The sequence below is a fragment of the Equus quagga genome, chromosome 6, assembly GCF_021613505.1.
Source record: "Equus quagga isolate Etosha38 chromosome 6, UCLA_HA_Equagga_1.0, whole genome shotgun sequence".
NCBI lineage: Eukaryota > Metazoa > Chordata > Mammalia > Perissodactyla > Equidae > Equus > Equus quagga.
This window is the reverse complement of record NC_060272.1, coordinates 7,876,555-7,948,643: the sequence shown is the minus strand read 5'-3', so window position 1 is coordinate 7,948,643 and position 72,089 is coordinate 7,876,555. Positions and strand designations below refer to the sequence as shown.

At 41.8% G+C, this 72,089-nt stretch overlaps 2 protein-coding genes across 2 annotated transcripts in view; both read right to left on the bottom strand.

Annotated features, from left to right (window-relative positions):
* Positions 1-17,160: 17,160 nt before the first annotated feature.
* EFNB2 (ephrin B2) lies at positions 17,161-62,365 on the bottom strand. Its single transcript, XM_046663824.1, has 5 exons — positions 61,563-62,365; positions 39,376-39,659; positions 23,166-23,258; positions 22,329-22,442; positions 17,161-20,863 (listed from the first exon to the last, which is right to left on the bottom strand). The coding sequence occupies exons 1-5, from the start codon at positions 61,682-61,684 to the stop codon at positions 20,475-20,477; spliced, it is 1,002 nt and encodes a 333-aa protein (XP_046519780.1). The 5' UTR covers positions 61,685-62,365; the 3' UTR covers positions 17,161-20,474.
* Positions 62,366-69,111: 6,746 nt separating this feature from the next.
* The window catches only part of ARGLU1 (arginine and glutamate rich 1), a 26,287-nt gene continuing 23,309 nt past the window's right edge, over positions 69,112-72,089 (bottom strand). Inside the window, exon 4 of the mRNA XM_046664319.1 lies at positions 69,112-69,943. Coding sequence (XP_046520275.1) covers positions 69,779-69,943 — 165 coding nt within the window. The 3' untranslated portion in view covers positions 69,112-69,778. The remainder of the gene's footprint in view (positions 69,944-72,089) is intronic.

Sequence of the window (72,089 nt, the reverse complement as noted above, 5' to 3'; positions counted from 1 at the left end):
TACATGCAGATCTTGCTACTTAATGAGTTAATAAAGAGGCACTTGTATTACTCTATCACAATTATGCTAATATTTTGATAACCATTTCAAGATATTTGGTTTCCTTTGATAACTCTATTTCAATATAGTTGGTTTCTTTGGTGTCCTATGTATTTTATGTTATGGGCTTTAAAATACTGTTCTCACTAGGGGTCCTTGGGCTTCACTAGATAACTAAAGGCTTGGCTCAAAATTGGCTCAAAAATTGGTTAACTCCTCTTTTCGTGCATTTCTTGTGTACAGAAATCATCCCTTCTCAGCTGTGAGGCAATCTTCTTGAAAATAGGCAGCTAGCCCCTCCTTCACTAAGGCGAGAGCCTGTCTCACAGATGAGGCAGGCCTCTGTGGCCGAGGGGCGGGGCCAGGCCGAGTCTGGAATCAGTCGGCTTTCACCTGGGCGGGCAGCCTGGCCGGGGGCTGAGTCGGCTGTGCCCAAGGCCCTGGGAATTGACGGTGAGGAGCACCACCTCCCCTTTACAACCCAGCTCCGCCTGCATTTTTTCTTATCTAAGTCTGACTTCTGGTTTCCCAGTCTGTTCCCCTCCCTGTCTTTACCCTCATTTCTTACGTCTGGAGTTCCCATCTCTGCTTTGACTCATCTCCCGGGGCCTGACTCCTGATTGCCAGAGCTCCTGTTACCTGCCTGCCGCCTGACTAAGCCGATCTCTCTAGCAATGACCTGTCCGCCCAAGCCGACCTGTCTCTCTCTCTTCTTTTTATTTAGACTTGTTTCAGGTGTACAACATAACAATTCGGCATTTGTATATATCGTGAAGTGTTTATCACAATAAGTGTAGTTAACATCCATCGCCATACATTGTTAGAAAATGTTTTTTCTTGTAATGAAAACTTTTAAGATTTTTCTCTTAGCAACTTTCAAATATACAATACAGTCTTATTAACTATAGTCGCCATGCTGTACGTTACCTCTCCAGGACTTAGTTATATTCTAGCTGGAAGTTTGTATTTTTTAACCCCCTTCACCCATTTCTCTCACACCCTGACTGTCTCCTGGCTTCCCAGTGTCCTGCCATGATGGAGAGGGCTTGGAAATAAAGTAGATCCTGCAGAGGAAAATGTGCAGCTGATGACGAAAATGCTTCTACCCAAAATGGAGGGAAATGCTAAGTTTCGATTAGAGGTCAGTGAAAATAAAGATGCAGGTTTTGTTTGGTTTTGTTTTCTGTTTGGGTTCACAGATCCGGGGTCTTGAACCCGAGCCGGCTGTGGATGATCAGAAAGGCGACTCAAGTTTCTGAGATCGTGTTAGTCTCGGCGTGATGAGCTCCCAACCACTCATGACGCAGTATTTCTCTGGCACGCCTCCTTCCCTCCCCAGCTTCTCTCAGTTCCCCCGAGTGAGTGTAGGAGTCCCCGGAGGGGCCAATGTGCATTTACAAATCCTTCTGGACTACCAAGAGATCTTTACCCTTTTCCTCTTTCAGTTCCAGCTGACTGTGAAACAGCTTCCCGACGTCACTGAGTTACCCAGGGTCCACCGAAGTCCCCCTCCCATGACATTCTTGCCCAGGGCAGTGCCACTGTGGCTGCTGCACGAGATGGGCCCAATGGTGCTGTCGGCCCCCAGCATGGAGGGCTCTGTTGCTGTGCCAGGTGTCCATCCCGGCAGTGCCAAGCTGTGCCTTCAGAGGCAAGCCTGCCACGGTGCCCGGCTGGTGGTCTGTGAGCCCAGATGTTTTCTGAATTGAAGCCAGGCCTTGTGCTCTCACCAAGCAACAGAGATTTTGGTAAAATTTTTCTTCTAATTTGTCCATTGCTTTAATTTCAGTCTGTTGCCCAGGACTCTGGTGGGAACAGGTGAGGGCTAGGTCTGGGGGCTAGGGACGGGGCAGAATGTCGTGTTCTGAATCAGGCCTCCCTGGAGTCTCTGCACATGGCTTTGAATCAAATTGACGAGCCCCGTCTCTTTTTGGTTTTCCAGTGACGCTTTCCGAGGACACTCCTCGGCTCCTCAGAGACAGAAGCCTCTGGCAGGCCTATGCCCCTGATCCTCCCACAACCCCAGACGGGCACGCGTCCTGCAAGGATGGAGTTCAGGCCCAGGAGGCCTGGAGCCCACCCCTGGAGTTGAGCCTCTAGTTGTCCTGACGTCACCTTAGAGAGAAAAGTCGACTGAGCCTTTGGAGGAGGTCTTTGTAACAGAGATGGAACTGGTGGAGTCTATAAAACGAAGGTTTGCTGGTACGCTTCTCATTGGCATATTGCGCTACTAATAGATGATTCGGAAACGGTGTCAGCTGTAACTTGGTAAAGATTATTAAGACAAACTCTGTGGGGGCTCCCGATTTGATCTTCTGCATTGTAATTGCAGTTTTTAATGGCTGCTCTAAAATGAAAAGTGCAGGAAAGAAAAGCTTTCATCTTCAGTTACGATTTTTAAAAAATTAAATAATCATTTACAAAACCATTTGTATCTTTACCCATTCACCAAATCTGTTGTATGTAAATAAAATAACAAAAATAATAATAGCAATAAAAGCTAACAACCTTACTACAGACAGTATAGTTTTAGCACTTTCCTTTTATTAACCCATCTAACCATCGTGACAAACCTATGAGACTGGGAGTGACAGTGTCCCCACTTTACAGATGAGGAAACTGAGGCACAGACTTGGCTAGAAACCTGCACTCACTATGTGGCAAGATTTTATTTGGATAAATAAATCCATTTGGATGCGAGAATATTTCCTCACTTGTTGACAGCGTCAGTGGCCTTAACTTAATGCCCATGTGACATGGAACTCCTTTAGAGAATGGTAAAACTCCTCTACCAGTGTTTTTCACATTGTGGGTTTGAACCATAGGAAGTTGGAAAAAGTTGTGAAATAAATGTAATGAGTTAGATTGGATTTTTTTTTCAAACTGAAAAAGAGAAAATAAGTACACAAAATGTTAGATTACATACATAGGATAATAGTAAATGTTGCATAAAACTTTTGTTTCAGTTGTATGGTGCGTGTGTGCATGTGTGTGCACGCACGCACTAGGTAACCATGTAACATGTAACTGGGTTACAGTCAAAAGATGTTTATAAGCACTGTCTCCAGGTTGTGCATGTGGCCCAGGGGCAGGACTGTGAGGGCTGAGCACTTGCTGAGTTAACTGGACCCTCCTGAATACACTTAGCTGGTTCCCTATCCTGATCGGAGCTAAGGTATCATGTCCCTTTGCCTTTGGAGCACAATGACAGCTATCTGTCTGTTTTTTTCATGGTGAGAGCAAAAGTAGCATATTATCTTCATGGCATGAGCTAAACATAGAACCCCAAGAAATGAAGCTGCACACACAGCATGATTCACTTATGATGATAATCACGCGGGAGCTATGGCAACAGGCCTTCCTTGCCCTTCTCCCTCTGGGCCCCGCTCCTGAGCAGATCCACCTAGGCATTTCTCCTGGTAACTTTCACTAACCTGGCAACTAGATAGGGGCGTGTAGGAGCCTCTGTAAGAGTAATTTCCTGTGGATGTTGTCCCTGGAGCAGCAGCCCTAATGGAGGCCCTGCCCCACCCTCCCTTGGGTTATAACTAAGAGCATCCTTGCCTACCCAGAGGATTGAAAGCCTCGTGGTGATCAGCTAAGCCATCTTCATCCTGTATCCCCCATGCCCCTGGCTTGGAAGTCGGCATAGTTGCAGATCATTGCACATTTGTTGAATTTGAGGAGCTTTCCTTCTGGTGTGTGCAGACATTTGAAACATAAGTTGAACAGAACCATTTAAAAATAAAATTAACAACTTCTTCAAAGAAATGCATAAAAGTAACTGATACATAACATGTTTTGAGACTTGATGCATTCGTAATCAGCATAGATCTAAACTAAGAAATAGAAAGCAACCCTGAAGAAGACAAATCTCCTGGTCTCTGAAGTCAAATTATTTCAGCCTGATGTTGCAGTCTGACCCTCGTACTTTTTCTGGACTCAGAAGCTGCTCTGGCCGTGCCGGATCCAGCAGCCGCACAGCCTGTCCCCATCCACAACCCTTTGGGGGAATAGCTTTGTGACTGTGTGTTTTTGTTACCTATTTATCATAAAATTTGCAAGTATGAATCATTGGCAGAAAATTGCCAAGGAAATTCCTGGCTATTGTCGGGTTGGGAGATATGAAAGAGTTACCCTCTTGGCCGCGGCACCTTTCTGCTCGCACACCGCTCTAACAACATAATGCTGTCACCCAGACAAAGTTAACGGTAGGGCAACATTTTTCCCTTGCTCTGTTGCATACCCCCTCAAAAACAACTAAGTAGTCCTCTGGAATGCAGGCCAAGATCTGCTGAATTCCAGGCCTCTGCTCCAAGCTCTGCACCTCCCTGTTTGGCTGCCCAGGATCCAGGCTGGCACCCATCAACCCAGGACAAATGAACAGCCTGCTATATTAAAACTTTATTATTCACTGCCGCACACGCTTGGGCTTCTCAGAGTTTCCATAGGACATCATAGCCAATGTTTTAATCTGCCCAGATAACACAATCACTTTAGCCAGTGTTAAAAGCATAATTTTCTAAAAATAGGTCAAACTATGACTCTCAAACAAAAATAAAAATGGACACATGTTAAAGATTTTACTTAACTCATTAATGAGGGAACTGGTAAGATGCAACAATCAGTTTAAAAGAGAATGTAAAGGACAGGCACAATTTTGGATGAGGAATATGGAAATGAAAGTGCAGAAGAGGGCAAAAGCAGCTCCTTCCACATCAGAGGAGGAAGGTCCGTTAACTCCTACCTCACCTCCACAGAATTTATTCCCATGTCTTGAGACAGCAGTGCTTTGCTATCAGTTATCTACAACTTACAGAGTTATAAACTAGTTCAAAGGCACAGAAAGGCACGGGTGGGATAACCCAGATGATGCTCTGCTCCAGGAACCTGCAGATCCAGCCCACCGCTTGTTTCCATAACATTTTATTGGAACACGGCCTCTGCCACTTGTTTACCTACAGTCTATAGCTGCCTTCACACTACGACAGCAAGATCGAGTAGTCACAACAGACACCTTGTAGTCCGCAAAGACTAAAATGTTTCCTGTCTGGCCCTTTACAGAAAATGTTTGCCAACTCATGCTCTAGAGAATGCCCGGTTTTTGACCGGAGCATCTTTTTTTCTAATACCAGCTCCATAAGTTATGGAAAGCAGGTGACAAGGAGTCTAGGGATTTCTTTCAGATCAATCACTAGTTGAGGGAGATATTTGGTATAATAGTTGGCTAGAGCTGATGTAACAAAGTACCAGAGATCAGCTGGCTTAAACAATACATATTTTCTCACAATTCTGGAGGCCGGAAGTCTGAGATCAAGGTGTCAACAGGGTTGGTTGCTTCTGAGGGCTGTGAAGGAAGGATCTGTCCCAGGCCTCTCTCCTCGACTTACAGATGGTCATCTTCTCCCTGTGTCATCACATCATCTTCCCTCTGTGTGTGTCTGTGTCCAGATTTTCTTTTCTTATAAGGACACAAGTGACATGGGATGAGGGCCCACTTGAAATCGATTGCCACTGTGAAGACCTTGTCTTCAAATATGGTAACATTTTGAGTTATTGGGGTTAGGACTTCAACATATAAATTTGAGAGAGGACACAATTCAGCCCCTAACATTTGGTTAGAGGGGAATTTGTGCACTCATTAAATATGCTGTGAAGTTGGTCAGATTCTCTACCAACTTAGGAGAATGACACTACTGTGGCCATGTCCAGAGGCAGACCCATCACCATCCCACTAGCTCTGGAAATCAACGGCTTCTTAGGAACACCTCCACTCCTGCCCTGACCTGTTTGGGAAAGTTCTGTTCTCTGGCTGCAGCCAGCAAATGTAGAATGCAGACACGAGCAGGAAACTTTGCAGTGACACATTCGATGGACACTTTTATATTATTACAGCTACCGTGTATTTTGCTCAATTGTATAAACCAGGAAAAACAAGATCTTACTTTAGGTCTGAACCGGTAGCACCTTCATATAAAGTACATGTTGGCATGGGCTTAAACAATAAAGGCAGAACTGTCACGTGAAAACAAAGTTTATTCTTTCCTTACTCTGGAAAAAAATTGCTAACGGTTTTCCCTTCATTTAGAGACATCTAAAGATGCTGTATATAGAATGTGATATTGTTAATATTCATGCATTGCATGTCCATTAAAAGAAATATAGCTTTAGAAAAATCAGCAACACAGATTACTTGGGGTCAAGAGTAAAATCTTTACAAAGCCAAGTCTAGAGATCAGCTCTTTGAAATAAGCACCATTTAAAGATCATTATTGAGAGCCTGTTATCTTCTAGGCCCAATTATGTATGTTATCTCCACTAATCTTCACAACAGCTCTTCAAGGTGGGGGTTAATAGGCCTCTTCATTGATGAAGAAACTGAGGTTCCCGGAGGTTAAGTAGCTTTCTCAAGAACTTATAGTGAAAAAGCAGCAGGAGCAGACTCCCACTGCCACCCATTGCCACCAGACACGAACTTTCAGCCATCTTTCATGACAGCTGTGACCATGATAGCACTGCATTTTTTTTTTTTTAAAGATTGGCACCTGAGCTAACATCTGTTGCCAATCTTTTTTTTTTTTCTTCTCTCCAAAGCCCCCCAGCACATAGTTGTATATTCTAGTTGTAGGTCCTTCTAGCTCTGCTATGTGGGACGCCACCTCAACATGACTTGATGAGCAGTGCTGGGTCCGTGCCCAGGATCCGAACCAGCGAAACCCTGGGCTGCTGAAGCAGACCACGTGAACTTAACCACTTGACCACAGGGCCGGCCCCAGTACTGCATTTTTGAAAGAGCCCCTTTACATGTCAAAGACCATGTAACAGGAAGGCCACCACTTGCAGATTTGGCACAGTGCAGGAAGTAGGAAAGTTGTGGTGATGAGCAACATTGCACCCAGTTACATACCAATGAATTCCAAACTCAGGAGGAGATAGCACTGGCTGGTCAAGTCAATATGATATGGTCAATGTGATCTTTTTCTACTGTGTTTTTGTAATGCTTTGTTTAAACCTCCTGTGGCTCAGATCCACAGAGCACAAGCCCTGGGAGCTATTTCCCGGCATGTGGAAATTGGCAAAAAAAAAAAGGGAAAGAATCTAAAAGAAAACAAATGCACTCCATATTCTCTTTTCTTGGATATCACTATTAGCTATTGTGTGTGTTTCTAAAATAATTAAACGCCTCACCCAGTTTCTCAATGCCTGAAAGAAAAAATTGAGAGTTTTCATGGTGTGAAAAAGAGGAAAGAGGAAAAGAAAAACAAATTATGCTTGTCTTTACTGTTCTGGGGAACTGGAGCCAAAGCCAATCCTACGTCTGGATGGGGAAGGCATAGTTTGAATGTTACAGAGAAGCTTTTGTTGCCAAAAAATTATTTCTATATTGACTTGCTAAGAGTTGACGTTTTATTTGGAAAAATAAGAAAAACAGAGGTATTGTCTTCAGAAGGCCCAAGTTAAATAAACCATATGTTTCCTGAGCAAGGCCTTCTAACCTTTAGAAACTGTTCATCAGATTAGACAGTTGAAATTTGGGGGTGGAGGAACTCAGATACTGAGCAGGGAGACGTCAGTGGGTGTGGTTCATGCCAAAGCAAACTTTGCAGCCTGGTGATGGGATGAAGGGGGCCAGCCGGGAGGAATGCTTGCCTGTTACTCAGGAGGCCCCAGGACATGAGACGTGGGAGGAAGCACGAAGCAGAGGTGCGTTAAACTCACTCAAAAACAGCTTCACCATTTTTCTAAGGGCTGATCCTTTTGCCAGCCCCTCTGTAAATTCTCTGATCTGTTGGTTTCATCTCTATTTCTGAACCATCTATAACCCATGGAGATAAGCAAGGTCCAGATGGGCATTGAGGAGGCCTAGAGAGTAGGTGTCTGTCCACGACAGAGACTTGAGAGGATTAGGACGAGCCTTATCCAGGAGGAAATGGACAACCGCACATTTAGCATGACTTAGGGGGTTCCAGATCTAAGTTCTATTCTAGCTCTAAGGAGTTCTAAGTTATTATCTAAGAAAAAAATATACACACACGCATCTCCTCATCTCCGTTCCTTCTTCTTATCTGATAACTAGAATTATGTTAGAGAGTTTATGTCCTTTAACTGAAGAGATTGAGCCCTGTTTCAAAAGGTAATACCCCCAAGAGAGAGAAAACGTCAAGCTGTGATCAGCCTCTTATCTGTCAACAATCTTCTGCACTTGTTGGGAAAAAAGGATCTGTGGGTCACACTCTAGTCCTTATGTTCTAGGAAGCTCTATTTTAAGACGGGGCACCAAAGTTTACAGAACTGCTTTAGTAGAGAGTTATAATTTTTAGAACAATTGTTCATTTTCCTAAAATTTTATTTTTCTTAATAAACAAAGTCTATTTTCCTAACAAGAACATGTTCCTCTTGAAAACTAAGATTAAAATACTGGGCTGTGACTGCTACTTTAACAGCAGCTTTATCTTAGGTGCTTTCTATTTCGCCTTCAAAGCTTGTAGCACAATTTTAGGCAAATGAGGAGTCGTTTAGAGGAGACACCCAGTAAATCTGGGGTGAACTAAATAAAGCCCATGGCTTACGATTTTTCCGTAGAACTATTAACATATCCCCTTGTTGGTTCTGGATGCCAGTCCACGTGCATTTAGTAAAAACAGAGACAGAAGAAACAAAGTATATCAAATTCATGAGACAATTACAGTCACGTGTTGCTTAATGACAGGGATACAGTCTGAGAAATGCGTCGTAGGTATTTTACTGTGTGAACATCACAGAGTGCACGTACACAAACCTGGATGTTATAGCCTACCACACACCTAGGCTGTATGGTACCAATCTTATGGGATCACCTTCATATGTACAGTCCATCACTGACTGAAATATCATTATAAGGGTCATAACTAGACTGCCGAAATCAATTAGCAGACATTTGTCCGGTGTGAAACGTCCATAAGACATTTGGTCCATAAGACATTTTGTCCACACCAAAAATGCCTTGACATTTGGTCCTATTGAAAATGGCTATGAGCGTATTTGGTCAATGCCAAATGGTTTTGGACAGGACCAAAATCAAGAACCTTTTGGCATGGACTAGCTGTCTTTGTGGACATTTTGGACAGGACTAAAGATGACCAGATATCAAGGACCTTTTGGCATGGACCAAATGTCTTATGGAGGTTTTGGATAGAACCAAATGTCCTACAAGGCCTAAATCTCACTGGGTGTAATTTCTATTAGATCTTGGATACTTAGTACAACTTGCATGAGTAGGATAACTGACTGTGGGTAAGTGGCTCATAGGCACTTCTCTACTAGAAGCAAAATCTAAGTCTCTCTGCATCACGATCTCAGCGCAAGCCCACAGGTTCTGGGTATACAGGCAGATATTGGTCCTGTATTAGTCTTGAATACGCTAATGAACATTTATGTTTATACAGTTATATATAATTGTGTGTGTGACATTTCTAACTCTCAGAGCTTAGCACCAAAGTAATACATAGTGTCCCAGCAATTGCTGCTTCAGAGAAGGTACTTTACATACAGCAACACACACAAACAAAAAGCTCCTGTTAATCTTAATCTCATCCGTCCTATTTGCCTCTTGTAGGTTTTAAAGGACATCACAGAGGAAAAACACAAACAAACTGGAGAAGGGAGGCAATGGAGTGGAGCAGAAGCTATATATTTAAACCAGAAAAAAAGAAAAAAAAAGAGGAAGGCTATTAGAAGGCATTCTGACAGCATCTCTCAAAATCTCCAACGTGTATTCTCTTTCATACAGCAATTCCACCACTAGGAGCACAGGATATACTTGGAAAAATACCTCAAGGTGTTAAGCACATACAAATTAGGATAGGTAGGCTCTTGCTGTGGTAACAAACAATCCTTCAAATCTTCGGGCTTAACATGTAAATTTGAGTTCTCACGCAAGGAGCACAGTAAGTAATACAGGTCAGGAGGAGGCTCTGCTCCACACAGCCACTCGGGACCCAGGCTGGTCCAGCCTCCACCGTTTTTGAGCTGTATCCTCTGGAACTTGTGACATCCTCATCACCACAGCAGAGGAAGAGAGGAGCATGGGGACCCCAAACCTGCTTTTTTATCCTTCATACATCATTCTCCTTGTGGCCCATTGCCCTCAACCTAATGGGAAGTGAGGCTGGAAAAATAGGGCAGTAATAAATTACCTGATGAGTCTCCCCGTCTCTGTCACTAATCAGGAGATCCTCATGAGGCCTTGTGGAGTAGGAGCTTAAAAACCAAATTTTGCTAGTGGGTGATGTTTTAAATGAACTGTGGTATATTATATGGTCGTTAAAAAAGGTTAATCTGAACGTACCAAGGAGGAAGGGTCTCCAAGATGTATTATTTACCAAAAAGCACGACATACAACAATGTGTATAGTGTGATCCCTATAGAGACAATTTTTTAAAAAACATGTATTTATGTGCAAGTATATGCCTACAATATTTTTCTGAACAGATAGACAGGATTCTGTTTATGATGGTTACTTTGAGGGATGGAGGAGGGGATGAGAAAGAAATCTAATTTTTACAGATGCAAGTACAGCACTAATTTTATCCAAAATAAAAATGTAAAAAGATAAATTTAACAGACTAGTTGATTATATTATGAAATTCTTGTTAATTTTCTCAAGATGGATAATGGTATTGTGGTTAGATGAGGGGGATTCCTTCTTCTCAGATGCTGAGAGGTGGAGAGGAAGTAGCATGAGATCTGCAATTACTTTCAAATGCTTCAACCAGAGTTTGTGTGTGTGTGTGTGTGTGTATAGACACACTGGGTACACACATATGTGCAAACCATTAATTGTTGAATATACATGGTAGATAAACAGAGTTCATTGTTCTAGTCTTTCAACTTTTCTGTATATCTAAAAATTTTCAAAGTAAAAAGCTAAGAAAAATAAAATGAAACAAAATGATAAAAAACATACCACCTAAGAACACAGAGCTTCATAGATCTTCCATCTTTCCACCTTAGGGTTGAGATAGATGGGGTTTGTAGTTAGACATATTAAAATGTCATAAATCAGACATCAAAATCTGAAATTGGGGCCAGCCGCATGGCATGGTGTTTAAGTTCCACGTGCTCCACTATGGCAGCGCAGGTTTGCGGGTTCAGATCCTGGGTGTGGACCTACACCATTCGTCAGCCATGTTGTGGCGGTGACCCACTTATGAAGTGGAGCAAGACTGGCACAGATGTTAGCTCAGGGTTAATCTTCCTCAGCACACACACACAAAAATCCGAAATCAAGACACAGCACAGAAAACAGTGGTGACAATGGCATGCAGCAGAACGAGTTCTCTGAAAAGATTTCTGTTCAGGACTATAAAGAGCTGGGCAGCCTTATTAAGCATAACCAGACTCTTTAAACTCCTTAATCACTGTCGTAATCACCAGACCTGCTTGGCTGGCGATGCTGTTTAAAAAATTCTGTTGCCATATTTCAAACACTTTTCTGGAATCTGTTCTTAAAGTTAGCACAAATGAGACTCTTAAAAACAATGCACAGGGGGATGCACAGCCATATGACTTTAATCCATTCTCTCTCATGTCCTCCAGGTGGTGGTGACTCAGGGAAAAAGTATGTCCCTACAGGTCATTCTTTAGGAGGCGAGGTAGGCTGCCATTCCAGTTGACAGCTGCCTCTCCCTGGGTGGTTAATGATCACCGCGCACAAAGGTTGATGAATTCTGCTCATCGTGTTATACATAAACTCTGATGTTTCCCACATTCGGCAGTTCTCTGCAGCCAAAACCCTGTCCCCATGGTGTGGTGAGGGAGCTTGAGAGAAGAGACCATCAAGGTGTACTTTCCTTTGTTTGGCAAAGTAAACCATAGCTTGCTCTTTGGAAATGGTGAACAGTGCTTCTATCACATCCAAGGGATATACTTATAAACCTGTATGTGTCTGCTCGGTACAAATGAACTTCTGACACGTGCTCCTGGAAAATGGTGTGCTCTCGTCTTTTCCTGACACTCAGCCAACAGCATGGAGGAATAAATTTGTGTAAGTTAGAGTGAGATTAACAGTCATTATTTTTATCTAAAATATTTAAGGGAGCTGGTAGGAGCTCCTTATCTTTCCTCTCCCCTTTCCAAGGAGGGAAGTTGAAAGGCAGAGACCTGGGTTTCTGCAGGAGGAGCCCCATGTCTGCTGGCCAGAAAGGCTTCTGCTGCACGTAACTTGTGGGGCACTCTGGCAAACATCCCAGATGCTCAGACTTCATTTTTTTCCCCTACTGTTTTTGAGTTCAGTGCTAACTACTGTTAGCAGACAGAAAGCTCTCTGCAATTCTTTCCTCAGAACTAGCTACAAGAAAACTACCAATTATAGCCAAGAAACAGTCTTTCAAATACACATACACATTGTAATGTGGGCTGGAAACCAATTGGAAACATTTTGATTTGCCCTTTAAGGCCAGAGGCAGGCACTTAAGGCAAACTCCTAAGATGTTTTGAAGAACAGTTATTCTAAATTTAGCACCCTCACTGCCGGTTGGCATATATGTAAAGAAAGGTTTAAAAGGAAAGAAATTCAACCCACTGTAACAGAAGATAGAGGGGTCGAAAAGGAGGCTACTAATAGACAAATACTTTTTAAAAAAGATGCTCCAGGAATAAAACATAGAGCGGTTATAATCGTTTTACCTGCTTTCATACACACATCTGAGATGCTTAATTGTTATCTGTGAAAGTTTTGAATTGCTGACTAAGCTGTGAACTCCCCAGTAGGAGGAATCTTGTCTTTCACGGCATCATCACCAATGCTTAGCACACCACCTGGCATACATTACGTGTATTGGATAAGAGAACAAATTAATTGTATGTGTGTGTGTATGTTCACTAGACAGAAGATTTTGGCATGTAGATAAGCATGTGTCAGCTTCGGTGGGCTCCTTGTCAGTGTCCTGGACCAGTCAACTCAAAAGGCCCGACTGAGCATGTGCTGCATTGGCCTCAACGCCGTTCCTTCTAATTCGTAAGTGTTCCCTGCTGACAAGCTACAGAGAGAATCATTTTCGATTTGTTGTTTTATAAGCCGCACTTCAAAATTAGACGCACCTAGTTGAGTTAAACCTTAGGAGGTCCCCGTGAGTGTCGCGAATCACCAGCATTCTGACGGCTGGCCTGAGGGGGAGCAGCTCTGCGCTTCGCTCTGGTCACACGAGGAGCCAGAAGTTCTGTGGGTTGGACGCTTTCTCTGAGTCAAATGGCACCTCATGAAAAGGATGTAAAAGAATCCAAACTACACTAAATTATACATATAAAACAAAGAAATTTGCAGTTATGTTTATGGAAACCTCTCACACCTTTCTCTGCATCTTGAGTAAGATGTGGATTACCCAGACGATAAAGAACTAAGAGACTGAATACCTTAGATCCTAATGATGGATGTAGCAAGCCCGGAGCTCCTCCTGTAGCATCACTTTTTTTCTTTCCCCACTCAATGGTTCCTAGAGCTAGGCATGAATTTCTACCACGTTTTTTGCCTTCCTCTAATGTTGTTTTAATGAAGCCACTGTACAAATTGATACACCTGAAGAAGAATCTTGCTGCGTTTGGCTTAAGAGGAATCTTTGTCACAACTCATGCAGTTGATCTTAAGTAGTTTTCTTTGATGACATTTATCTCCCCTGCTGTTCTCGGACTTTTTAAGATAAAGAGTCACCATGGCTTTGAAAACAAAACACACACAAGAACTCTAATCTCTTTATTAAGCATGAATGGCACTTAGGAAATAATAGCTCTATTATCAACTAAAGGATGTTTTTTCTATTATACAGTTTTTTGCTACAGAATCAGAAGTATAAATAATAAAGGAGATATAAATAATTAGGATATGTTCCAGATACCAGCTTGAAAAGAATTAAATTCTAAGTAATCGCGAGTCTACCAGGAAGACAGTGAAGTTAGGCTGAGTTAACTGGTGGAAGAACCACCAGCAACACTAGCTATGTTGCCTGACCCGGGGGCCTTCATGAAAAATTTAAATACAAGCTGGGGGCCTGCTCGCAGTGACCTGAAAATGGTTTTTAAATAAAGGAAAAAGGACTACTGAGCAATTATAGATAAAAGGCTGAAAACACAAGAGCACAGCCCCCAGTTTAATCAGTATGTATAAATTGTTAGTTATTGGATCTTTTGAATTTGGTGCTAGGAAGGATGGAGAACAGCAGAACTCTGAGCCCCGGATGTGGGCTCTTGATGGAGGGGCAGTGGGCAGTCAAGCGCAGCCAAAAGTGGGGTGGGGGGTTGACTGTGAACCACTCTAGAGGGCTTCAGAGCTTTGCTTGTGGGATGCCAGGACAAACAGAAGCTCGTGCGGAGATGCTTCTGTATAGCTGAAAATGCTGATGGCTTTGTTTCAATTCCTGTAAAAATTTAAAAGTCACCTTCAGCGCATTAGAGTCCCACGCTTTCACTTTACGGGCGACATTGCTGAGACACAGGATGTGAAGGGGTTTGCTGGAAGGCCACGGAGTGAGCAGCAGCAGAACTAGAGCTGGAGGCCAGGTCTCACCTTTCATTGCGCTGACACATTTACCCACTACCTATGATTGGCCATAAACTGATTTTATTATTAGGACTATTTTCCTCGTGCTGCGTATTAATATATAGGATTTTCTACAAGTGGGTTGGTCGTTTTTTAAAAACTAATTAACTTCATATGAAGAATTGTTTTTAAGAGATTTCGTTAGTCTATTTATCACAGTATAAAAATCTTGAGATGAATGTGCCTTCCGCTTTGGGGGCATACTTTAGTGACTAAAAAAATGACTTGTCTACCTGCTGCACTGTTTTATTACAAATAAATATAGCATTTTAATACACCCCCCAACTATCGATAAATGCTTCTCTACTTATGAGAATGAGTAGGATGGACAATACTCTTTTTCCATTACGACACTGAAAATTTGCCTTCAAGTACATCTATAGCATAAATATAATAAACAAGCCCAAATCCACTGGAAACAAAAACAAAAGCAGAACACCGGGCTTAGTGCCCTTTGTCCTACGGTAGCAATTACGGCTCATTTGAGCCACTTGAAGACCTGTTGGCTGCTCAGCCAAAAAGCAGGTAATCATCCTTGTTTTACCCACAGTAGAAAAGTGAGTTTTACTCCCCTGGCTTTTGTTTATTTATTTTTCTGTCACTAATTCTTCTCTGGGTTAGGTCCAGAGACTAACAGCAAGCTGCACAGCAGTAACCCAGCAACTGATACTTTATTGATTTTTTTTCCTCATTTCCATTGTGAACTTTTATCACAATGTTCGAATGGGCAACTGTTTTACCAAAAAGGGAATTACCGGTGGTGAGGGCTGTTCTGAAGTCACGTGGGCCAGCGGCGGGCCGGAGAACACTGAGCAAGGCAGCACAGTGATGTTGCAACGGCAGGCTTACCCTTCAGACAGCACCAGGAGCATCTGGTTAAACCACCTCCGTGAGAAGTTTCTGTATCTGAGATTCCTTTTCGCCAGTTGAAGAGTAACAACTGAGCACATTCTACTTCTCTCCTAGTTGAGATTGGTTTACTCTATTTGGAAAATGTGGTTTCAAAAACAAGGTGGAAACTATGACATGGTGTATTTGGTAATTCAAATTGTAATAGAGGCCACCGAGTGAAAGCAGAAAAGGCAATACTTCGTTGCTCTTTTCTTTCAGCCAGATCTTGGCAGGTAAGGCCCAGCATTCGGCTTAGTCACTTGGCTGTAAATTGTGCCCCTAAACTTGGGTGTGCAATGGACGGGCAGTTAGGTGCAGTGGAATAAAATGATGGAGTAAATGCAACTACTATTCTAGCGTCAACTGAAACTGTGCACTTCTGGAGAATTTTTCTTTTTTTGAAGGAGAGCATTGATTTGACAAACATTTCTTTAGTACGAGTGCGCTAGGTGGGTGCCACAGTGATGCCTGCTTCCCAAACCAGCCTTTACAGAGAATCTCCTGGGAAGCTTTTGAGACATAGGTGAATTCTCCCTTTACTGGGGCTGTGATCTCGGGTGAGTCAGTCTGGCCTGAAAAATCTTCTGGCTCCTCACCTCGGGGGCCCTTCTCATCCTCCCTGCCTAAAATACTTCACTCCTTAAGGGGAGGATTAACTCGAGATGATGTGGCTAGGATCGGAGCACTATTTTGGTAACTAATAGCTGCTCCTGCTTTGTCTACACCTCTACCCTCAGATCCCGCAGGTGATTATCTCCCCTGAGGGTGGGAAGTCTAAGACCTCAAAGGCCACAAGAGGAAGGGACAACACTCCCACCCTCAAGGCACCCGGGCACCCTCCCCAGGAAGGCCAGCATTGAAACTATGGTTAAATACACCACTGGCTTCTGCTTTGCCTCAGTCTGGTGTCACAAACGTGCTTTCATCAATGTTAAATTTCTTTCTTCTTCTCCTTCTTTTTTTTTTGTTGAGGAAGATTGTCGCTGAGCTAACATCTGTGCCAATCTTCCTCAGCTTTGTATGTGGGATGCCACCACAGCATGGCTTGATGAGCAGTGTGTAGCTCCACACCCAGGATCCGAAACTGTGAACCCCAGGCCATTGAAGCTGAGCACACGAGATTAACCGCTATGCCACCAGGCTGGCCCCTCATCAGTGTCAAATTTTTACAAAGAACATTTGATTTTTTTCCTTCCTCCTGGGATTATTCTGTGAAGAAAAGTGAAGCTGTCGAGAGCAAACTGAACTGCTTGAATGGAAACCAGATCAACCTGGAATGAAGTGTTGAGAGAAAATGCATTTCCCTCCTTTTCCTCTCACAGCTCACTTCAGACTGTGATCCAGGTGAAACTAGAGACTCTGTCTGTTCAGGGTGATTAGGATTTTATACAACTTGATGATAAAATGTTATTAGTGAAATGTGCGTTCAATAGTTTTATGGGGAAACCAATGGGCTCGCGGCTCTTTGCAAGGTTAACACTCACATTACGTGCACGTCCGGATTTGAAAAATGGACACGCAAAATGCCCATGGGCAGAAGGCTCCAGATAACTGTAATTATAGAGAAACAGAGAAGGAGAAGGCAAATTAAAATAACAAACAGAAAAGAAAGAAAAATGAAAAGAAAAAAGAAGGAAAGGAAAATACTTTGAAGGCGCTTTTTCCATAGGAAAAAAATATTTTATTTTTTTAAGAACAAATTCAGTTTGAAACAGACGTGGAATGTGACTTCACGGAGTTCATTTTCTGGGGGCTAACTGCAATGCGGAACTAAAGCAGATTGAAAACCTATGACAGGCTATTAAAATAAAACAAAAAAAGAAAAAATATTTATAACTCAAGCATAATACTGTGTTACTTACAAATTGGACAACGAAATTTTAAATAAATATTCATGGTACATAATTACGGCACAAATATGCAGCAATTTGGCAACCTTTTATACCATTTTTTTTCCTCATTACAGTGCAAAGGGGAATGACACTGCCGTTTAACAAGCTGTAGCTAAATACATTGCAAAATTCAGATTTTATACAAAACATCTTGCTTAGACTTTATAAAAAACCAACATTGCTTTATGTACACAATCTGGGTAAGAAAAGCCATTTCTGTCTTGTTTTCATGTGTATTTTTATTAAAAAGGTGAATAAGGCTACTGTAACACCCCAAATCCATATACAGTAAAATCTGAACCTATTTACAGCATCTTCACTTAAACATTATGGTGCAAATTCCGAAGTCGGGTGACTAGGGATGATAACACAAGCAAGGCATTTACAGTAACTTTCCAAAGCTGAACCAACTTCAAATAAAGGGACAGTTGGTAGATTGTCATACTCTGCACCAGACACAAAACAGACGCACAGAACACTTGTCAATTTGTTGCAGGTAACTCTTCATCAATTCATCTGATTTTTCACAGTTTAGCATGTAACCAAAACGTAGCCAACCGATGACACACACATTTGATTTCATTAAAATCAGACTATTTCCCATTTTTCCCCTTCTTGCCCCTCTCCCCCATCCTAAAGGTAATTTTTGATGGCTTACAAGAAAATCTTGTACAAATGCACGTAAAGGAGAGGTTGGGGTGATGGAAAGAATTACATATGTACTGTGGCTGGTCACCATGGCAACCGTCCACAGAAATATGATATAGATATATATAATATATATTGCAGATATATATTATACATATATGTACACATGTATACCACACACCCACTCATACATACACACACGCACTTTGGACCAACATCATTTTCAGGTTCAGGAAATAGAGAAGAATAATTTCTGTGACAACTCATTTTTGCAGGTATTCACTGGAGGTTTGAGAACCTTAAAATGCTGTTGCTACATTTTTTTCTCCCAATTCAGAAAGCAAAGCGTTACCATAGTAACAGGACTATGTTAAAGATGTCTATTTTGCATAGCACATAAAAAGTAGGTTTCCTGTTTACTCTTTTTGTTTCCCAGGAGGGAGGGGGCGGGGGGGGGGGGGGGGGGGGGATGAGGGAGCTACAGCTAAACTTTCAGCTGAAACCCCCTCGATATGACCCGGTGGATTCTAGCGAACACTTCAGCCATAAGGCAAGGGAAAACACAGCACAGAAAATAAATGCCGGAACATCTTGTCATTGTTAAATATATGGTGCAGTCACATAGATTTCCTGGTATTGGGGCTTGCATTTCCTAGTCTACGGTTACGTGAGATGCCTTCAGAGGGCTTGGTTATTTTTGTATTTGCTTTCATTATTGTTATTTTTGGAGTGATTTGTTTTTCCCAGAAGTAGCTGTCCAATTTTCCTTTTTTTAAAGCACTGAGCATTGGGACCACTTAATTGCCACAAATGAATTTCACATCTTCTGGTGTGTATTGTGTGCAATCTTAAAATATATATTAGTAAAAATCTTTCACTTTATATCCCTTGTGTTCTATATACCTATTATAAATACGCCCTATCTTCCTTCTCCCCCTCGACATCATAATTTATTTCCGTCTTAAGGACTCTAAGAGGTTTGCCATATGTGCTTCACCTTGACCCAGAGCACGCGCGCTGCGGCCTCACTCAGTACCTACCCCGCGGCCTCGCAGCTGGGACAGCACCGCCATAAACCAAAGTGTCGTAAGGCTCAATCAGGGATGAGGGGTGGGGAGGGGCACTGTGGGGACGGGGGATCTGACCTACCTTTTATATATGAGCATTCTTTAATAACGTCAATGATGATGGAATTACAGCCTGTGTGACCTTTGGCTTTTAAACTTCTAGGTCAGATTTGGCTCTCTGCTATTCTTCTAAATGCTTTCCCTGTGTTTAATAAAAATGTGATAAGTATAGCAGCTGAGTCTGCTTTAAACGTCATCCAAAGCAGACCGACTTTCCTACAGCTTCGGAGCTGTACATCTTATTGCCAGTACCACAACAGTCCTGCCCGAATCCATCACCAGCGGCCTACTTTCTCCCTTCCCTCCAAGCCTGCTCCTCTACCAACAATGCCCCTTTGTGCCACCCAGCGAAGAGGGACTATGTGTTTTCCTGCACATTGCTATCTGATAACAGTGAATTCCCTCAAATGCCCCCTAATCCACCACGTGTTGTTGGGTCTCCTTCTTGCCTCTTAAAATCCTAGCAAAACCAAAGTGCTGTGCTACCTAATTGGGTTTTCCCCTCCAACTGTGTTTCAGAGGCAGCAGCGTGGAACTACATTTGCAGACAGCCCTTTTCCCCGGCCTACCCCTTCCCACGAATTCCTAGTCTTCCTTGGCTGACAGCCTAGGGTCTGGCTGGAGGGCTCCTTATTAGCAAACACAATTCCTAAAAATGCATTACCCATTCAGCTGGAGCTGTTGTTGCAAATGGATGGACTAGGAGACTCCAAACATTAATGTCCCATTAGTGACGCAGAACATGGAGCGAGAGGAAATCTCAGTGAAGTAGTGCAGAGCCCTGGATAACAGAGGGAGTGTGTGCAACAGTGAGGACTAGAAGCTAGAGCTCTCTCTTTAAAGCCTCACTCAGCCAGAGGTCTGTGCGACAAGTCCAGGATGTACCTCGGAGGGACACACCCGAGGCAGAAGACGGCATTTCCAGGCGTGGCATCCTGGGTCATCTTCCCAGGATGCTCACAGCTCTCTCTCTCGTCCGCCCACCACTCTGCCTTCCCTTGGCTTCTGTGTAGGCCTGAGTGACTGCAGCCCATGGCTTCGAGGATGAGAGGTGTGAGGCGAGCGCCGCAGTCCGAATGGGCATCTTCTACACAAGTCTTCCAGCTGTCGGTGAGCATCTGTATTCACCACGGCCGAAACGCTACAGACTAGGTAAGCTGTCCAACTCAACAGGGCTCTTCCGAGAAGGAGTGTTCCCCCTCCCCCGCTGTGCTTCAGTCCATTCGAGACACAGGGGTCATCAAACCCTCTGGGCGGCAGCGGGACAGTAAGTTTCCTCCGGGAAAGCGAAGGCACCGCCAAGTCTCAGACCTTGTAGTAAATGTTCGCTGGGCTCTGGGGAGGCATCTCCTGGACTATGTACACCGGGTGCCCATAATCCCCACTGACCTTCTCGTAGTGGGGGCAGAAAACACTGTCCGCAGTCCTCAGCGGGATGATAATGTCACTGGGCTCCGAGCCGTTGTTGTTGCCACTGCGCTTGGGCGTGGCCAACGTGCTGAGCGACAGTGTGGCCGTGTGCTGCGGTGAGTGCTTCCTGTGTCTTCTCCGGTACTTCAGCAGGAGGACCACAAGCGTGATGATGATGACGATGAAGATGATGCATCCTGAAGCAATCCCTGCGAATAAGGCCACTTCGGAACCGAGGATATTGTTCCCAGAATGTCCGGCGCTGTTGCCGTCTGTGCTAGAACCTGCAGAGGTGGAGGAAGAGAAGAACCGGAATGGTTATCTCTGTCCTGAGTGCTAAAAGGCCGCTTTCAGGGCCCTTCAAAATGTGAAAACTAAGCAGGGCCAAAGGTTTAACTGGCAGCTGGACTTTGACAAACCAATTACCTGGTTTAATAACTAAACGCAAATGGCAGAAGTCAGCGATCGACAGGAAAGGAGACGTGGCTAGGTCGAGCTTTCACACTGCTCCCAAACCACATCGTTTCCCTTTCAGATATCATCATCCAGCAGCCGTGTGGATGGGCTGTGACAGCCAGCCCTTGATCTTGCCGCATGTCTGAACCCACGTCAGCCAGCCCCAGGCCACGGCAGGGAGGAAAAAGGAAGCAGCCAGTTCTCTGGGTTGGCACTCACTGCCCAAGCTGTCCAGCTCCTCCACTTTCCTCTAGGTACGGCAGCTTCATGGGACTCCCAACAGCCTGCCTTCTAGAGACAGGCCCTGCCCACTGGCAGAATGGCAGAAGCCTGTGAGAGGAATGATGGGGCCTGGGAGAACGTTCCTCTTGTAACTCGTTTGTATTATTTGATTTACACTTAGAATATATTTGGAAGGCAGCAGAATCTCTCACACTGAACAGACTGCCAACCCAAATGTTAAGCACTAAAAAATTGCCTGGCATCATTATATTATCCATTTATCAGTTTGTCACAAGAATTTGACACATCTTGTCATTGAAAGCTAGAAATAACAACCTCCCTCCTTGACGCTTGAAAAGAGATGGAATATTGCTACAGATGCTAAATTCACAGGACTACCAACCAGGCCTACGGGTCCCTGATACAAAACTGCTGACGTCTGCTCAAGCACCACATAAAAAATTCATTAGCATGGGAACAGATACACAGCTATTTGTTCAAAGACCGTTAAGAAAATGAAATTAAATGACAGAAAATTTCATCTGGTATTCTAAACTTTTGCCAAGGAGCTGCTTAGTATTTTATTTACACTGGAAAGGTGAAAAAAATTTTCGACATAACTACCTGAAAAAAATGGCATTATGCAACATTTTAAGATGTTACCATCTAAAATGTAGAAGAGGATCAATCAGGCTCTTTGTGGATTAGATATAATTAGATGACGGATTAGAACATTAATTATATATACAGTAACACTGGCTTTAAGCCAGTGTTGCAACCAGCATGATAAAGCGTCAGCCAAGGAAAACAACTTTGGTCTGGGAGAGTAGTGTTAATAATTGACACTTAAATCTGATGAATCCTACTCTTTTGGATGCAAGACTTTCATGGGAATGAATCATTTTGTTCTTATTGAGTAATTAGTAACAACCAACTGTGAGCAAAGATGACTGACTTTGGTAACTACAAGTTAACCCTACTGGTGTCAAAGTACTTTGGTTCTGTTCCACCTCTTGAGAAAGGAAGTGTACGGTGCCCAGAGACCTACACGCACAGGTCATGCTGCCATACCTGGGTTTGGTTTGACAAAGGGACTTGTTGTTGAACTTCTTCCGTTTGTACCAGCTTCTAGTTCTGGACGTCTTGTTGGATCATTATGCCTGGGTGACCCAGCAGAACTTGCATCTATATGAAAAACAAATGATTACTTACAGCGCAGACATCTGATAAGTTCTGGCTTTAGGAGCTGGATATATATCTCAAAAGGCATGAATAGCAATGAACATAAGATTCTTTATGCAAACTACTGTGAGATACAAGAATATAATTTTCCTTTTAAAACAAAATGGTTACACTAGTTATTTCAGAGGTTTAGATTGTGAGGCCATCTGTGGAAACTATAGGGATCCTTGCATTTGGCAGGAAGAGCATTGCAGATGACATTTCAATTTAAGTGAGCGAGTTGATTGACTACTATACCAATTTCTAATTAGAAGAATAATTCTTTCTGCACAATAGGTTATCTATATGTGAAAAAGCTCAGTGAACAAAAATCTTCTGTAGTCAAGATGCAGAAATGGGCAAAACTGCAGAAACTTAGTTTTCATAGTGGATATTTTAATTATGAACCAAAGAGGTGTTTCGCTTTTAAGAAGAAAAAATATATATACGTGTATATGGCAATAGACAGTCTACCCGGCTGACCTTAACTTTTAGAAGTATCTCTAATAAAAGAAGTTTGTTACATTGACTTGAGAAAATCTGTCAGTGGCTCAAGGTGCAGAGAAAGGTTTGCTTTCAAAACTACAGAGAAGAGTGAATGAAGGCGGTGTCAGCAACATTTGCGCCACACTAGCTGGGGCCTCAACCAGATTACAGTGGCTTCACGAAGCGGCAGATGGTCTTTACCTTGTCCAACTTTCATGAGGATCTTCATGGCTCTTGTCTGGCACACCCCTCCCTCCTGGTTATCCAGGCCCTCCAAAGACCCATTTGATGTAGCTGATTAAAAATAAAATGGACAAAACAAAAAAATAAAGAAAAATCAGGAACTCAATAAGCCAAGTTTACATGAACATGAAATGTCTGAAAACAATCTGAAAAATAAGAATTCACTCTCAGTCACAAGTTCTCTGAACGTATGGGATGCTGAAAGCCAAAAATAAAAAAAAAAGAAATAAAGAAAAATGGATACTGTCAACACTGCTGCATGTATGTTATCTGGTTTCAAATTTACTTAAGCACTTTCTCCTTCCTTTGTAATCAACTGATGCAGAATAAGTCTATAGATAAAAGGGATAGCATCTTCCAAAAAGCTTACTGACTATTTTGGGGTCAAACTCCTCAGAGCAAAATAGTTAATACAGTAATTTCAAAATGTGGTAATCATCACACAACACCTGCTTCCTCTACTACAGATTTCCTGCCTCGAGAACAATCAGCTTGATGCGCCCTGTTTGTCAAGCATCCAAGTTCTGTAAACACTAAGAGAGGAGACTCCCACGCCCCTTTTCTTCTTTTCCCAGCCTTATTCAAGCTTAAGAAGCATATTAGAATTTAGGTCTTCCAATTCTGAAGTTTGTCTCCATCATTTTGTGAACCAGGAAGAACGAGTGAGTTATTATTACCACGATCGAGCTCAAACTCTTCAACCAAGCTACCTCTCGCAGGACAAATCTGATGGACAGAAGAGAACCACACACACCTGTCAGGTCCGGTGGCGACTCGGCACATAAGGTGAGGATTCCCGCAGCCACCTGCCGCACATTCACCAGCTCCATTCCCTTTCCACTTCAAGAGGGAGAGACAGAAGGAGGACAGAATACTCGACCATTTTCAGGATTTTTTTACATATCCTATGCTCTACTCTGTTTAAACAGGTTACTGTTCTGTCTCTTTAGGATGGTGAGTTCTCTGAATAGCGTGGTAACTAGAGCTGTAAAGAGAGGCTGCCAGGTACTTTCCTGAGGAACAGGATTTAAATGACAGGTCAAGTTCCAGAAGAGAAAAGAAAGTGGAGAGTGCTAGACATTTTCATTCCTCTAAAGTTCAAGGGGCAAGGAACAGAAGTGTTTCATATACCTTTCTGCAATGTAAATCATTTTCTACTTTGATAACCAAAGTCTTGTCTACTAATATGATACTTTTAAAGGGACTGAAAAAGGGACAGACTTTCTGGCAAAAGCAAATCAAAAGGACATTCTTTTAAAGGGTTGTTTGTTTTCCAAATGGTGGGTCAGAAACAAGCTCTAGCTGCACGTATAGAAATATGGACATCATAGATAATTATATGAGCTAGAAAACAGGGCACTTATTGACTAGCCTTTGTGTTCTTGAGTTATCAACTTTTACTTTCACCCTTTTCCTTAAAAACAATGGCTGCCTCTAATGTGTATAAATATCTGTTTGCTTATCTGAGTGTTTCCTTAGTGTTCACAGTCTCACAATCATATCTCACTCTGCTATTGCTGACACTGAGTTTCTCCTGGGAAACTGGGCAAAAATTGCCACAATAATTTTTGGGGGGTACAAAGTAGATAGCATCCTTTTGTAGATTGTTGAGAAAAATGTTTGGCAGACAAGTTAAAACAAACACCTAAAAACTTTGCATGGTTCTGTGAATCTAAAAACAAAAAATCAACTTACCCCCCCCCCCCCATTTCTTCATCCTTCTCTTTTCCTTTTCCCTCCTCCAGACATGTGCCTAAATTTCAAATTATCCTTTCCTCCTAAAGGCTGAGAATAGTATGGATATCTATGAGGGGCACTGTTTCTGGACAATTTCAGAGCAGCTCTATAATCTTCACTTAACTATGTAGAGTTTTCTTTTCTTTCTTTTTTTTTTTGAGGAAGATTAGCCCAGAGCTAACTACTGCCCATCCTCCTCTTTTTGCTGAGGAAGCCTGGCCCTGAGCTAACATCCACGCCCATCTTCCTCTACTTTTTCATATGTGGGACACCTACCACAGCATGGCATGCCAAGTGGTGCCACGTCCGCACCTGGGATCTGAACCAGTGAACCCCGGGCCACTGAGAAGCAGAATGTGCGAACTTAACCGCTGTGCCACCGGGCCAGCCCCCATGTAGAGTTTTCTCATTTGATTTTTCCCAAAAATTAGGATGTGTTTTCATACAGAAACAAGTAGAAAACCGCTGTCTTTTTTTCACTGCCTCAAAAGTTTAGTTTCAAAGTTGGCTGTTTCAAAGGTTTAGTTTACGTAATTTAAGTGGAATCTCAATGCTTTCTAGCTCTTATACACATAAATGCACGCACATGCAAAAGTGTACCACACTCAAAGTTAAGTGACTAACTTTTTCTTGCTAAAAGCTTGACACTAACCTGACAAATGATAAAAATAAGATATGAAGGCTGGTGCTCAGAAAAAAAAAGGGAAGAATATACATTTTGTTTATTGTAATCTGGAGGAAAAAAGGTCAAAGATTTAGGTCTGAAAGGAAAAAAAGATAAATGAACACCCAGAAGGCTAAGAGAAGGCCTGACGGAGATGAGTCACTGGCAATGTAATTGAAAACGGCATCTGCAGAGGCAGAAACTACTGGCTACTTCTGCTTGGTCACTTTGGAAGCACAGGAGGTGCACATAATTTGCGTGACATTTTCCTTTGATTTTAATTTGTAGGTCAATGCCTTTTCTGAATACCAATGCCTTTGTGCAGAGCTCCCTAGGTTTACGCAAAGTGATGTCCGAATAACCTCCAAGTGCAAAGAACTCAAAGTATTCAAGTAAAATGGCAATCTATAATTGAATGTTTGCAGATGCTAAGAAAGTAGAGGACAATCATACGAAACTGCTTTGCATCTTTCACAGTTGAGACTTTTTTATTCTTCAGAGAGAAAAAAGCCTTCAAGCCTTGGACACGCATCGAGGGAAATCCACAGATGCTGCCTTGGCAGAGTTCTGGGATGCCGGAGGCCATTGCTTTCGGGGAGAGTCAGGGTGAAGGTCACGGGCGGGTCAAGGGGCACAACGCTGTGAGCGAAGACGGTTTGTCCACTACATTCCAGACTCCCCTTTAAGTCAACTTGGAAGTTGCAAAGGTTACCGGAAGATATTGAAAAATTCATTACTAACGTTAAAATAGCATCCCAAATACTTGGCTGTTTAAAAAGAGGCTAAACTTGAAAATACAGTTAGATGTTCTGCCATGAAAGGTTTTTGCCCTAAGTTAGGAATGATTTACGCTGTCACAGAAAACCCTGTAAGAAAGTCAGTACCAACTGAATCTTCTGAAGGTAAACTTTATAGCAATTATAAAATAATTCAGAGTGACTTTAAGTTATTTTATATTTGATCCCATAATGAGAATTAACCTCTCCCTCCCCTACAACCTCCTTATCAGGGAGTGTGGGGAGCGTGGGTCTAATTCCAGAGGGCTTCCTGCCCCGCCCTGAGCAACAGCAGGGCCAACAACGTCCTGTCTGGAACGCGCCTCTTTACCAGCAGTGAACTGTGAAAGAAAGCCACAAGATTAATATTCTGATGTCTGCCACAAAGCCCAGTCACCAAGAAGCTTTAAAAGGCTTAGCAGCTGACTTTGAAAAACAACAAGAAATTGCTAATGTTTGGGAATAAAATCTATTTTCAGTTCAGGAGACAATTTTGTGATTTATTTAATACTCGAATGTATTGGGAATTTTTAACTTAGAGAAAGAGTAAAAATAAATTGTTACTGAATTATACTTAGTTTTCCTGATGTCTCCCTGCTAGCATTATCTATTGCCCCCACAATCATAGTATTACTAAATGGATGAAATTGCATTTAATCATTTAGAGAGAAAAAATAACATTGTTATACCAAAGCTTTTAGTGCCCAGACAGTTTTTTTCCCTTGGCCCATGGAAAAATTAGACTTTATAAAATTAAAAATTACTAGAGAAGTTTCTCCATCTAGTTAGAAAATAGGTTTAATAGAGATACATGGGCATTTTATAGCCTGCTTTAAAAGCTCTTGCTTCAGAGATCTAATTGCACATAGTCAGAGCCCTGAAGTCATTACACTGTCCCCGAGGGCCTGACCTTCAGTGGGTGGAGATCTTTGCTCAGCAAAAAAGTACCCTGAGTTCACACTGCCTGAAATTTCTCTTAATATCTGAAAACTACACAGCCAGCGTCAGTGGCTTCCCGTTCATTTGCACACGAACTTATCTGCACTTCATACTCACTGGGAACAGTACGCTGGTTATCTGAGTAGAAAAAAGGAGAATCAGTGAGTAAAGCACACTAAAGGGCAAGAATAGTCGTGGCTGTGTTTTTTAGGTGGTGCCCACGGAGGAAGTAATATTGCATTTTAACATGTCTTTATTTGATTGTTACTGCTCCGCACCCCAGGAGGCTAAGTTGCTGCACTGGATCTTGGCTGTTTTTAAGTGTATCACATCGGTAGGTTGTGCTAATCAGATGGAGAATTCAGCTGCTGGATTTGTGCCCATATATGGGTCCTATTCACAAAGAGGTTAAGAATGCGGGCAGCACGAAAACATCCTACAGAATAATAACATCACATTGAAGGAAAATCCTTAGGTTATGACGGAAAGAATGAAACATCAACATACACTGACACTATGGAGGATATTTCAAACTATTTTAAAAGGTACCTTAGTGGGATGGGGCTGGAATGGGGTGGGGGATTAATGGACACTCAAAACAAATATTTCTATCAACTTCAGAGAAGTCCACCAGAGAGAGAGAGAGAAAAGCATACAGAGTCAGGAAAGCCACAGAGCTCAGTTTTCCAGTAAGAATAAAAACCTTGTCTTTATACAAAGCTGCACATGACATAATTCTCTCTTATTTGGTTATGAAACAAACAGCATTTTATGAAAATCCTCTACCAATCCCATCCTCTTTGTACTGTAGTCATACGCTGCATAGCAATGTTTTGGTCAACAACCAACTGCATAGAGGATGGTGGTCCCATAAGATTAGTACTCTAGAGCCCAGGTGTGTAGTAGGTTATCCCCTCTAGGTTTGTGTAAGTGCACTCTATGATGTTTGCACAACGACAAAATAGCCTAAGGACACATTTCTCAGAATGTGTCCCCATCGTTAAGCAACTCGTGACTGTATTCTTTTCCACCATGTCATCATACGTCGGCCCTGAAAATTGTGATTTCTTAGGGCAGCCTTCTGACATCTCAGTCTCCGTAAGCTTAACACAGACTTCTGAAGAACCAGAAGCCTATTACCCGGCCAAGTGAGGAACGAAAGGAAGCAGAATCAAGTGAGAAGCACAGAAAGTAAAGCTGTGACATTTAAAAAAACATCATACACAAACTGGGTTACTATTTTCTTCTACCAGGGCTAGCAACTTTGTGAGTGTTGAAAAGAAAAAAAATGGAATGAGATATGTAAGCTGAAAAACAAGGAGGCTGATAAAATGTAATTACTTAAGGTGAACATATACCCAGGAAGCTAAGATCCACTTAACACTTTGACAGCAATTCAAATTCAAAATGTGTGGTGCAAATTCAAAATACATGCTACAGAAGCAGGGATTCAATTTCTAGAACTCAATGTAGTTTCATGCCTTGAGTATCATGGTTATCCTTTAAGATATTAACTTGGGAGAAAAATTCTAAACATGGAAATGATAACGTTCACTGAACGTCAAAAATAAATGTTTTTTCCTTTAATAAAAACTTCTGAAACAGAAACATCTGTATAAAGTGCCAAAAGGAAGAAGAAAAATTCGCTTCTTCTAGCTTCTTCCTTGCTATCTGCTTTTCTCTGTGGATTTACAGGGAAAGAAATGAGGAATATTCCATCATGACTTTCCAAGGGCCTCGTTATTTTTGCTTGTTGTACTAGCAAAAAAAGTTCAGCATTATTTCAAATCATACGGCATTTGATCTCATAATGCCTGACCTTAGAGTAAAAGTTTTATAGATACTTCTTAAAGTGGCCTCAATTTGAAGAAAGAAAAATACAAAGGAAGATATTTTCAAAAAGAAATCTAGAAAATCCACAGAAAGTTGTTTTTTTAAAGTCTCTGCTTGACGAGCTGGCTCTCACTGACATCTGGTGAACTGATTCCAGTGTGTGGGGAATTGTTCACAGGTGAAACATTGTCTAAACTACTAGAGCTGTAGGATCTGTGTGTTTCTCACCCAAGGAAACATTGTTCCAGTAGGATAAGAAGAAATACTTGAATGAAAATCATATCACTATGGTTGTGTTTTGAAATTTTAAAGCAGTAAATCATGCATTAAGCAGTAATAACTGGCTTAGCCCCAGTGACTTCTGTACAATGAAATTAATTAGTTTCTCCCATAGACAGAACAATTTGGAAAATGAATTTTAAAATTAGTCACAACTTAGACCTTACCTCCTGTATTCTAGTATTAAAATATGAGTAAAGATACCAGGTGCTGAGTATAAAATGGATGATCTTGAATAAAATCATATAATGTTATTTTCTCAATTTCAAATGTTCATCATGAACAATGATAGGATATTCTATTAGCTCAGAAATGAGGTGTTTTCAAAAATGTAACAAACTTGAAACAGTTTAGTAAACTGCTTTGCGTATTCACTAAAAGACTTAATGACATATATTACTTTGCCACTTTATATTACTTTTTTGGGAAGAGGGGAAATTTGAGGATACTATGTGGAACTGAATCTGAAGGTGTCAACATAATATATATTATCATATCTCATATATCCTACAAGATGTGGTCATTGAGGGAGGCCAACCTATCGAGTTATCATAGTTATCTTTGATAACACCGTCCTGAAAGTCACTGATTACACACAACCAGAGTGAAAAAGGTGGGGGACAAAGGAGCAGTGAATGCGTGTGCATGTGTGTGTGCACTACAATAAAAGGAATGCCCTCCAGGCTCAGTTGGGTACACTGCCACTTCTGAGAGAGATCAAACAGGCCTGGCAATAAACCACCTGTCTCTCTTCTTTCTAGGGCATGCTCAAACACAGGAGATTATTTATGGAGTGGTTTACTTCATTTCCCCTCAAAATATTGCTTGCAATACCTTAGCGTCTTAATTTTTAATGGATTCTGTTGAGGGAAAACTACCCCTTTCAAAGTCTAAGCTTTTACTGCCAGAAGTTATGATTTATGTTGGCAGAATCTCTCATTAGGTGAAAAAACTCAACATGATTTCATAAAAAAGCTTTTCGTTTAGTATGCTTTACTAGAGTTTATCTTATTGTCACAGTGACTTAGCCAAAGTTAACATTGTGAGAATGTGATAGTCAACGGTATAAGAATAATCACCTTTATACATAAGAGTCAACCTTAACATGGGCCAAAACTTACTAAGAAAGAGAATTGTGTTTTAAAAATAGGTGGCCAGATGACCACTTCAATATAATGACTAAACTCACATCAAAAAAACAAAACAAGAATGATTTAAGAGTTCTAAAGATAAAACATAATTCCCTATTGTCTTTATTAGCTTTACTTTAGCATTCAGATTTTTAAAAATGAGACTTTCTGGTCAAGAGATAGTGATAATATCTAAGGAAAATACTCTGAACCATGAAGAGGCATGTGTTTGAGTGAATTATTTCTAGCACACAATCCATTGCCCAGTCCTGAGATTTTAACTGTCTTAATCATTAAAATATCTTTGTGGAAATATGGAAACGACTGCAGAGCAAAGGGTCAGAGTAAAAAGTTCATGGTGGGGAGGGTGCACGTCCCACAAACCTCTTGCTCATTCTACTGTCACTAATCGCATGCAATGATATTAATGACCCAGTAATTGCAAGCCCGCAGCACTGAAGTGGAAAACATCCATCTGAGGCAGAGTTCATCTCTGGGCGGTAGGATTTCACCAGTGACTGAATTAATGTTTGCTGACAGTTTAGAATATAACACTGCAGATGAGAAAATGCGCCACTCTCATGGCATAATAGTTTAGATGGACATGATGTTATTTGCTTTGACCACCTAGAGACCAGCAGTAACCCCACTGAAGTGCCCTGTCTGAATCTGCCCTACACATGAACCTTATTCCATTCAGGGGACATGTTCTGTACTCTAAGAATCCAGAGCAATTTTCCACATGTTTGCTTCAATAAAAGAATACCTTCATCTCCTGGCTTAGCGTCAGGAGCAATGAATCTGGACTACCTCCCTAAAAGAGTCATTTGTGAAGCACATCTGTCTTCTAGCAACACACAGCCCGGCTCCTCTGTGAAGTGATCAATTCTGCCCCTGCCAGAAGTTTTGTCTGCCTGTCCATCTGTCCATCCCATCGGTCCATCCATCCATCCATCCATCCAAACTGCAGCACTGTACTTGGCTAAGGAAATCTGAAGTCTCTTACTGCCTCTATTTGCATATTTAAGAGATTTTTATTTTTTATAATTTTACTATTTAGCAACTTTCTATCAAGGGGCTCAAAGTACTTAACACTTTAAGAACAGAAAATAGCGTAGTCTTATTGAAGAAATGAAATTGATTAATAGACTAGATCTAAAAAGAAAATTCAGAAGACCTGACAAATTGCTATTACAACCACCTTTTCCCAATGGCCCTTTCTCCTTTCCTACTGCCCTGTAGGATTTTCTGAGCTCAACTTTGGGAATATGATTGAAGTTAGTTACATGTTACATAACACAGGACAGGGATCAGGCCCCCCAGGTCTGATACACGCAGAGAGGTCATTAGGTATCTGTAGCTTCTCTGCCATTGCTATGTATGTGTTCTGTATGTCTGTATACTCTCTCTACTGTCACCAGGCATGTGACATGGATGTGCGGACACTCTCTATTCTACTCTTCATGTCACATAATAGGTCCATACACTATCTTCCCTCTCGCTGTGTATGTACTTATGTGCTTGGTGACCAAGAAGGCACCGCCATAAACTAATGACGTTGCTCTAAGGGTCCGATGGCCCTGGTTTGAGCTCCGACTCTGACATTTCATGCTTGTGTGAACTGTACCAAACTACTCACACTTTCTAAGCTTCGGTTTTCTCACAGTGATAAACTTTCTCTATCACCTGTGTTTCGGGACTACAAAGTGACACAAAATATGTGAGGCCACAACACTCGCCCCTAAGTGATCAAACACCCAGCCTGAGATTTCAGAGTGTTAGGAACAATGTGTGACTCTTGAGAACTATACAAATAAGTTTTCTCAAACTAATCTTTTTATGTCTGTCTGTGCCTCCTAGCTATTTTCTAAAGTGCTTTATTTTGCTTTAAGTTTTGAGCCTCATGATGAATATTTAAAGGCTATTATGAAAGAAACTTGTTCTCTCTCATGTGTATATTAGGTCTCCAGTATTGTTCAATTATTTATAAATCTATGTGGACTTTTAAAAAGCCCGAAATACAGGTGCTAAAGATATTAAGATGTATTTTATGAAACAGTGAAGGTAGTTTTATTCTGAGCAATTCTAAAATAATTCTTCTCTTTGCCCAAGTCATCGCCCGCATTTCTCATCTGCTCTTGCTCTGCTCTTCTTCTGCACATGAGGTTTTCCATTTCCCCTCATCCACTTCAAGAATCAGTCCCCTTATTCTTTTGCTGGTTACTTTGGGAATAAGGAAGAGTGTTCACGGGACTCGCTCTGCCCTGTCTGCTTTAAATGAGATGATCTGTCACTAGTGAGCGTGAAGAGCCTTGATCTACACCAGCCCTATCCTAAACTCTGAGGGACCTGGGATCAACATCCCAGTGGCCAGGACCCATCAGATCTGCAAGCCACAAGTTTCTCAGCACAATCTCCAGATAAGCAGAAGTAAGACTTTATTCCTTAGGTCGAAAGAATGTAAGCTTTCTTCCTATTAAATTCCACAAGGAGCCTTACCAGAACACTCTGGGAGAGCCTTCAATCCAGTCAGAAAAGGACTGCACATTATGGGAAAAAATAAGAGGAACATTCTTCTAATTATTAGACTAAGGAAATGATGTACCTTTCCAGCTAGTCTCAGGGACAAGGCAACTCTGACACATTTTTTCTCTAGAAGAATATTTATACTACATTAGGATGCTGCTCAAATTATCAGTAAAACTATAGCGCTTCTTCTGCATACTAGGGGCGTGAGGAAAAGCCCTGGCCGAGCTGGTGGAAAGGCAAGTGGGGAAAGTGATTCCACGCAGGCAAGACTCCTCCAAGTCTGTCTCTTTTGGGTCTTAAGAGGATCTGCTAACAAGTTTGGGCAATTCCACCCACTAAAAGATACATAAATGCATGTTTCTTGGTAAGGGAGTCCAAAGACAAAAGAACTTTTATAACACTCCAAGAAGACAAAGAGAGAAGATCTTATAATTAAGTTATGTAGCATTATTGAAACTTGTAAACTCCCCGGAGTTTCACCTTATGGATGGTTTTCGAAACAAACAATCCTTTCTGAGCCCATCTTCCCCGCCCGCTGCTGGCCAGACAGCATGGGTCTGCTTTCAGTCCTCTGCCTCCCACATCCTCCCCCTCAGAGACAGCTGTATTTCCTAGGGGCCAGCCATGGAAGTCAGCGCTTCACCCTCATAACCCCATTTAAACTCACATCAACCCCAGACAGGGACTGTCATCATCCCCAGTTTACAGAGAGGGAGACTGAGGCAGAGACTGGTAAGTCACTTTTTGACGGGCATTCAAGAACTCCAGACTCTCAACTACTATGTTGACCTGTCACTCTAAGTGGTGTGTGGATATATCCTCCAAATACCCAAGATTCTGATGAACATTCTATTACAAAGATGACGGTTTTAGGTTAAAAATAAAAATGTGTTTAAATGCTTGAATTCAGCAATTACATGCAAGGTATCAAACATAAATCCTCACAACAAAGTCAGAGGACCTGATAGGCTGATGTTGCCACATCATTAACCTTGATGGAAATGTAGCTTTTGCTACACATATCATATAAATTTATTCATAAAATATAGCACATAATCACCTTACAGAGGCTGCATTTTCTTATATATCCCAAGAAATCTATACGGAAAAGGACATTTGAAAGCTCCTATAACTATTTTGCTGGGGAAAGAGATTCTAGTACTTCAGTATATTTTAGTGCCAATTGCCAGATCTACCTCCCAGAAATAAGCAAACCAAAAACAGAAAAGGAAAATAAACAAATGTATATATATGTTCAACAAAATACAAGAATGGAATCTACTGCTCTGTTTTGCTTAAGAATAGTGTTTCATTATATTTGTGTGCAAGCATTTTGATTTATTTTGCAATTTTGTTCAGAAGTGGAGTTTACGCCTAAAAAATAGCAAAGCTGACTGTGGAGCCTTCCAATTTTATATGCTCTGATTAAAAAAAAAATGCCTTAGAGTACTAACCAAGTGAAGGGCCTAAGAAATGGTGACTCATTCAGATTCGTTTAGTGCTTCTCAAGGAAGACTCTCCCAAGGCATGGAGAGCGAGGGACAGCTTGTGGAAGGACCGCTGTGAACACGTCAGAGTATACAGTACGGAAGAACTTTTAATCAATCATTAGGAAAGACGACTCTTAGACATTCCACAAGTCCATGTCTTGGCTACAGCTTTAAAGAAAAATAACGTGAAAGCCATGGAAAGCTAAATTGGGAGGTGCCCCGTGCATGTGGTCCCCTTGTCTAATGACTCTGCCATGGCCACTGTTCACCTAAAAGGTATTAACACAATGGAACCCATTTTTCCTCCATCTCTGACTCACATAATTTTGGTAGTGTGGTAAAAACCTCTCTGTGGGTATTTTGCAAGGTCCTTTGCTGGGGCTGGACAACCAACCCACAGAACCTTCACAAGGCTGGATGTTGTAAAGGCCAACACATCAAACCTGCCACCTCATTCAGCTCTGGGTTATCACTTCTAAAAAGAAGCTGCGGGGTCCGACCTGGTGGCGCAGCGGTTAAGTGTGCATGTTCCACTTCGGTGGCCCAGGGTTCTCTGGTTCGGATCCCAGGTGTGGACATGGCACTGGTTGGCAAGCCATGCTGTGGTAGGTGTCCCACATATAAAGGAGAGGAAGATGGGCATGGTTGTTAGCTCAGGGCTAGACTTTTCTTTTTCCTTAAAGATTGGCACCTGAGCTAACAACTGTTGCTAATCTTCTTTTTTTTCCCTGCCTTTTCTCCCCAAATCCCCCCAGTACATAGTTGTATATTTTAGTTGTGGGTCCTTCTAGTTGTGGCATGGGCCAGTCTTCCTCAGCAAAAAGAGGAGATATTAGCAGATATTAGCTCAGGGCTAATCTTCCTAAAAAAAAAAAAAAAACCAAAAAGTAAAATGGTGCTGCAGCTATGGAAAACAGTATAGGAGTCCCTCACAATAAAAAAAAAAGCTGCTGCAAATCAAGCATAGGAAGTATCTACAAGAAACCTCTGCGACACAAGTATGGATGAAGGCCGAGAAGGCAGTTAGGAATGCTTTCCTAATATTAATGGGACTTTTACCAAGACAGAGCTTCCCCTGAAAATGGGCAACTTCAGAACAGTTACTTCATAAACTTGTCTAAATTTTAAAGACATAATAAAAATAACCATAGCCTATGTAAAGTGCTTACTATGTTTTCAAGACAATTAAGAATCTGAATGTAATGAAGAACAGGGGGTTTTTAGAGACCAAATAGTCATAACGTCCCCACCTTTGGATCACGTAACATTAGGAGATTTTATTATGCAAATAAGGCCCAAAGCTAATTACTGAAATAGGTCACTTGAAAAAGTCAATTCTAAACATTAAGAAAACCCATATATGTCATTTTGCCACATGTCAAAGCAAATAATCATCCATGAGAAGAATTAATGAGGATGCGTTTCATTTTGCCATGTCATTTCCTAAGGGAATTTAGTGGGTACTTGGTAGGTTTAAAAATACATTTCCAATTAAAAATTAATATTTTACTTCTAAAACTCAAACGTGTGATGCCTATATTCTAATCTAGTAATACCGTAAATCAAATTAAATGTCTTTAAAGAATTTACCGCAGATCCTGTCCATTTCGATTGGAGACGAGCCACACTAACAAGAGGTCCTATATTGGATGTGTACGTCCAACCATAAAAAGGTTGGAAACTGCAGACCGCCATCAATGGCCAGAACAACAACAACAACAATAAAAGCACTTTCTAGAAAAGAAATTAAAATTCAAAGAAACAAAAAGTGACTTTCTCATTAAGCTCAAGTGACAGGACTAGAACCCAGTGCTCTGGGCTGCTGGCCCGGTGCTCCTGGGGCCAGTTCACCTAGGGAATTATCCAGCACCAACTCAGTCCACTGGCAGTTTGGACCATTCCTCTCTGGAGTAATGAAGCACTACTCCAAACAATAAGTTCTCTTTTTCCTTCCCGAGGAAAGACACTAGCACACAATAATGATGATGTCCACACTAATTTTCATAGTTATGAAGGTGCTCACTAACTAGACACTATGATTTGGAGTTGAACACATGTCATACATATTACAGCAACTCAAATACCAATATTATTAACTGTCTCAAAGTGAATCGATGGTTTGAAGTGTTAAAAATACACTTGTAAATCTGAGTACTTTCCATCATGCTACCTAGCATAGCACTATTTTAAGTAGAGTGTGACTCTGTGTGTGTGTGTGTTTGCGTGTAGGGGTGAGTGCGTGTGAGTGGCTGATGTGGAAATTAGTGACTTTTAAAAATCTTGGGATTCTTGAAGAAGCAACAGAAAGTCAACATTAGCTTTTTAAACCATTTTAAAATTTGTTCTTCTCATCATTCATTTTCTTTCCAGGGAAAGCCGTGCATCAGTGAGCTTTGCTGTAGGGTGGGCAATCGGCTTCTGCATTTTCCCAAGTATCTGAGAGTCTTCCTATGTCTGTGATGTGGTGGAAGTCTTCCAACTCTGCTGAGCATCTCCCTGGACTTCCCGGTGAACTTCTGGGCCCTGGGCCCTCGACCCAGCCCTGTGCCAGTCACCCAGCCAGCAGCATCCAAACAGCTTCGCATGGTTTCAAACTTGAAACCTTCAAGTCTATTTTAAGAAAGATTCTTTTATCAGGCTACCACAGGCTTTTGCACTGTAAATCATAACTCTAAGGAGAGTTCTGGAGGGCAGCACAGCTCAGCTACTTGCTACTGAACCTAACATTACGTTTTTAGAAAAAGAAAAATAAGAGATGCCATCATTGTGTAGATTAATATTATAATTATAAATTAAGTTGTGCTTCTAAACACAAATCTGTCACATGTTGATAACAAGTAGTTATTAAATGCTCACTACATTAAACAAAAAGATGTTGATAAACCATGTATTTATTTGCATTTCTTGCATACTATTTCAGACTAAAGGCTCAACCCACAGTGTTTGCCGAAATCAGACTTGCACTCAGTGGGAACCTAGAATTCACAAAGCCATCTTTAAAAGTCAAAACTAAAGTTGGAGGAGAGAGTCTGGGTCTTTTGGCTTATCTCCATGGAAGAGTCAGCTCGTGGACTGGGGCTGCGTGCACAGTTCTGGGACACACGTTTAACACTGTAGCAACATCTGATACTCTTGGGCCTCCACTCTTCAGCATCCTCCATGTTCTTTCTCCCACCCAATCCGGGGCACTAACCTTCTTCATGAATTCATCAGAGGTCAGTTTCAGTTCCCTACAAATGGTATGCTAAACATTAGCGTTCTTGGTAAACAGTCTTACTTAAAAAGTCTTTTTTTCAAATAATACACTGTTCGACTTACAAAAAGCTCAAGGTTTCCATTTATTTTACCAAATAACTATTTTATATTTTCAAAGATTTCTGTATTGAAATCTTTGAATATTTTGAAAATATATAGAGATTGAAAATCTCTATATATTTTGCACACTTTACCACCCCATCTGCTTGTTTCATCCCTCAGAACACTTTTATTTTCATTTTATGATAATTATTCCTTTAAATCTATAATTTACCACTTTCCTTTTTTCTTTGTCAATTATTCTAGCTAAGCCATTGTCTGTGTATCAAGTTGGCTTAAAAATAGCTTTTCAATTTATGTGGCATTTCAGGTTCACAGCAAAGGACAACAAGATAATTAGACAGCTACGACTATCTTTGTTTTAATTACTAATGTAGGAAGACGTAGTATATTACTGAACACTAAATAGGTACTCAGTGAACTGTTGACTCTGTGCTCTAAAGAGCAGCTAGCTAGTGGGATGAGAAGCCAGAGCTTCAATCTGATCAGCACGAGTTGGAAGGGTGCAGCCAGTGGACAGCAGCTCAGCATTCCCCGATGAACTGAAGCCTTGAGTAACAAATGAGTGGAGACCCCAACCCAGTCATGAGCACAATTTTAAACCAAAGAAATTAAGAAAAAATATTTCATTGCTTGAGTGACGTGAACAGCTGTCCCAGTCACCCAGACTGCACTCTGGCGAAACCCTGGCCCCAGAGGGATCCTGCTTTGCGCCTGCAGGTGATCTGCACCTAGTAGGCATGTGCTCCAGGGGGTGCATCATCTGACTTCACAGCCTTGTGAGTGAACAGTAGCTCAGAGATGACCCAAAGGATACACAGTATCTGTTTCTGAAACAATGTGTCAAATTACTATATAGATTGACAAAAAAGAGCAATTCATCAAGCAAACCCAAGTGTTGTTTTATTCTTCTAAATCTGGTTTTAACATGCCCATGTATAATTGTGGTTTGCCTGTAAACCCCATCTTTTGAACCTATGAGCTCCATCTTCTCTGGATTGATACCTTTATGTGAAATGAGTACCATTATACCATCTTGTTCACTGTTGAATCCTTAGCACTTGAGCAGTTTCTGGCACAGAGGAAATACTAAAAGAATGAGTCAATGGATGGATGGATGGATGGATGGATGGATGAAGAGAAAAGTCATCGCACAAGATTCACCTATCAAAATCTCACCAATGGTCCTTAAAAATGGTTTCGCCAGTAGAGATGCCGAGTATATTCATATATATCTACTTATTTCAAAACTATAAAAACTCTAGGAGGTTTTTTCTCTTTAGGTATTTGTATTTAATGAGTACTGTTAGTACAGGGTCCCACATTCAATTAAGGTTTCAAAAAACATGGACAACCTTCAGCAAAGATTCTCACCAAATACTTGCCACAATAATAATTTTAAGGAAATAAAAATCAATACAAACCTATTTACCTTATCCTAATTTGTATAAAATAAATGAATAGAATTATACTTACATATAATGTAATAATCTCTGTTCTTCTGAAATTCTAGACCCCACAGGTTAGGGCTGAATTCTTGAAACTTGATAGTGAATTTTACATCTTGGTCTGGTCTGGCACAGTTGAGGAGAGGGGTATTTTCCTTCTTAATAGTGCATCTGTCTGCTTGGTCTTTATCAACCATATAAACTTTATAATATTCATACTGGCCAACAGTTTTAGAGTCCACTTTGGGGCAAATAATATCCAATTTGTCTCCTATCTGTGGGTATAGTACCAGTCCTTGTCCAGGTAGAAATCTAAAAGCATAAAAAGAAAGCCATTGAGTTGATAAAAATTATCAGTATTAATGATAATTACAACATAGCTAGACAATGTCAATAATTCCAAACTACAATGTTATGGATCCAAACTTTAATTTACCAAAAGTATCTCAGTTCAGATTAGCATGAGATGAACGTATTTAGGAATTACACTTTAAATAAAAGGAAAGAAAGAAACCGCTCTCCTTACACTACACAGTAGATCACTCAACCTCCTGACATTTCTTTCCCACCCCCTCCCTCATAGTATTTCAGGACTCCTTTGTGTAGCTTTACAATAACTTTTCCTCCATGGTGAGTCAGACCTTCCCACCTGTTTGTTATTTTTTAACCATTGGCAGCTTTGGTTTATTGGGCACACCACAGAAAGATGGCATCAATTCCAGGGAACAGTGGATGCACTAACACTTTGTTGTCCTGTTAGTTTCCATTTGCTGTTGATGTTAATTAACAGACAAGTTTCATCAAGAATGTTTCAAATTACTTATCATAATTAGTCAGTCACTGATCAAACAATGGGTTTTTTATTACATCGAACAAAAGAAATGTCTTACAAACCCATAAAAGATAACCAGAAATAATTAGTCGTAGTATTGATTCAGCTGCAAGATGAAGAGTCCCTGACTTGCAAGGACAGCAACTACTGTCCTTGCTCCGCAAACTTTTTTTTTCCCCTCCCTTGAGATGTATTTGCTCCAATTAATTCTTAGAAGCAAATCTTTAGAACTAAGACGACTGATCCAATATCCCCTAACGCTTAAAGCTAAAAGCCTCGCCCCTCTTCTCGCTTCTTGCTAGCCATGCTGCTGAAAGATCTCTTCTAATGGGGAGTTTCTCGGAGAAACTGAAACAAGAGCTTCCTAATGAACGTCCTTCTACAAGTGCTAACACAAGCAACACACTTAGAAATCCCATCTCATTCCTCCATAAGCAGCCAAGCCTGCAGCCTCATTAAAATATTAAAGCCCCAGAACAAAGCATCACGTCTGAATCCTTCCATCCAAGCCTTTCTTTAACCAGGGACGCCCACCAGGATTAATGGGTCATAATTCATTGAGAGAGAAAGCCAGGATGCCGGGGCACCCCCCATTTCAAACTCATATTGAGGGAACACGTTATGATTTATGCTGATGAATGGTATTAATTCTCTGAAAAGAGCATGAGGATGGTTATGAAGTGTCACAGAACACAACAGAAATTACGTTACAGATTTATATTAAAAACTAATGCTCTTTATGGCAGGAAAAATGCACACTGCACACAGTGGCTTGTCATTTTCTTTGGGAATGTGTTATTTTACAATCCCAATGGATTGTAGATACCCCAAAAATGATGGTCCTTTTTTTTTTTTCCCTACTGAGCTCCTTTAGCAAGAACATATGACATTCATTCACTCAAAACAAAGTGAATAAGATTCATCTAACAAAATCACTCTGTGAAGCAGAACTCAAAATGAATACTTTTTATAACAATGCAAAATTTCCTACAACCACGTGTGTACCCCTGAAGAATTCTCTACAACTTCTGACAAATGTAGATCACCACTTAGTAAGAACCCCTCTGTGATCTTCTGGGCCATTTTCACAGTTTTCTGGGGACAGGCTTTGAAAGGTCAACCCCAGGGGACTGAAGGACTCCCAGGGCGTGCATTCCCTCCACCTCCGGAGAGCCGGTGTATTCTCTCTAGGCAACTCCATCTTCCCTGTGTATAGAGCACAACTCTGGGTTCTGGTGGGCAGACTGAAGGACTGAATGAGGATGTTTGTGGACGAGGCTTTTTAGTCTTTACCTCCGCCCCTCACAGTGATTCTGATATGTTGCTGTGTTTAGGAAGCAGGGCCAAGATGCCTGGCAGCAGGTACAAATGAAATACCGTGAGCATTACATTGCTTACCTTCCTGACCTCCTTTTTCTCATGTCGTATTCCTTGACCTTCTTAGGAAATCTTTACTGCATCCAAGAACCAGAGGCCAACTCCTGCCTGTGGTTCCCACCTAACTCGAAACATTTTCTATCCCAAACCTGCTCCTTTAGTAGCTGGCAAAGAGCAAACACCACATGTTCGTTGTTGTTAGAAGCATTCGTAAATCACAGGTGAGGTCTGCAGCCTGGATGCCTGTCCCTGCCCTCCTTCCAGAGCTCTGATCTTCACACCCATCAACTTTCACATGTACCACTTCCCAGGCTTGCCCAGGCTTCAGAGACCAGGGTCCTCAGCAGCCAGATGGACCCATTTTCCTGTCCATACAGTCAGTTTTTTTAAGAAAATCATTGGAACTCCCCCGACCCCCAAGCGTCTATCATCTCTGCATATCTTAGAACTCTCCCACAGCACAGCCTAGGTCTAAAGTTTGGCTCACTAAGCTCTTTCTTCATTCAAAATGCTCCCAAGATCCTGTTTCCCTCATGAAGATTTTTTTCCTGCTTAACGAAAGACTCAGTGGAGATTTCCTCCCTGCCCATGTCAGTAACTCCTCATGACTCTCTCCTCACTCACCAAATCTGAGTTCCAGCTTTTGCTGGCGCAGATGGGGTGAGGTCAAGAATGACATATGGACCGGTTTGGCTACACACAAAGATCTCCTCACTTCAGAAGGCACAAACCACATAAAGAGCTGTACTGGTCAGCGATGGGGGAGTGATGTGTGGGGAGGGGTCGCCCATGGGATGGCTTATCAAAATGGAAGGCAAGGGGAGGAATCTCAAGTTTCAATAAGCATATTTGATATGCTCAGCAAAGTTAATCCCAACATTTGCAGAATACACCGTGACAAAACGGAACGCTAGAATTTGATCCTTTGCCCTGAAAAAGTAATGGTTCTAAGAGTTCCTTAAAAAAAATTATTGCTTCTTTATTTAAATCCATCTGAAAGGACCCAATCTCGGAATGCTTTAAAGTTTCCTTTTTAAGCATATATAGATGCCCGTTAGCACACCATCACTTTAACTGATGAGATTATGGTTTCTTAGCAGACAAAAGGTGCAGTTGAGCTGAGAGCCCGAATCACAGATTTCTTGCACACGTTACCTCTGGGTGCAGCTGAGTCCCAGAGCCCCTGTGCCTCCCAGGAGCCCTCAGAGTTTCTAAGGCAACATGGGAGCAAACAAGAGCAATGTGATTGTAACAACAAAAGCAACGTATTTTGTGCCAGATGCTCTGAGAGTCAGAAAAGTAGAAGATCTTGATCACCAGGAATGTACAATCCAGCTCCCTGAGGGTAGGCAGGTCCCATATGTGTCTGAGTCAATGCTGGATGCCCAAGGGCCAACACACGGTAGATGCTCAATAAAAAAAGTACTAGTTGAAAACAATATGAAAGAACAAATGGAAGGTAAGATACACACAAATAAATTTAAGTCATATTAATTAAGTGCCACAAACTATTTGCAGATCACAGGCAGGGAAGGAATTCCGAAGAGAGGATCACCTAGAGTTGGGACAGGGGTGTGCTGAGAAAACAGAGATGGGCTTTCCAGAAAACACCATCCCAGGCACTGTGTGTTTCTGGAGAGCAAGGAGCAGTGCAGATGGAGTTTCGGACTGTTCTCTCTGGAGGATGTACGAGTGTCAGCAGTCTTCTATGATTCCTTCCTATTTAAAATGCAAGGCAATCAACCACTTCCAGAACTACTGATAACAAAAACATTGTTGCTTGTGAACGCTCACTCTTTGCTAAGCGCTGATCAACGCACCTTACATCACATTCTCTTCATTTAATGACTGCACACATACATAACACGCAGAACAGATGAAGACACGCCCAAGCCAAACACAAGACACGACAGGAAAAGCCCCTTTCTCTGCACTTTTCAGTTCTCACTGCATCACATTAAAGCATGAATCTGGTTTTATAAAATGCATTTTTTCTAAATTGAGCTTTTCATAGATAAGCCATGAAGTTAAGGAAAATCAAGAGAAGTCACACCCAGGCTTGTGAGCATCAGATGGAGCCCAGCTCTGTGCCAAGCCCGTTAGTTGTGCCCAAAGCCTACTGCTTCTGAGGTAGTCACCTGAGACTCTGGCATCCCTGCCCTGTTCCAGGAGGCCAAGAGCCAACAGGTGAGGAAGAAACTGACCAACTACATGGAATTTGTGTTTTAAATGTAATATTACAGATGGACTCCAGACAGTTTGAGAATTGCAGAATGTACCTGAAAAGAAAATGGGGTGAATTTTTTTTTTTTGGCTGACGAAGATTGGCCCTGAGCTAACATTCTACCAATCTTCTTCTACTTTTCAGTATGTGGGCTACCAGCACAGCATGGCTGCTAACAGAGCAGTGTAGGTCCACACCCAGGAACCAAACCCAGGCCACCAAAACGTTATTTTTTAATATTATTATTTTTTAATAATACCATTTTCTAATGGAAAACAATGCAGCCCATATGTTAAAATCAATTCAGTAAATACTGCGTTCTATTTTTGAAGCTAGGACATTTATATTTGTCTTTTGTTACCTCAAGATTGCTTAGAGACCTTAATAAGCCAGACTACACAGCACACTTATGTGCTGAATATTTTGTAGTATTCAATAATATACTTTTTTTGGGGTAATATTCAATAATATACTTACCCTATGTTGCTTTGGAAGTATTAAAAAACAGAATAATGATGGTGGTGACCACCAGCTAATTTTAAATTACTAAACTGACGCTCCGTAGTGGATGTCAAAAACAGATATTTTTCTGTGTCATGAGATAATGTTCATCCCATAACCAAAAGCAGCACAGAAGAAAAGCCCCACATTTACAACCCATACCACACAAACGAGGTTGTGTTTGTTAAACTACACTCAAACAGAAAGTGGTTAGAAGTGTCCTTTAACAAAGTCCACTGGTTTCTAATCCAAAACAAAAGATTTCTAAGACCGGCAGCGCTTCCTGTCCTATACAGGAGAGAGGACCCCGCCAGGCCAGTGCCCACCCTGGGCCAGGCTCCTGGAAGTCAGAGCAGTCCCCCTGCTGCCCTTCTGAAGGGGGAAGCCACATCGCCCAGACAGGAGAACCTGAGGCTTGGGACGCTTCCGGGGCACTGGTGCTGTGGCGCCATGCTTCTCAGGGGGCCTCCTGGCGATGGTGCAAGAGTGAGGCGTGCTGAGCAGAAATAGGCAATTCCTATGGTTTTCCCCAATGAATCATTCCCAAGCAAGACAATAGAGGCGATGACTCGGAATCAAATATAGAGATAACACATATTGTGGAATAAAATGGAAACTCTAAGTAGGGTTTCCAAGTTAACCTGCCTGAAATGATTTGATATCCAAATCTGTTTTTATCTTCTGATTACTTGTCAAATTTCATCCAAGTTTTTATCATTCATCAAACTAGACTCTCATATTTTCAAGGGGAATACTTTGAACTAATCTAATAACCTAAATTAGACATTAGTATTTGGTAACCTAAATATTCTATCTAAACATTCGACCTCTCATAATCTAAATTAGACATTTCAACTTCATATTCATCATTGTAGAAACTTTTTCAATACTACAGCCATTATGTGACACAATATCCTTTAATGTTTTAATCCACACTGGGAATCCATGCTTGTTTAAAAAACTAGTTTAATGCATTCAAAGCATAAACCAGCCACTTAAGAATTCAGGGGTCACAACACACCATTTTCTTTGACCGACCAGAGCATCACGCATTGTGATCTCAAGTCTGGAGTCTCCTGATGACCAGGATGGCATTACCAGGTCTTGCAGGGTCAATCAGATGGAAGCAGCAGTTGCCTGATCACCTTCTGAACCTGGCCCGATGGAACAGGAGGACCCATGGGATGCCAGTAGCTGAGATGCTTAGGGATAGCTGTGCAGTGGAACCCCAATGCCACCAAGGATGCCCCATTTTCCCTGCTTCTCTTTTCTCTCCTACCCGCTCCTGCATTTGCCCCTGACTATAACATATGCACCTCAGGACAAACATCCAACGATTTCCTACACTGTTCTTCAAGGCTCGCCAAGAATACGTAGGTTAACCTAGAAGAATGACCAAGGAATGGCCAAATTACTGAGTGGCCTCTTGATGCCAAGATAGTCTGAAAATATACATGAAATATAGAAGACCTGGTTCTCTTGAGGGAAGCAATACGTGGAAGTAAATGATCAAAGAATATGACAAAGTATCATATAAACAAGGACAAATCAGTATGTTGTAGCTGAATGCAAAAATATCAAGCTGACACAAAATAAAAAGACGCAGACAGGAACGACCAGTTTCTGTATCCAAATAACCGGGTCAGGCAAAGCCCCTCCAGACAGACATGACGACAGTGCTTCGAATTTAAAAAGTGTCAGCTCAGATCCAGAGCCATTTCTACGTACTATTATGCACATCAAAAATCTATTTAAATATCTCCTATTCCTGCATATTTATGGCAGGTATCATCCACCTGAGAAACAAGAGCACGTTACTCATGTAACAGGACCAATGCAAATCCCACCAATATGCAAATTGGGGCACAGGAGACCCACAGGTGATGGTCTTCCATCTCCAGAGCAAATTGCCAAGCAGAGTCAGAGTCATAAGTGAACGCACATAACTTTTTTTCATGGAGAATTGCTTTTAATTTTCCTTTCATTTCAAAATTACATCATTAGAAAATATGATTATTCTAAGTAAATGGCTAATTTCAGTTGAAAATATACACACATCACAATTATATGGTATGTTATTCTGCCTGTTTTGCTGATGGCACAGACGGTCAAACACAGGGACTTCACCCGAGTCTGCTTTGGGCACTGGATGATGGATTCGGGGTGGTCTCTGGCTTTCTGGTTTTTTTCAGAATTTTTTGCAATAAACATTAAATGCTTTTGTGATCAGACTGGAACATTATGCTCTAATGTACAGTTTCAAAAAACAAACTGTATCGTGTTCTTGAGCAATTTCTCACAACTCTGGCTTAAAAAAGAAACATTTAAAATATTAAAGGCCGGTAGATTTTTCACTTTTTTGATGCAATTCCTTAGAAAGCAACTAAACAAAATTATTATAATCTGACTTCTGACCTATTTAACAAATCAATTCTTCAGTCCACAAAAGCTATAGTAACGTACAACATTTGAGTTTACTCAAATAAATGAAAAATATGGGATGCAGTTTATGCTTAATCATTGAACTGCACAAATCTGGGAGTTGGCTAACGTTTCAGGGAATCTGAGCCGCAGCTTTAGGAACAGGTTTACCCCAGCAGTTGGCACACCAAAAATCATATCATATAATAGGTTTATTTGCAAGCTAGAGTTCTGTATTAAGCACAGTCTGAGTTTACCACATTTTGAAAAACATGCACTTTTTCCATAAAAATGCTTTTATTTTTATTTCAATTAAATGTCAAAGGCTGAGGGAAGAAGAGCAGTCAGTTTGTAAATTGGTTAGTCTGGAATTCTGAACGAGGGAAAGCACATGGGCTGCTCTGCTGGAACTGGCTGGTCTTTCTAGTTACCTCCTAACAAAAGATGCACGCTGTTCCGGGTAAGCCCCAACCCTTGACCCTCGGCTTCACCGTGCACTTGGGGCCTGCCTCGTCTACACGGAGCTGGAACAGCATGAGCACAGAAAAGCCCTATGTTCCTTTCAGAAACGCTCTGTGCACTTAGCAGTAGAAAGCCCCTGAAGAACGACTTAAATTCGTGAGTACAAGAATTTGATGGCACATTTTATACACAGGCAGGATATTCAGTCTTGCATTACTTCCACTGAAGGCTAGAGTGCTGCTACAGCTTAATAAGACAGTCTCTAAATGCCCCAAACAGAAGAGTTTGTTACAAAATGAATACATAAAAGCAGGGCCCAAGAAAGACTTAGGCACTATCTACCATAAGAAATACTTGGGGAAAAAAAATTTCCTTTTTTGTGAATAGCACTTTACTGCCCCCTTTTGCACTTTAACATCAGAACAGGTTTCTGTACAAACTTATTCTGAAACCAGAGAGATAGTGGGGTGTAGCTATAGGGTGTCAGGTTTATACAGAATTAGGTTACCAGATACCACCGCTTGGAGTAACAAGTAATTACCTTCAAACTTCAAGCGGGAGCACCACTGTCTTCTCAGTGGCTTTAAACCTCCAAGAAATAAGGTAGTAATTGGAGGCTCTAATTGACATTTTCTGCTTTAATTCGAGTGTGTATGTGTGCTGGAACAACTGCCTGTTTTCACAGGTGCCCCTTCTTTCACACTTTTCTAAAACAAATAGCATTTGCAACTTGAACCTGATTTATTCAAGGAAAAGAAAAGAGGCATAAAAGCAGGCTATACAATGTGGGACCATTAAAGTGCTATAAAGCCGAGACTGAGAGTGGGGGGGGGGGTGTGCATTTCAAACTTCACACCAACGACAAGAAAAATCTTTTCAAGAAAAGGAAAGATGAGAAGTGCAGAATTCAAATAGACGGTGAGCCTATGGGCACACAAACCAGTTCAGCAACTCTTCAAGGCGAGCGCCGGGGATGTGTGCCTCTTCATCTACGCAGAGGCTGGAAGGGAGTATTAAACTACAGTCTAAAGGAAAGTTTTATTTATAAAATTCTGATCTGCAATGACAGAGCGAGAGGGCCCTGTTCTCGGCCCAATGACCTCAACTTACATTTGATGGTTTGTGTATGCTGCTATATATACTTTTATTTAAGCTTAATCCATTTCCTTTTGTCATTCTACAGTTACCCTACAAGTCAAAATAATATTAAATTTCACAGCCTACAGTGCTCCATAAGTGAATGAAAACTGACTCCTTTTGATCTTAATCTTGTTTTTTATTTGTGATATAATGCTCAAAACAGTGGTGGTTAAAGTAAGTTTTATTTTAAAATGCTCAAAGATAATATTCTCATAGTTTAATATTCTCATAGTTATTTTCTTTCAGGAAAATAACACAAGTATTTAATTTTTCTCCATACCATGATTTTCACTGTAATAAAAACCTCCGGTTCACAGAAAAGCAGCCTAGAGTGACCTAAAGTTGAAAAAATGTCTTCATCTGTAAGTCACACGAAGTGTGTGATGCCCAGATATCAGTTTTCTGTTCACAGAGACTTGCCAATCTTTGCCATGGAATTAAAAACAAAAATCAACCACCTACCTCAAAAACAAAAGATAGAGGTCTTTATTTCTGGAACTGATCTAAACCCTCAAAACTTGCCAACAACAACAACAAAAAGTCATCCCTTGTATTTTGTAGCCAGGTAAGGCAAACTGGTGGGCTTGAAAAGTAAGATGGGGATGCTATGATGTGTGGTGGGAAAGTGAACAGCTCAGTGAACTACTCAGGCCACCTTTGTCACACTGGCTCCACCACACCGGCTCCATTATCGAAACAAGTATTTCATAACGCTCAGAGGCAAGAGACGGTGCAAGCTTCTGTCCCGACTGTAATTTGTTTGCACCTGTACGGTCTTGTTCCAAACCATGCTTTCAGTAAGAGTCTATAAAAGAAGGTGGAACTCTTGTTATTTATAGGTGAGGCACCAGAAAGAAGAATGGCTTTCATATAGAAAGAAATTCAAAGGGCAATGCCAGCTGGTTCTCTGCTGTTTTAGATATCAGTGTGGAGATCCATTCGCTCATCTCCCTAAGTGGGAGAATCACCGAGATGAAAGGCACACATAAATCATACACGGAATGGGCTGGCATTTTAAAAACTCGAACAAATGGAATTAAGATCCTAGTGCACAGAAATATCACAATCTAGTGTCTGCGTGTATGTTTTCTATCAAGACATTCCATCTCTTTCCTTCCCATCATCACATATTTTTAATTTAAGAGAATGGTGCCTATTTAGAAAAACAATTCACTCATGTTTTATGGGTGAACGAAACTTCTCCCCTTTGGTGTGAAAAATAGCACCGAAAGAAAGAGTGTACACCAAGGGCATCTGACTCCTGCTCCTCAAGCTGGAGCGTTACCCTAGGACAGCCTGTCGTGTTCACCACTGGGATCACCAAGCCCCCACCCCAGTGCCTTGCATAGGATGGCTGCTCAATAGGTGTTTCTGTAATTATAGAATGAACACTTTAACAAACAAGCTTTAAGAAAAGACAAAACTCTTTTAGTTCTCTCTTGATATACGAGGAGATTCTCCTTGGCACTCAAGCATAAGAAGTCTAAGGCTGTGCACCATGGCTTCAAACCACCGAAATGGCTGCCTCCTGGACACTTCCTTCCTTCTTCCCGAGCTCCAGAGCAGGTCAGGGATAGGTTTGCTGTGGGCGTCTGATGGGAGACATCTTCCTGCACCTCTCATGGCTTTTGCAACAGTCCAGAGAGTATGGGAAGAACAAAGGAGGCTATACAACGGCCAGGTGCGCACTGCTAACCTCAGAAAGGAATAAAACCGGATTGGGTTCCTGACTTCCACACAGATCATCCCAAAACTGTGTATCTTAGAAAAGTGTGAATGGCATGCCATTATAACTCTATGGATGATGTATTTATTTCCTGCTTGGTCACTAGAAGCAGCCTGGAATTACCTCGACCAAAAAACAAAAAGCACACCAAAAGTTAAATACTATAATTTATTCAAACAGGCTGCTAGTGAACTAAACTGCAGGGAATTGGACAAGGAGAGAGATGAGGATGCCCTGGGGTTCTGAGCGCTAAAAGGAACAAAGATCTGGTTGGCTGAGAGCTCTGGCTGGGCTGCAGGTAAGCAGACCATAAGCCCCAGGGAAAAAATGCAAACGGAGGCTCACTGTGGAGTCAAGAGAACCCCAGGCCCACCAATCCTCGCTGCCTGGCTTCCTGAACAAACTGCTCCAAACTTGCACAACATCGAAAGCCAGATGGGCTATACTGAATGAATCCACAGGCAAGAAGCCAGCATCCCAGCTTGCTGTAGAAATAGGCCTGGACTTGATTTGAGTCTTCTCAGCTCTGACAAGCTGGAAGCTGGCACAGATCCCAAAATCCAAAATAAAATGGCATTTAATTGTGACTAGACTCTAAAAAAGATGTCATACTATCTCCTTAGCTTGACACACGCTCAGCATCTAACCAAATGTAACTCGCCTAGAAAATATGACCTCTTTTTCTTCCAACAAAGAATCCAATATTTAAATTTTTAAGAGGAAAATGTTACTAGCCAAAGAAATAATACTCACTAAATGCATTAATATCATACACTTTCATAATTGCCTAGTTTCCATTGGGTAGAACCTGTTATATCAAAGATTCAAAGGATCCATTTAGAATTGCTTGCCCATCATAGGAAAGACTATAAATCAAGATGGACAAGAGAAGAATTACATCCCAAATTTTCTTTTTATCTTCCTTGTATGCACTGCTTTGAGCTAACGCATGCTTAATTAGAAATCTACAATTGCTAATTATTCCATGCAACAGTCTAAGAAAGAGGCAGAGAGTTAGGAGGGATCCTAGAACCAGAGTAACCCGGTTCAAATACAGGCTGTACCACTTATTAGCTATATGACTTTGGGCAAGTTAATTAACCAATCTGTGCCTCAGTTTCCCCACTGGTATTCTGGGGATCACAAAAGTACCCACTCAGATGGTTTCTATGAAGGTTTAATGTCAAGCAGTTAGAACAGCTGCTGGCACATGGTCAGCGCTACATACAACTGTCATTAAATAAAACAGACCATGTGCACCAGGTAAGTGGGTTTCTAAATAAGAAATATCACGTAACAATGCAAAAATTGCTATAATGCCTATCCCTACAGGTTGAATTCGTGTATTCGTTCAACATCCCAGTCTCTTACTGTACCCTGAACTAGAATACAAGGTCCACTCAGCCCAGGCCTCCTCTGTCCCTGGTGGAGAAGTTGACCGAGTATGTCTTGGGTGATAAATGTTACAACAAAGTATCAGGGGTAGGAAGCAGAGGAGAGAGCATGGAACTTGTAGCAGAAGGGAAATAAACAGTACTGCATACAGCAGAGAAGTCTTAACTAAAGAATGAACAGAAATCTGGCAGATAAGCGAGATACAAATATAACATCGGAGACTTTAAAGGTGAAAGCACCATGTTATAATCTTTATTAACATTTTAGTTTTATTTATTCTGCATTTGCATGTGGAAGGCAAACTGAATCATAGCCAAGCACACAGTAGATAGTCAATTAATTTTTATTAACAAGGGCTGACATTTATTGCTTCGTTGTGCCAAGCACAGAGCTTTGCTCTTTAAATCCTGACCACATTTAATCCCGAGCACAATTTTATTACTCTTTTATCTAGTACTATCAGATTATTGTCCCCATTTTAGAGACAGGACAACTGAGAGACATAGAAGATACTGCTCCCAAAGTTACACAGCTAAAAAGTGGAGGAACTGGGATCAGGCTCCCACAGCCAGATTGCAAAGCATATGCTCTTAACTAAACTCAGACAGCACTTGCCCGGCTGTCTTTGCTAAATCGAATTGTCTGACCTTTCCATTATCATCACACGCATTTTGAAAGCCAATAGGTACTGCTAATTCTCATATTAAAAAGGTAGCTGAAATCATTGGGTTAGCTAGCCCACAGGGTCTATTTGTTTCATTTGCGGGATCTGTCTTTGAGCTATGGTCAGATGTATGAAATAACTGAGATGCTTACAGATGTACACTTTGTAGACACACACTGCCCTTAGCTGAAATGTTATTACTTTGACTTGCTTACCATTTTCTTTCTTTCAGAGATCTACTGTGACCTTGCTTAGAAATGCTCATTCTCTCTCCAGACTCAGTTTCCCCTCTCTTGAGGCTGCTTTCTTGACGGCCCTCCAGCATGAATGCCGTCTCCTTCCTCTGTTCCTGCTGCACAGTTCCCACGCACTACAGCACAGAATGCACTTGCTTCCCCCAGGAATTCCCTCTACTCCCCTTAGGATTTAAGTCTCTTGAGGGTAGAGGCCGTTTCTCTTCGTGTTCTCAGTGTCTAGTAACAGCTCTCACTGTTAATAAATGCTGTTGAATAAATCAGTGAATTATCCACCAGCAGTGATCTAGATGATCCCTTATGATCTCCAAGAATGGGGGAAGAGAGCAGTGAGGCAAGAACCACAGATTTTCTTCAGAGATTCCTACACAACCTTTAAGAGGGTGATGGTCTAATGTTGAGTTATTTTCCAAAAAAAGTTGATCTAGGGCAAGAGTCCTCAAGGTGTGGTCTCAGACCATCATCAGCATCAGCTGAGAGCTTCTTAGAAATGTAAATTTCCAGTCCCACCCAGACCTCAGGAATCCCAACTCCAGGGCGGGCCAGCAATCCTGTTTTAACAAGTCCTCCCGGTGATTCTGATGCCCTAAAGTTTTAGAGCTGCTGGTCTGGAGGGTAGAGCTCCAGTAACAGGTGAAATGTTAACACAACATAGGCAGCCATAAACATAGATCTGGGTTGTGTCTGTTCATTCGACTAATACTTACTGGATGTCAATGTTAGCTAGTAGGTAGACATTGATGAAATAAAACATTTTTGTCCCTGACTTCTAGAGCTAAGGAGGGCAATGAAGGGGACTAAGACTTACTTATGAATCATGACAGTGCAGTGTACAGTATAATGTTCTTCCTATGCCCTAGATATTTAACTAAAGTACTGTAGGATTACAGAGAAAAGATTTAAACAAATTATGTTTGCTCTACGTCATAAAGAGAGAGCACTCATCTAGGGGAAATTGTGAACTTTATTAGACAGCCTGTTATAATGAAGAGCCATTTTCCCATAGACAAAGGGGCATTCAGAACTTATGAGAGCTTGTTTTAATCTACAATGTACCCAAAATATAGTTCCATGGAAACTAACATTCTCTAACTTCTTCTGCAGTTCGATACATTCTGAGCTGGCCTTGAACATAATTGGCTCAGCCCCACTCACCCATTGGGCAGTTCCGACTCAGGGTAAATGTTTTCAGGTCAGCTGAACTGGTAGAAAGAGCAAGGACCGAGATTTGAAAGCATTTCACCAGGTGGTGGAACCGTGCTGTGCCTCAGGTTCCTCAGCTGGAACATGAGAGGCTTGAAGAGATGCTGGAAACAGGCATTTCAGATACTGTGGACCGGCAGCTCAGAGATTCTGATATGCACAAAGGTTAGTTATCTTGCTGGGAGTGTGGACGGGGAGCAACAGCAGAGTGGGCGGATAGTAGGGAGTTGCACTTGACACACACACACACAGCCCTTCCAAACAAGCCAAAGCCTTAGGATGGTCTGTAATCACCTGTTTCCCTCCAACGCAAACACACTGACCCTACTAGTTTCAAAAATGTGGGTAGCACTCATAAGAATTCTGGAGTGATATGGGAGTAATCAGGACATGAAAAGCACAGATTAATGCCTCAGGGGCAGTAGGGACTTGACTAGCAACTACTGGAAGAACGTACAAGGACTGTAATTAAAACTGGATGCAACCCAATTTAAACCGAGAAAATGAACTGAATTCTTTAATAGTTTTATATAAAAAACATAAAGAATTTACAGTACTGAAGAAAACGAAGTTTTCAAAGCAAGGCAGAACCCCGTGGTTCATTCATAGTGTTCTGAATGTCTGCCCAACATGGAGACGTTAGAACGTTTACCTCTCTGTGCTTTAGAGAGCGGAAACAGCAAATTATTAATACTTTACGACTATGAATTTTTTGTGCATGTTTTGTTTGGAGAATTACTAAGGGCAGAAACAACCTGTTTTCCTTTCATGGAGCTTTCTCCTACTTTGTTTTTTTATTTGAAATCAGCAAGTATGCACTCACCAGCCACAAAATGCTTTGGACTAGAATTACATATTTGAATTTATACATGAAAAGGAAAATAAAAAGCCACTGCTGGGTCTCTGCAGGAGCAACAGAAATAGGTTCACTTGGCATTCAGTGTGCATGGAAAACATTTCATAATTGATCACCTCTCTTTCCACTGGTTCGCCAGATCCAACCATCCTTATCTCTAACGCTTCTGAAACATGTTACCACAGGTAGAACGCAAAGCTAACTGTTGGATGACGTTAGTAAACAAGTGGCAGCGATTTCCTGCATCATTTCTTTAATCACTTTAACCCTGTTCTTAATAGAAAGCTGGAGGCCAGGGCCATTCAGCTTCTTCTTTTGTCATTTGCCTGCCATAAATATGCACCAGTCTGCATTTGAAAAGCTGAAGGAGGCCGCAAGCTTGCTGGACATTTATCATGCTCTGTTCCCTGTTAACAAGCAAATACTTTAGCTGAATGGGCCATTAGCAATCATTGTCAAATGCAGAACACAAGGTGCTCAGATGTGACCAGCTTATAAATTAGGGGGTGTCCCTTCTCTGATGAATCTAGACAAGTGCAATGGATCTTTTGATATAGACTTGTGAAGTATGCTAGAAAGGAAGGTAAAGTAGCAGGCACTGGGTATGGCAGGTCTATGTGCAATAATTTTTAAATGTTTTTAATCTGTGAAAGCTACATAGTAATGACCAGAAAAACAGGCAACTAATGTAATAAATCTATAGCCCAAAACAGATGGTGGAGTCAGCTGAGAATTAGGAACAAAATCAACGAAATGGGTCTGAAATAGAATATTTAGGATTTAATGAAGATCTTCAGACACTCACAGAACGTGTTAGTCTAGAAAGGCCCCGAGTTGCTGTTAGGATAACACCGAATGCCCTTACCCACTCCATCAAGAAAGGCACTTGGGGTGTTTGTAGTTTCCGTATTGTCAATGTCTTAAGAGTTCAGACTCTGCTGAAGAAGTGCTGAGACTTTTCTGCAACACCAAATAGGAGGCAATAAAGCAAATATTTCCTTTCTGGCTTGACCCAACTACGGATGTCTCTCTGCATGGAACCCAATCACGGCTTCAACGGCTCATATTGTTTAATGACTAAAATGGAAAGTGTAGAAGGCAAAAACAAAAGTCCAGCTCAGTTACAAGGCTGTTCAGGACAGAAGGCAATAAGATTCCACAGCAGGGCAATTCTTTTTTGTTTTTAACTTTAAAGCTGGGCAGCGCTAACATTTTTATAATCCTATCGTTCACACGAATGGCACCTATGCGATTCAACGCAGGGGCTAAGACTCACATTTATGAGCAAAATTTCATCTAGATAGAGCCCACTGGTTTAGGGTATATTGGATTAGCACTGATTTGAGTGAAAACTCAATTCCCCTTTTTATTTATTTTATTAGATTTTTTTTTTCCCAGGGTGGGAAAGACAAAACTGAGAAGAGCTATCTGGCTGAGGGCGAGGGACAATGCATAATGTTTACCTCTGCTTCTCCCACGCGGCGTGCGATGGCACTGGGTCTGAAAGATGGCTGAAATCAAAAGGTCTCTCTTTTCTTTCCAGATAACTCCAGCCCTACCTATCCCCTCTGGTCTCTGTTCCTTCCCAGCATGTCCCTGCCTGAAGCCCAAATAGATTAAGGCAAGGACCGCCAAGTGCAGTTAATCCTACAGAATGGCTGCCGCTGTTAGGCCAGGAGTTAAAAGGGAGATCTCGCAGGCCTTCACAACTGCACTGATCTGAAGTTTTAATCAGCCCAATCTCAACCTCTGAAACAGGCAGGCAATGAAATCTACCTTTGCCGTATTATCTGCCACCAATGAGCAAGAACTGAGCAGCTTTTCTTTCCTGCTCTAACCATCCCCAGGCCACAAGCAGGGCTTTCATACTTTCTAATCCCAGTTTCCAAGTCTGTGTGGGTCTCACATAATAGCCAACAGCCTGGAGCAAGGGCCTACGCTTCTACTCCCTTTTCAGAGACGTGTCATTTCCAACATCAAGCTAATCTATATGTTGCCATGGCTTCACCCTTTATCTGCCTTTACATCTTATGAACTGCATGGATTTACCACATTATTTTTATCTGAAAGACAGAAAATGGTGGTTTTATTGCCATACAATCAGATTACTGCTGCTGGTTTCTCTATGCCTTTTTACCATACTTCAATCAAAAGGGATCAGTTTCTTTATACTCTGCCCTTGATTTACATTACATCTGTAAAGACCTAGTCTGGGTTGTAATCCCCTTATTAACTATGACCAGGGTTGATTTGCCTAAAAATAAAAGCAAATTGTGTCAGACCCTTTCACTTTGTTTTTGATTCGGAACTACAAAATGGATTACTAAAGAAATCTTCAGAGTTCACACGGCTAGTATAGTACTGAATTTAAAATGAGAATTAAACAAGTTAAACAGGGGAGCCATGTCAACGGTTTACATTTTCCATCATGGGAGAAGGGCTGAATTGCTTATGTCTTTGTACTCTGGCTTTAGAGAGACAATGAAGCCACAGGAGTTTTTCCAAGCTGTTCGGAACACTGTCCCATTCGCCACCCTTCCTTCTTTGCTTTTCTTATATTCCTCTCCCAGCTCCATTCTAATTCCTCCCCTAAAACAGGGGGGCAGGAGGGCTCGTCCCTGAAAGAGCTAATTCCTGACTAGAAGCTTATAGTTCTATGGGTTCTGCATATTTTAATCAAAATATTTTAAACAGTTGAACACTCCTATTTAAGGCTCTCCTCTGCCACACAAAGGGTGAGCTCATAAGCAAATCTATGTAGATGTATGATAAGTGACCTGAAAAACAGGCTCTTTATGTCAGCAGCAAACGAAGGCAGAGATTAGGCAGACAGGAGTACCATGGTAATCGTTAATTTTCTTAGAAGAGCGCTTCATTTTGTCTAATTTGCAATGGAAGAGTTTAGGAATAAAGTTTTCACAAAATGTTAAAGAAATATCCTTCTTTAAAAAATGTTCTTTTTTGAAGAGGGTCTGTCTTTCCTTCCCCTGCCACTCCCATTCCTATGACGCATCGCTGCAGTCATGCTAGGATCTCAAGTCGTTCCCCATTAGGTGAGCGCCCTGGGAAATGTCGCTCTAAAGCAGGTGTCACACTCGACCTCCGGGAGCTACCTGAGGCATTTCAGGGGAAGGCAAGGTAGCAAGGATTCAGTAGCTCCAATTGCAATGTTGGTCTGAGGGTAATTATCGTGCTGACCCCCAACCAACGGATTTATCTCAGTAAAGGTACAGATAAGAGGTTTCATGCTAATTAATCTGAGTATACCGATTATTCTTCAGCTGACTCCATATGGAGAAACCACTGCAATGTCCTTTTCAGCTGGCCTTGCGATGATGGCTAATTCACCTGTCCTCTTACTTCAGCCTAGGAGTCAGAAACATTCAGGAATGTTGGAGTAATTTGCATTTCTTTGCATGGATAGGACAAGTGTCAAGAGCTACGCTTTGTGAAAGATTTAGAACCAAGTGCTTAACAAATCATCTTAACCTCCAGCTCCCGTTTCTGAGGCTTGAGGCTGTAATTGCTGGGGTTAAAAAGTGTGGTCCCTAGACACGCGATTCCCAAATAAATTCTCTTCTCTCTGAAAAGCAGGCTACCAAGCATGTTGTGAGATAGCGCGTGAGCTCGTCTTTGTGATTTCCCTGGCTCAGTCGTCCTGCAGAACAACGACAGTCCATTACCTACAGTTTATCATCCTGACAAAATGTGAGGAATGTGGATGTGAAAGCACTAACAATTCCACCCCTGGTGCTGTGTGCTTTTTTCTCTCTATATTAAAACTGACAAGATTAACCCAAACGCAAACTGTGGAGCATAGTTCAAGGGGCTATTCAATCTGTGCTGAATGTGCATTTGTTTACCTACAAAAATAAGAATTTCAGACACAATGGAGGGCAGGCTGGCTTATATACGGTATTGAATGGACTGTTTAAACAGCACTATCCATTGTAGTTTATTTTATCAGTCTCTGACAGGTCCATATTTATTCAGAGCCCGACTGTGGTGGAGCCCACGTATTATAGGTTATCTGGATATTATCGAGCCATTCTTTTGTATCAAGTCAATCAATATCAGGAATTCAGTATTATGTAGGGAAAAATGATATGGGAAAAGCAAACTGCTTTGTTAACCAACTAGTGTGTGGGGCATAGGCAACAGCACCACAAGACATAAGAAATTAATGTTCTACTGAAATTTTCAACGAAGTCAGTGTAATTCATTCTCGAATACCATACCAATACAGGCTTGCTCACCCTAAAGTGAAATTAATATTTTTCTAAAAAGAGCCAACTACTTCATTTTAGCAATAACACCCTGCTTGGAAAAAAATTGTTCCACTGAAATGTTAAATTAGAAATGAAAGCCAGGCTTTGCTATTCTCACTCGAGTTAAAAAATAAATAGCTAAACAATCCAAATGGCTACAACAGGCGCAACTCTAACAGAGCCTATGGAGGCAATGTGAAGAACCTAACAGGGCAGTCGCTAATGTTTCAGTGTATAGAACTTCTTTCCATAACTGCAGAAACTCTCAGGGATGGGAGCAGATAGTGTGGGTAAAGTAGTTATGGAGACGGGGAAATTACAAAGGATTTTCTGGACCTTGGATCCAAACAGCTGCTTCAGGCTCCCTATGTCGACCACCTGCTAAAAAAGCTGACCTGCGAACGAAACAAATCTAATTACTGATGGTTGCTTCATTACAAATGAATTGTTCCACAGTTCACGTGAACTGATGTGAAACTTCAATGCATTTGATGACCTTCCTGCCACATTGCATTTACTGACTGAAACTTTTCTCTGGAAATAAACATATGCAACTTCCTGCAAATAAAGCAACCCCTTGGCACGAGGGGTTTTTACTCATTCTGAAACTTAGAAAAGGCTCTTTCATATCATTATTCCAGGAAGAAATCCTCCTGATGTCTCAAGCTAGCAGGCAGCTGTATACTTTAAGTAGATCTTTTCCAGGGACAAATTATCCAGTCCTCCAAGCAAGCCATTATCATAAGAATTTTAAAAGAAATTCTACTCTTGAAGGCCGGAGCAATCACACCAAGAGCAACATCCTCAGTGAAGGGAGGCAGATTCTCCCTCCAGTGTGCAAGCCTCTACATCGGGGACTACAGCTCAGAAAAGCAGACCAATCCTAACCGACAGGATGGTGAGTTAACATCAGTCACACTCCCCGCCCCCCCAACACATTACGAAAAGAAGATACTAATGTTCCAACTTTAGGAGGTAATAATTATTGTGCCACCTTTTTCCTAAGTAGGAATTTCTAATCCTCCTCTCTGATAACACACAAACTAGCAGTTAAGGCAAAGATACGTATACTGAGCTGAATGCCAGAGGGGTTCATGGGAATTTCTTTAAGTAAGATTTAAAAATAAATTTAAATCCTGATGGGGGAAAAAATTCAGCCCCCAAAGACAATCCATCAGTGAAAGTGCAAAGCGGAGCGGAGCAGGCCGCCTGCGGAGGAGGTGAGGACTGGCGCACAGCATTGTGCATGGAAGAGTGACCTCTGTAGGCACAACGTGCGCACTGGCTGGCCTCGCCGCCGCTCTCCAAGCCCGACCCCGGCCTGCCTCGCCGGGACGCCGGCTGTGCGCGCAGGTCCGAGCCCAACAGCCCCTGGTGCCTCACGATTTGGTATCGGTGTAAAGATGCCACTGTCACTACTTCCTCAACAAATATAACGAAAATCAGAAGCCCATACAAGATCAGGCTACCTGGAAGGAGGAATGCATTAAGTAACTTTCAAACATGCGCAGTGTTGGAAAGTGCCATCTAGCATCACACAGGAATTTGTTTAATCCGATTTACAGCTGTGACGTTTCTCGCCCTTGTAATAGAGAATTTTTGATTAACCTGCTGATAAATTTGAAATTTACCGCTTTTTAAAGAGTGGCTACGATTTTTTAATTAAGACGTGATTTCTAAATTAATCCTCATCTCTTTACTCCTAAATTCATACCAAACTTGCTCGACTTCAATTAGGCGACCGATTTTGCTTCTGATCGCAAATGCTTACTCCTAGAACCAGCCAATATTTCCATACTTTTCCCAGCTTTCCCAAGGCTAAAATTCCACGGTTCTGTAAAATATTCTTGGCTGTGATTCGAAATGTATCCCGAGAATGAGGTAATATCCAATTCTGAAAGAACAGATGACTAACTACGAGTCATGACCATATATATTTAGGGATGGATTGCCTATTCTAAATTCTGAAAGGAGTCTGGTAGCTCACGCTGAAAGTTAATCTCCAGAAGGCCTGGCTTTCTTTCGGCTGCACTGTTTGATAAAAGCAAGTCGTATCCAGGGATCCATTCCTGCCCAGGCTGCCCAAGCGCTAAGGCTTCGGGAGCAGTGCCGGCTGGGCAGGGCCCTAAGCTTTACAGGAAGCGTCCTTAAGATCGAGTCAGCTATCGGGACCGCACAAAGTTCGGGGCCATTGGTTTAGAAGCTAAGCGAGAGGCCGACCTGCGGAGGGCTCTCCGGAAGAAGCCTAAGGCCCGTCTCCCGGGCGGGGAGGAGAAGGCTCGCCGCCCGAGGTCTCCCGCAGAGCAGGCGAGCTCCCCGCGCCCCCTCGGGCAGGCGGCGCGGTGCGAAGCGCGCGGGCTCCGGGGCGCTGCGGGCGGCCCAGGGACCACAGGCTCCCCGCTCCGGGGACGCTCCACTGCCCCGGGCCCGCCGCCCCGCCCGCCCGCCCGCCCGCGGGACTCGGGCCGCGCTCCGGCGCTCCTCCGGAGCGCAGCATCCCCGCCTCTCTCCGGAGCCCGCCAGCCCCGGGCGCCAGCTAGCCCTGTTTGTGGCCAGGATCTCCGTTCTCGAATACAAGAGGGTCAGGTATCGCCATCGGACACCTTCCCGTACGTGACACCCGAGCCGCCAGGGGCTTTTTAGCGTCGGGAGCGCCTAGGAGAAGGAAGGCGGAGAGGACGCCCCTTAGGGCTGGCGCTCCGGCTGGAAAGCCGAACGAGGAGTCTCCACCTAGTGAAATGTGGCGGGGATAGAGCACAGGGGACTAGGGCAGCGGGGAAACCCGGGTTCCAGAAACAGGCTCCGAGGCTCCGCGGTCCGACCCTTCTTCCCTTCGGGACGGCGCGGCGGACCCCGGGGCGGGGACCGAGGGAGATCGCGGACGCCACTTACTTGGAGTTCGAGGAATTCCAATAGATGGGCTCTAAAACTATCGATCTGGAAATGGCAGTTCTGCATAAAACCATCAAAACTCCCCAGCAGTACTTCCACAAGGAGTCCCTCCTCGCGGCCATGGCCGAGCCGCTCCCAGCTCCGCGCACTCCGGGCGGCGGAGGGACGGGGCGCGCGGCTGAGAACCCCAATCCTCCGGGCAGACAAGGAGCAGACCGCAGGCAGCTCCGGGGCGCGCCGAGCAGCTCCAGCAGTCGCCGAGGCCGGGGGCGCTCCCCTCGGGGCCTTCAGGGCGCGGGGCGGGAGCGCACGCGCGGGGCGCGGCGGCGCGGCGGGCTCGGGGCTCCGGGTCGCCGCGCCGGACGCAGCTCGGACGGCCGGCTCCCGTGCGGCTCCAGGGTGCCGGGCTCAGGGCGGCAGGGAAGGCGCGCGGCCGGGACACAAAGGCAGAGAGACGACTCGGGCGGGCGGCGGCGGTGCGCCCCGAGAGGGGCTGCCTCGCACTATAGATCCAGGGGGGCGGGCAGCGGCCCGAGCGCGCGGGCGCCGTGTCGGCGCCGTTCCATGTCCCGAAGCGCGGAGCGCTGAGCGGCGAGGGGCGCCCCTGGGTGCGCGGGAGCCTCCTCAGTCCTCGCGGCTCCCGGCCCGCGGAGCAGGCAGGAGGGGCTCGGTCCCCGCCGCGGGCGCCGGACGCGCGGGCCTTTGTGTGCGGGGAGGGCGCCGGGACCGGCTCTGCGCGCAGCTCCTCTCTCCGGCCGGCGCCGCCGTCCCCGCCGAGGAGAGTCAGCGCGGCAGGCGCGCTGTCAGAGCACTATAAACGCGGGGCCCCGCCCCGCACCGCGCAGCCCATTGGCCCGTCGTACGGCAGCCGCGCGCCCGTTGGGCGACCAGCCCGTCCTTCAGCCGCCCCCGCCCGACATTGGGCGCCGCGAGGCGGGGCGCCGGCTGACAGGTGAGCCCCGCCCCCGGCCCCGGGCGGCGGCGCGAGCTGAGCGCCCTGGAGACGCCGAAGGAGGGGGGTCTGCGCGCGCACCGGGCGCCCCCCAAGGGGGCGGGGTGGGGACCCTGATAGGAACGGCCGAGCAGGGAGCGGGGACAGCACGGGGCCACCTGTCTCTGCGCCCAGCACGTGCCTTCCGTTGCCCGGCAAGTGTCCTAACTTCAACAGAGGGACGACGTCGAGAGCGAAACTTTCCCTGCGGAGTGGAAGGCAGTAGGTTTCCCGGCGGGTCCTCCTCCTTAAAATGAAGTGTTTCCTCTGCAGGGACTGGCTCACGCCCCGCACGCGCATCCCTTCGCTGCCCCCACCAGGCCTCCCAGCGATGCGTTCACACCTGATTTCGGTTCCAGACGTCAGCTGAGGCCTGACCTGAGTCAACGGGGCCGGGAGACGCACGACTCCCGGGAGCGCGGCGCCGGCGGGGCAGCAGACACCGGGCGCAGACGTCCCGGGCCCGCACCTCCGCACCTCGCTGCCGCGAAGGCAGCGCTCTCTCGGCAAGTGCCGCCGGCACACCCGCGCCCGCCGCGGCACTTTCTCAATTAGCCTCCGGGACACACTCACGTCCTCCCCAAGGTGACCTGGAGTTTAGGGCTGACGGTGACAAATAGCGCCCAAATGGAGAGGTGGCAGGAATTCTTCACTTGGATTCTCGGCGAGGCGCTCGCCCACAGAAGGGCTTGGACGAGCGCCACCACGCCGACGGCTTCCACGGAGCCACAGCGCCCACTAGCGAGCGGCTGGCCTTCTCCGCGTGCGAGGGCACGATGGGCTCAGCGCCCGGAACCAGAACCCCGCGAATCTCGTCACCCAGCAAGTCCAAGGAAGAATCTTCTTAGACGACCAAAGCGGGGAGCACACGGCAGAGATAAGGCACAGTACAAATGTACAATTCAGTTAGAAAAAAATGCCGTATACCCACAACATGCTTTTTTAAAAAAATTCTGTCTATGCCAGGATTAATGTTTCAAACGCAACGAACTGGCCAGTATTCCTACAGTAAATTCTATTTCTTTAGCCAAATTATCCACAAAGCTAAATTTAAAAGAAAAAATATACAGTGAAAACATCTCGTTTAGACATTTACTAGTTCTTCTTTCGCTCTTTATAACAACTTTAGAAGATTTTTAGTGCACTAAATACTCGTTTTTTGAAACATTAAACATAAGTTAATCTACCTTTCAACTAGGAGTGTTAAAAATTTGTACAATCTAGTTTGTTAAGGTTGAAAATACTTAAGGCACGAAAGGTACCGAATACAGTCATATTATTCCAAGATCTTTGAGGAGAAAATTTCACTTTCCGCAATTGCTAGTTTTAAATAAAGCCTTCAATTTGAGGAAATTATTTTCTAAAAAGGCTAAGTCTGTAAAGCGATTCGAAGTCATCGGCAGATTCTCAGAACTGAAAAACCAGGAAGGGGCAGGCAGTATTCGTTAACTTCACAAGGGTAAAAAAGGAGTCGTTTTTAACTAGCTTAAAACATTGAAGGAATTCATTTGAAATTTAATATAAAGCTAGCTTAATGATCGGTTAAAAGAACTGAGAGTACCATGTTTCTTATTTAGCAAATTTATACTGTGAAATTTAAGTTGTGACCTCTTAGCTCCTACATCCTCTCTCCAAGTAAACTAGAGGAAATAACGGAAATTTGCATTGTCTGAAAAGAACCCTAGCTTCCATTTTTAGTAAATCAGGTTATTTTCACATCCAAAGCATTTTACCTTGGGAGAAATGTAAATTACATGTAAAAATTGCTTTCCTTTTTTAAAAACAAAGTGTGTATTTGACCAAGAAAATAAAATACTACACAAACATTTCTATTGTATAGGTATTTAGAGTGTGAATATGCACCAACTTATTTTAAATATGGAATAATTAGCTGTAGAGACTACATGAAAAGCATCAGAAGTTGCAACTTCAACATGCTAACATTCCACTGCTGTTTACATAGTAATTTCAGTAATTGAAAGCCTTACCTCAAGCCACCTGTATCTACTTTTGTACATACGCCAGACAAAAAGATGTCCTATTGGCATGTACAAGACAAAGCTGACATTTTAAAGCATGTTGAACCAAGAAGAAACCAATCACATCAGTTTAATATCTTTGTATTTGGATTTCACTTTACAATTAAATTGTTGAAGAAATGTGGTTATTTTTGAAATTCTGTAATTTTACCAGCACATATTTAACCCATCAAAAAATGAGATTTCATTTCAGGAGAAATTACTTCAAATGTTTCTAGAGTTAAGGAAGAAGTTTCTAAAAGTCAAATAATAAAAATTTGGGGAATTTTGGAGATAGTCATCTATAAAAGTTGATAGACATAAATTTGGATAAATGTAGAATGAGGTAATATAAAAGTTGGATAATTCCAGTTTAAAAACTAAGAGGGTAATCAATTTTGCCCAAGAAAATGCACCTTATTAAATATAAACTCATGATCCTGCCCTTTTGAATCTTTAGCCACGCTGGTCTTTAGAACTGATGGTTGTTTCTTATATATCCCTTGTACAATAATCCATCAACTCTAAGACATATTTCAAAACACATCTTTACCATAACTTCTGTAGAAACAAAGAACAAAAGCCTTATGTAAATTTACCATTACAGAAAAACTACTGAAATTTGATACACGTATATTGATTAGATGATGTCCAAGCTATGAACTTTCTTTGGTGCTGTAAACCTCTGCTAAAACTATTATCTTTGTTTCCTGACATTACGTGCAGTTTGTTTCATACAAGTCACTGAAATTTTTAGAATTCTTCTGCAAATGGCACTTTGCTCAATTTACTTGCGTGGAAGACCTTAGAAAGAAGGGTAAAATAAAACCAATTCTTAGATCAACTTTGCCATACACTCCTGCCTCGTCTGCTTCTAAAATTCAGATTATTACACACTGAAGTATCTTAAATTAGCATCTACTTACAGGAGTTTGATAGGAAAAGTATTGGTTATCACATTGGGCTCCTGGTCAAAAGAAAATCATTTTTTCCTTTGGGAAGTTTAGTGACAACTCATATGTAGACCATAACATTTTCTGTATGGAACAAAAATATCATTTTCCACAATAGTGGTCATTTAAATGTGTAGCTCATTTATCACTGCTTTTATAATATTAATGCAAAAGCAGCGTATGTAGAAAGAATGCAGTTAGGGCTCCAACTAGCTTGGGCACGTGGCACAAAACCGCATTTCCTTAGCTGCAAACCAACAGGTTTAGACGACCAGCCAAGCTCCAGTCACCATTCCAAATGAAATTAGGTAGTTTGGTGGAGAAAAATTAGGAGGTAACAGCTGGCTGTGCAGTTTTGATTTCATCATCCATTAATTCTAATACTTTAACCTCTCTAAAAAGGATTCCCACTTTATGGACTGATAGGATATAGACATACTGTATAATAAAAAGTTAAATTCTGCTCTAAACATATAAGGGATATTACTGACAGCAGTCATAAGGAGATAACGAATTTCCTATTGTAGGACCATAAAACCACTTTTGCTCCCTCTTTATGCCACTTTACAATAAGAGATTCAATAGCGCATAGAACCAGCTGCAATTATATATTCCTTTGTTAATTCCTTATGTTACTTGTCATTAACTTAATCCATAGTGAAAGCCTGGAAAATGAGGAAGGAAACAATCATTACCCAAAAGTATGCAAAGAACCACCCCATTTTCTTCTAATAAGCCAGGTTTATTAATCAACAGTTGTACCAATCTTAAATAACATACCAACACTGTTAAAGATACACAGACCGTTGCTTGAGTGATAATGAAACTGCTGGATCACGGAAGATTTTAACTTACTGGCTTCAGCCATAGAAAGATTAAAGAAATATGTATAAAAAACACAACTGTTCCAACCTCTAATCAACCACTGGAGGCTCAGGAAAACAACTTCTTTTTAATTGACTTCCAATTAAGTTCAATTACAACATCCCACCCCCCCAACCACCATTTTAATTTATATTGGGTCCCCTCTGTATCCCCCTTCCATTGTTTCCTAGCTGCGTATCAGTTACTCTAGTAACTACAGATACACAACAGAGATCAGGGAATGTGATCCAATCATCTGAAAACCAACAATGGCATATCTGCTACAAAATGTATAGTGCAGTGTATCAGCAAATGCAAATGTAGGGTGCTGCACCACTAGCAACTCCGTGATTATGGACAACTGAATGTTCAAGAAAAGAAACACAAGGGCAAACAAAAAACACTATGAATAACAAAGGTGATGGTGAAGGAATCAAGACCACCACTAACCATTAAGTAGCAAGTCAACAAATGAAAAAGTGGGGCCTCCTTCCTTGGGCTTCAACACCCATTCTAGATTTTGGCTCTTCTTCTTTTACCTTCAGTGGTCCTTTTAGGTCTTTTCACTAGTTAGTAACACTCTGGTATTTGAGAGTTCGTAAGCTCCTGGAGGGAGTGGCAAGTCTCAAAAACTATGATATCCTTTCTTCAGAATTTCTCATGGCCAGTAATACAAAACAGATGGATGGTTCTGGGGGTAAATGAGCAGAAAATGGAGACAACTGAAAACAAGAGCTAGTTAATAGTAACAGCTTTGGAGAAATTTTAAGTGACAAATGGAGGATCCTTAATATAAAATGAGGCATTAGAAATGATGTATACAGAGTTCAATTAGCCAAGATTCTATGCTTATTTTACTTCAGGTAATGGAACAGAAGTACAAAACCACTGAAAATTCTTAAGATTCTGGTGGCCATAAAAAAAAAGCTACGGACATGTACTAGCACAACTAGATGACTTAGTAGTTAACTGAGGATAGAGAATAATGTTGCCTCTTCATAAGGGAAACTGGAGCAGTAAATCTTTAACTACAAACCCCATCCCCTCTTTGCAAGCATTAAAGAGTCCTCACACCAAGCTAATTTAAAGGTTTAGTTTATACAATTGATAATTCTGCAAACTCCACAATATAAATGGCAGTAACTACATATTTTAAATACTGTAATAAAAATAAACAGTCATTAGTTAATTCTATAATGCATTACGAATAACCTAAAAAAACAAATTGTGAATAAAGGCATTTAATAAATTAGGGAACATCTGAACTGTTAGACTGGGAGAGAATTTGATCTTTTATAGTATGCACACAAAGGCAGTGGAAACAAATGAAGAAAACAAATTACTACACATTGTTGCAGCACAGAAAAGATTGGGTGTATTTTATTAACAATTACATCCTCTTTCCTGTAGCCTGGCACAGGAACAATTCCAATATCTGATGTGAGGCTCCAACAGCAAGCAGATACTGCATTATGTCACTAAGCAACTCACTGTGATTTCACACCATATGTGGCAGTAAGAAATTTTTAAAAAATTAAAAGGCACGCATAAGCTGATTTCAAATATTTTAAGTCCAGGCTACTCTCTTAGATACAATATTTAAAACACTTGTATAGCAAAACAACTTTTAAATAGACATTTCCCAAAACTTGAGTACACAACTTAGGAACAATGGTTCTGAACCAAAATAAAGTTACATTAAAAAAAAGTGTAAGAATCACAAAATAATTAAAGCTAATCTATATTTAGAGATTAAAAAGATTCGTAAGCAATCTATGTTCTTTAGGTAAATAAAATGAATGTTTTAGAGTAATAGGTATCATGTTTACTAAAAGTCAGTTCTCACTATAATTCATGCCTATTTAAAATTCTATCTTTAAAGATATTTAAACTGATTTTATTGTTCCTTACCACAATTAGACTCATTGAAGAGCTCAAACTAAAGCAATAGCTTTTTTCTTAGCATGCACACACAAAATAATCTACCGTTTAGTCATCTCATTATGTTTTCACTTTTAAAGATTGATCAAACTGTCTCAAAAATATTGGAGAACATTTTCTCTACTTTGATGACATGTTTATGCATCTTAGGTAGCATTCTGATATCCATACCCTTTTCTTGAATAAATCTTTTATTACCAGTAGCCTTAAAACAAACATATATAAAGATAAATAAGGCAGATTCTAATGTATAAAAGAGTCATCCATAAGATACCACATGCAAAAACAAAAACTTGTAAGAAGTTTAAATGTGTTTGTCCCGAAAATACACGTGCAGGTACCCTACACTGAAGATGATTTGATGACCTTAGCCTTTTGTGAAAGCTAAGTTCTTTCTGATGGCCCACTTTGAAAATAATCTAAGATCCTACAAATTTTTAGAAGCATTTTTCTAGTCTTTATTAAGTATAATTTGTGGTGATAAGACTTATATCCTAAAACAGAGGCACAGGATTGAGAATTTAAATCTTTTTCTGGGTGCTTAGTCTTTCTTAAAGGTAATACTGATGTCGTAATTATTGTATCAGCATAAATTAGATATTTGTAAAAATAGCCATTAAATACTAATTCACAAGTATATTTAATGTACATATAAATCCTATGTTAAAAGTATAAATGAGAGGAAATGTAGCATAGCTCTAGGATTTTTAAATTGTTGACCATCAAAAAGTAAACCACCCTCTTTAAGACTTAACAGAACTTTAAAAAAAATTGCTTCAACATAGGAATTTAAGACTTGACTTTATTCAGCAAAATCATTTATTTACACAATGGGGAATGCTGGTTTGATTTTGTCAATGAAATAAAAACAAATTGAACAGAGACAATACTGACTGTATATATATTTTGTATCACAGCTGACCAACTGTTTCCTTACCTGTATCAGGAACATCAAGAGCAACAGTATCTTGAGGACACTGGTTTAACAATACACCACATGGGTCCAGTAACACTCTGGGAGCTTCCAATGCAATTACCAACTTTTTCTTTTTTTATAAATATATAAAAAAACAAAAAGTCAGCAGAACCAGCATTATGATGTAATAAACAGAGTATAACTCTGAAGTCAGTGGGTCAGTAAAAACCTTATCAGACCATCCGTAGTTTACAAAGTGATCTGCTCTTCCTCAGACCACTAATACGGAATCCAAACAGGTGAAAAATATATCACTTTTAGAAGACAACAATGATCTGATAAGGGTTTGACTTAATGAAAGTTAAGGGGGGAAAAAAAGGAATTGCAGAGCATAGCCCCTATTAGAACAAGCTAACTTTCCAGATTTTCCAAATTAAAAAAACAAAAACAAAACAAAAAAAAAACCACTTCAACATGAAGCTACCATACAAAGTTTTTCCATTTTTCTTTGTAAAAAGTTCAGAGTTTGCAATTTAATCCTGGGTTTTTAATGAGAAGGACAGTTTTGGCCTGGACTTCCCCTTGCCCAGGATAATTTTTTGTTCTTCTTTTTGTTGACGTTGTCGCTCTTGTTCTAGTTTCATCCTTTCCTCATGAATCTTTCTTTGTTCTTCAACAATTCTCAACTGTTCTTCAGCCTGAAAGTTAAAAGCAAAAATCAGAACTTTCTATGAATTTCATGTCTTCTATTAGTAATATTTGGGAAATAAGGTGACAATTGGTAGTCAAATGTATGTTTAATAAAACTTGCCTAAGGTCACACAAAAAGTGACAGAAGAAAATATTAAGGAATTAGAAAGCACTCCTTATTAGTTATTCCTATATTTTCTAATTTTGTTTCTTATGAAAAAATACATGAACACATTATAGGAAAGCACTTACATATTTTGAAAATGGAAAGAAATTTGTAAAAATGTCTTGAGATCAAGTGTAGATTTTGTCCTATTACCTATTTTTGTCTGCACCTTCAGCGCATCAGATTAAAACTGTCATTATGAACCAAGGCATGGATTTATCCAAAGAGTCTATTATCTAGCAATTACTGTAACTAAATTTGTAACTAGAAAGGCATACATAAAATTATAGGAAAAATTCCCACTGGGGCTACATTATATTGTCAATACACAATCAAGAAACACTGAAGATCCCTTTCTCCAGAGAGGGAAAAACTCAGGAAACGTTTTTGACGTGGGTGACTATAAAATGCTATCTGATAAATTTCAAGTGGACACTGGTATAATTAACTCCTGCAGGGCCTTCAACTCCTTCAGTCTCAAGCAACCAACTTCCTTCCTGTGTTCTCTATGTATTTCCCCTCTTTACTCATGGTCTCCTTCCTCATCAAGTCTCGCTTTCTTCACTCCCAAAGATACCATGCCCACTTCCTTAATTCTCAGACGCAATTTTACTCCTCTCTCCCAGGGGACATTAAGCAATATGTGATGGTGATTTTGGTTGTCACAACTGAGGGGTGGCTCCTAGCATCTAGTGGGTAGAGGACAGGCAGGCTGCTAGACATCCTACAATGCACAGACAGCCCCCCACAACAAAGAATTATCTAACCCCAAATGTTAACAGTGCCAAGGCTGAGAAAACCTGCTGTTTTGAATTTTTAATCTCAGTTATCACTCAGTTGTCCTTCTTATGCTATCTGACCTTGATCTTAAAATATTCTCTGCATCTTTTGAATGCCTTCCTAGTTCCAAAGTTAAATTTTAAAGAGTCACTGCTTCCATCTTCATTATTCTACTGAAATTATTTTCTAGATGGTCAAAAACTAAAAATAAGTTTAGTGACCTTTCTCCTTATTCATTCTCCTGTTCACTTTAAAAAAATTTCTGTCCTCCCACAATTTTTTAATACAAAACACTAGGTTCAAATTACCAAGGTCTTCCACCTGATCAGTCCTGTTTGTCTCCACTGATAGGTTTTGGGAATAGTAAAATTCAATGTGACTAAATTATAGGGTTTACGGCAGAAGATAGGGAAGGTAATAGACTCTGATACGCAACATAAAATGCTTCAATTTTATCTTGTGGGTAGGAAAAACCCAACTTTTAAATAGGTAAGTAATACAAAAAGGTTTGTTTTACTTTAAGATACGGTGGCGGGGGGGGGGGGGGGGGGGGGGGTGTAGACTAAAACATGGAAGACGGACAGCCGGGAAAATCCACTGAAATCAAGTAAAGTCAAAGATGAGGAAGAGCAGCATTAAAAATGGTGGGAATTTAGTAGGTAGGGAAGATGAAGAAAAAGAGTGGATTTTCATACATTTTTAAATTTCTGTAATCTCATAAGGTGGAAGATCCAACAGGGAGCTAAAATATACCTTCTGTCTCTCAGATCTTTTTCCTAAGGTATATTTCCACTGGACACCCACCTGGGAGACCTCTGGGTACTTTCAGAATTCTACATACTCAAGATTTGAATTCCTCAAGTCTAACCCTAAAATAAATCAGCCTTTCTACCTTCCCTTCTGCCATCTGTATTCTACAGCTTTATTTTATCTCCTCCCTCTTCCCCTGACACACCCAAATAGTCATCAAGTTTGTTAATTCTCCTTTTATAGTCTCTCAGCTAGAGTTTCTTTTCCACTTCCACTGCAACCATACCAGTTCAGGGCCCCACATCTCTCTCAAATAGTTTCCTCGTTTCCAGTCTCTGCCCTTCAATTCATCCTACACAATGCTGCTAGTCTCACCTCTCTTGAGCACTGCTCTCTTCTGCCCTCAAACTTCCAGTGATTTCCACTGTGTACAGAACAGGGCTTAACTTACTAAATTA

Bases quoted from the DNA above. Each gene is read 5' to 3' on its own strand.
- EFNB2 (XM_046663824.1), bottom strand. From the start codon at position 61,684: ATGGCCGCGAGGAGGGACTCCTTGTGGAAGTACTGCTGGGGAGTTTTG. The intron at 22,443-23,165 runs GTAAAGACCATC...TTTTTCATATAG, and splicing joins CCTCATGAAAGTTGGACAAG to ATGCAAGTTCTGCTGGGTCA. The intron at 20,864-22,328 runs GTATGGCAGCAT...CCACCTCTGCAG, and splicing joins CTTTGTCAAACCAAACCCAG to GTTCTAGCACAGACGGCAAC.